At 42.5% G+C, this 72,089-nt stretch overlaps 2 protein-coding genes across 2 annotated transcripts; both read left to right on the forward strand.

Moving 5' to 3' along the window:
• The first annotated feature begins 7,623 nt into the window (after nucleotides 1-7,623).
• Nucleotides 7,624-8,016, forward strand: LOC105853576 (C-type natriuretic peptide-like). The gene has a single exon (XM_012724408.1). The coding sequence runs from the start codon at nucleotides 7,624-7,626 to the stop codon at nucleotides 8,014-8,016; it is 393 nt and encodes a 130-aa protein (XP_012579862.1).
• SPTSSA (serine palmitoyltransferase, small subunit A) lies at nucleotides 7,892-26,002 on the forward strand. The gene is made up of 2 exons (XM_004681949.2): nucleotides 7,892-8,153; nucleotides 24,856-26,002. The coding sequence occupies exons 1-2, from the start codon at nucleotides 8,051-8,053 to the stop codon at nucleotides 24,957-24,959; spliced, it is 207 nt and encodes a 68-aa protein (XP_004682006.1). The 5' UTR covers nucleotides 7,892-8,050; the 3' UTR covers nucleotides 24,960-26,002.
• Nucleotides 26,003-72,089: the final 46,087 nt, after the last annotated feature.

Consider the following 72,089-nt stretch of genomic DNA (forward strand, 5'->3'; position numbering starts at 1 on the left):
TCTTATGTTTTGAATGAGTGCCTCCAGGAATTTAAGTTGATTTAATTATGTCTAAATAGGACAGTCCAAAAACTGTTTGATATAATTTTTAGAGCCATATAAGGGGAGTTATTTTACTTTATCCAAAGTAAAAGATTATTTCTTGACTGTTTTGCATCAATGAATCAGCACAAATACATTCCTAAAATAGTCAAACTTGCATATGAATTTTAGACTATAATTGTCACTATTATAAAATTGATCACCTCTCAAAATGATAAGCTCATCTGAGGGGTCCAAAGATAGAAAGATAAAATGAGATATATATGCCATCCTGAGCTAAGGAATGGGATATTGACCTTAGGCATCAAAGAGGAGGAGGAAAATGCACTGGCTGATAAGAGCAGGTGTTTGCTAATGAGGTGGTTGGCCAGCCATACTGGTGGGTCATTTGTGTAAAGTTAATCTCTGGTAATCACTCTGATCCTGGGTAAAACCCCCAATTTAAATTCCTATAGGAGTTAAGGCAAAAGTTTATTGTCAGCACACAGGGTCTTGGTTTCTTTTAGCTCAAAATAATCTACATGCCAAAGTGAGTACAAGAATTTGCTAAGTACATGCGTGAATGAATGCAGTAGTTAAGTCAGCTTTTCTGTAGGTCATTTTTCTTGAAACAGATTATATGCCATATTTAGGGCCTCCCTAGTGGCACAAGAGGTTAAGTCTCAGCACTTTGAAGCTATCGGCAGCCACTAAAGCATTGGGTTGGATCCCTGGCTCTTTTTAAAGATATATTATTTATGCATACAAGAACTGGGTACAGGCCAGAGGTGCAAGGGATGAAAGGATTCATCAGAGACAGGATGGGGAACAGAACAGGCAGATCCGCTGAAATACACTGCTGAGGGGAAACAGCGGGCGAGACAGGAGCGGTTTGCCTCACCACATGAGCCACCTCGCCCCGCAGGGGATCAAACTTATGCTGCAGTGGCTGTGGATAGCTTCACAGTGCTGTGCTTCAACCCCTTTCATCACTACACAGACCCCACCCCAGCTCATGTATGTGTAAATAAGTGAATTGAATCTTAAAAAAAACCCAACAGGCCCTCCCTGGTGGCGCAGCGGGTTAAAGCACAGCACTAAGAAGCTAAAGCCACTTCCGCATGAGTTCGATTCCCGCCTGCCCTGGAGGTGACCACATGGCGTGGCAGACCTCTCCTGACTCACCCACTGCTCCCCTCAGCAGTACTTCATCCATCTGCCTGTTCTGCTCCCCGCTCTGTCTCTGGTGAAGCCTCTTACCGCCACTGAGCCTCTGGCCTGTACCCCAGTTCTATATGCACAAATAAATCTTTAAAAAAAAAAAACCAAACAATTATATGCCATTATTAGCTGTATTTAAAAAAAAAGATTTATTTATTAATGCATACAGAACATGTGGTATAAGCCAGAGATGCAGGGACTGTAAGAAGCTTCACCAGAGATAGAGTGGGGAGCAGAACAGGCAGATCAGCAAAGTACACTGCTGACTGCAAGCAGCGGTGGTGGGTCAGGAGAGGTCTGCTGGGCCATGTGGATCACCTCCCTGATGGAACTTGCACTGAAGTGGCAGCTGTTAGCTTGCAGTTTTGTGTCCTAACCTGTTGAGCTGCCAGGGAGGGCCTAGTTAGCTGTATTGTAATATACCTTTACCAGTCAGTAAAGGTATATTTTTCTTTATACATCACATTACTGTGGAAAATTACTAAGCCGATTCTTCTCCATTTGAAGCATGTGTATTTGCTGAATTCTATTATTCCACAACAACAGTATTTTTGAACAAATTATACATAGAAGAATGTTGATAGTTGTATTATGGTGCTTATCTTCTTTGTGCTTTTCTATATTTGCAAGATAAAATACGTACAAAAGCTTTATAAAGCAAATGTAAAGGGGAAAAAAGTAAAGAAACACCCTTAGATTTAACTGAATGGTGGTCGGCAGAGGGGAGGGAAGTAGAGGGGTAAGTGGTGGCAAATGGTGATAGACATTTGGTGGTGGGCATGCCGTGATATATATACAGTCGCAGAAGTGAGAAACTTATACACTTTAAACCAATACGGGATTGTAAACTGTCCCTCCAATGAAACATGTTTTCATAAGCATTTACTGTGTTTTGAGATACTGTACAATGTGTCTGGAGGGTTTTCCTTGGTTTATACTCAAATTGACTAGCCTTGATGCCTTTCTTCCTTTCACCAAGCTCCAGATCAGTGCTCTTCCCCCCCCCCCCCAAAACCAGCTCTCTCCTGGTGTCCCAGAGCATCTGCTTCTCACTGCTTCTTTTCTTTTTCCTTCCTTTGCAGTGATACCCTTATTGTTCCTGGAACAACTTAGCTACCAGAGGTCTGCCCAGTCCCTGCAGGAAGGGCTTGGACCTAGTACCAGGATGTTAATGTGACTATTGGTCCAGGAACATCAGGAAAAGCTAGTAGACAGACGAGTCTTATGTTTTGTTGCCCTTATGTGTGATCATTCTGTGTGGCTCCTTGCTGGGCTCCTTAAACTGCCGTTCTGGGTGACCCACCCTACCACTCCCACAGGCACTTGCTACAGTTTTAAACTTAATTATACCTTTCTTTTCATGGGACATATGGACATGTTTCCTATTAAAGTGTACATTCTGAGGGTAGAGGTTATGTCACACACAGAGGTTATGTCACATTGTACTCAGCACTGGCATGTTGTGGACACAACAGAGGGTAGTAAATGTAATAAACTGATGAACTGTTGGATCATGTTAACTGATGATGATTCGAGTGAAAACTTTTATGAGGCAAACAACATGGGATAGTTTGAAACCTGTTGTTTTCTCATAGGCTAAAGTATTTTTAGACGAGATTGGGCATGTTCAGGGTGGTATGGCGGTAGACTCTAAAAGTATTTTTAGAATGAAAGTTTTCTTGGAGCTCAAAGTGCTTGATTAATGAGCAGGAATAGTCAGTGGTAGTAGGTAAGGCAAATTTGTGTGACAATAGCCAGTTCATTATCTTGATTAGAGTGAAGCTGTATGTGTGTGGGCATGGCAGATCAGATCCTAACAAGGCAAAAGGAGATACTTTGAAGAATGACTTGCTATCACTAGGTACCAAATTAAGGAGGAGGGAGGTGGCAAAGGAATTAAAATTGGTATTGTCATTAACAGAGATGAGGCAAGCAGAAAGAAAAGTGGTTTTGTGGTACAAGATTAGTTTGGACTTGAATATGTCTCTGAACTTCAGTGTCCATAATTATTAAATAGGGGTGTACTTGTTTTTTTTTCTCTGAAGAAATGAGATAATGGTTATGAGAACCTTTTGAAAGGTGAGACAAGGGAAGGACTAGACAATTATGTTCATGATAACTTTTATTATTTTAATCATATTTAGATATATTCTTCCTACAGTAATAATAACGACCCAAAGTGACATCTGAATCCCAAAGGGAGGGATGAGACCACTGAGGATGTAGAGGGAGGTGGAGGTTAGCCAGTCTTTAGGGGATGGGGAAGAAATGGTTTATCAAAGGAACAGTGAGAATGCAGAGAAAAGGTTGGATGGAGCAGGGTAGGAGCTCTGTGGTAGAAACCAAGACAATCCATTTTCAGTTAGAAATGTTCAGCAGTATTGAATGACACAGGTTGAATAAGAGAAGGAATTAAATTCCAGTAAATCTGGTAATTTTGACTAAATAACTTTAGTCAAAGTTTAGTAAAGGCAGCACTAAGACTGTAATTGGAAGGAGTGGTTGAGACTAGGTGTTAAGGTACTAGAAAAGAGGGAACAGTGGCTGTGAGTATCATCACAACTGTAAGTGCTTTCGAGGATGTTAAGATAACTGATAATGTTTCATCTTCTTACTCTAAAAGAGATTTGAAGGGAAAAGTGGGATTAGTTGAAAATATTTGGAGGGTGCAGGGAAGTAAGGGGGAGAGGAAATTCTTCGGGAGTTATGACAAAGGGTGGTAAAGTCTAAAGGGAAGTTAACTCTTGAGTCTAAGAGTCAATACAAAAACTTCCTATATAAATGTTCATTTGTCACACTCCATTAAGAACTGTGAAATTTCATACAAATCTAAAAATATGTAGTAACTGGATCATTAATAAGTTCTGGTTGAGTTGTTATTTTTAGTATACTAAACCAGGCACTTATTTATGAATGCAGCTATGTGGTTGTACATGTATGTGTGCAACATCTTTTAAGGATGTTGCAGTGAACTTTTTTTTCTAATACCCAACTTAGACCTAAGTGTGCCATTAGCTTTTGCTCAGGACTCTTACTTTTTAGGGGTGTACTTGTTTTTTTTCCTCTAGTTGACTCTCATCCCCCACCCCTCCCAACATGGACCTCAGGTCAGGTAGTCTGCTTGGATGGCTGCTTCCAATACCTGTGTGCCCCAGGGCTGAGCTTTACTGAGGCACAAAATCAGTTCTTGTTAACATGTACTAGAAAGACAGTGTGAGAATGAACAAACATCCTGGCTTGCTGACTAGACTACAATCAGGGGTTGCCCCTTGGCCCTGATTCTGTGGGAGGTCTGTTGGTGACTATTCTGATGCTCCTGTAAGCCAGTCTGTTCCAAGCACTCCATCTTTAATATACTGTCGACCTCAAAAGGCAATCAACTAGCAAAGCCATCGATAGGATTTTATTTGAAAACAAAACTGCAGCAGAAATGGGCAGACAGGATGAATTATGGTAACAGTCTTGTGCACTTCTGGCTTCTCTCTTGGACCTCTCACCTGCGAGACAAGGGGCTATACAAACCTCGTACTTCTACGGAAAAAGTCAAAAGTGGGAAATACAGGGCTTACAGCTGTGTAGATTGCTGGCCCAGAAGTGCCCAGTATCCCTTGGCATCCCAACTTCATTTAAATATGGTCCTGAATATAACGTTGACAGTACCAATGTCTTACCTTCCCCTGTGCTCTGGTGTTTCTTCCAGATACAGATCAGCACTCAGCTCCCACCGTGAGCCTTATATTATGCCATCTTTCTCTTTATAGACAGAATCTCTCTATAGTCGGCTTCTTGAACATGACATCTTTTCTCCCTCTGTGCCTTCCCTGTCTCCTCTCACAATGGAACTGGTGGTGGGAGGCAGATGGGGTGGGTTGACCTTCTTGCTCCTCATTACAGTCTCAACCAAAAGCACTGTCCTTTCCACTTGTCTCCTGAGTTTTTCTCCATACTCACTGAAGAATTTAACATCTGGTCTGAAGACTTTTCCTTTCAACCCTTGGTTCTAACATCATCCTAAACATCAGCCCCACCATGGTTCATGCCATGGTCACAACCTGTGCCTGTCTAATTTCAAACTTCAGAAGCACAGACATAGTTGTCCTCTTCTAGGATAGAAACTCTCCACTCATCTACTCCAGTAGTCTCTTTTCTGCATTTACTTTTTTCTCTGATCCAATTTACATAGACATTCTTTCAGTTCTCTCTCTACCAACCTCTTGCTTCCTAGTTTCTCCCTGTACTCAGCCAGCAAGACTTCATGCTGGAGCAGCCTCACAGTTTATCATGATTCCTTGGACACTGCTGGTGAATCAGTTCTTTTACCTGACAATCCCTAAATAGTTTCAGGGAGCTTCTCCCATTGCCCCTCCCTTCTCTTTTCCATTTTCTACACCTGAACATCTTGCTCACTCTCAACAGATCATACTTTTTTCACCAAAAACAAGGTGGTAAAGTAGGGAGTTTCTTAACTTACTCATCTGTGTTTTTGTCCATTTGACTCCTATATTCCTATCCTCCCCTTCTTAGGAAAAGGTCTGCAGGCTGCTAGTTAGGCTTGGATCTGATGCTGCACATCTCATCTTCAGTCACATCTTTATGTTAAGCCTGTAAGCCTTCTCACATCTTCCCCATCTGAAAATCAAACCAAACAAATCCTTGCTGCCATCCTCTCTTTTAGACAGTCATCCTTTGAAGATAAGTCTGAATTGACTCTGCTCTTACTTCCTATTCCCTCTTGATTTTGGTTTCTGCCCTTGTCAACCCACAAATAAGTGGTGAGTCATCAGTTGAGCCCTGTGTAGACACAACAGATTGTCACTTGCCTTCCTCATCTTGCTTGGCCTTCCTGGGTCACATGAATTGCCTCTTCCCTTCCTCCCTTGCTTGAGATCTCCCGAAAGCCTTTCTTTGCTATTAAATTGTAATTGGCTCCTTCGGTGTGCCCTTTAGTGACAGCCTTTGAACTCTTCCTCCCTAAATACCAGAGTTCCTGGGTATATTCTGTTCTTCCCAGTGTGTGAGCTTTCCCTGGTGACATCATCCACAATTATGGCCTCAATTACCAGAAGCTTATTGAAAATTTAATGCCTCTAGCTCCTGCTTAGCCTTCTCTTCTGAGTTTAAGATCCATCTACTCAACTGCCCCTTAAATGCCACTCAGCTACTTCAGACTCAGCCTGTCCAAAGTGAATTTACATCTTTTCTTTTAAAGATTTATTTATTTATGCATAAAAGAGCTGGGGTATAGGCCAGAGGTGCTGGGACAGTGAGCAGATTCATGAGAGATAGAGAGGGGAGCAGACAGGCAGATTGATGAAGTACACTGCTGAGGGGAGCAGCGGGCAAGACAGGAGAGGTCTGCTGTGCTATGCGGGTCAGCTCCCTGGCCAGGGATAGAACTTGTGCTGCAGTGGCTGACAATAGCTTGATAGTATTGAAACTTAACCCCTTGTGCCACCAGGGAGGCCCCTAAAGCACAATTAGAAGTCTTCCATGATTTCCTATGGGCTATCATAAAACATATCATAATACCCCTTACCATATGGCAGTTGCCCCTCTTTCCTAGTAGGCTGGTACTTTATGAAGGTAGATCTCATTCTCTCTGGTTTTCTGTCCTCAATGGTTAGCTCAAGAACAGCACTTGGTATTTCTAAGTGGATAAAAAGTTATCAACCACGAAATTAAAGAAATGTAAGCAGTAGGCTATTTAACCTAGAAACTCTTAAAACATTAGAGCCACAGTCCATTTTATGGTATCATCTCATACACCATACATTGTATTCCCCCTTCAGGAATACAATGTCCCTTTCAGGAATACAAAGTTGCTGGCCCACTTGCTAGTGGGCCAATCTGGATACTTCGCCAGGGGTTATCATCAGCCTACAGGCCAATCTCAAGCAACTGGTATTCTGCAGAACCCACCAGGTCATCGTCCTTCTGCTAGCCTTGACCCACAGAGTACCTGGAGCTATTAAAAGACACAGGTCATAGGCAGATTTATGCTAATCTCTTTTGTCTTTTGATTACAGAGTGCATGGGGCATGTTGGTCTATGTGGGTGTATTTTGGTGTGTGTTTGTGGGTGGGAGAGAAAACGAGGCAACGTGAACGAATTTAAGAGACTTCTTCCTTTCCTGATCTTGACTAGCTGATGTTCATCTTCCTTCCTCCTAGCACTTATACCCCAGCTCTCTAATCCCCGCCCCCGTGGCAGTTTTTCTTGCGTTCTTGGGATTAATGCCTCTGCCAAGCTAGACAGTAAGGTGAACAAGTAAGGAACCTAATGCGTTCTTGGTCGCGCCTCGGTACTCCTGCTCAGTTGGATGCCCGAGGCATTACAGGAATTTCATAAATATTTCCTCGACAAGGGTTCCTGCGCCCGAAAATGGAAGGGGAGGGTCGACTGTCCGCAGGTGGCCTCCTCCTCCTCCTGCAATCCGCCCCCATCCGGCACCAGCGCCCCGCCCCCAACGGCCGGGTGGGGCCGGTCGGGGAGCGTCTGGCGCTCTCGCGGGTACCGTTCTTTGGTCAGCGTGGGCGCGGCTCGGCTCTGGGGGGGCCCGGGTCAGGGAAGGGCGCGACGCGAGGTGGCGTCCCGGCCAATGAGCGCCATCAGGGCGGGGCCCGCACTCGGCCGGCCAGGCGCGCGCGCTGGGTGCTGGGCGTGCCCACGGGTGACGCTCAGGGCCGGGCCGGCCAATGGGCGCGGGGTGGCGGGCGGGCGGGCCTCGAGGCCGGGGCTTTAGGAAGCGAACCCGAGGCCGACCGGACAGGCTGACGTTCGGCTGCTGCACGGGAGTCGCGTGGCGGGGATGGCGCTGGCGCGGGCCTGGAAGCAAATGTCCTGGTTCTACTACCAGTACCTGCTGGTCACGGCGCTCTACATGCTGGAGCCTTGGGAGAGGACTGTGTTCAGTATCCTGTCCAGGCCGCGAACGCGAGGGCTGGGGTGGGGGCGCTGGCCCCGAGGCCGCAGCTCTATGGGCCCAGCGCCGGGGAGTCGCGGGGAATGGAGAGGCGGCTTAGCTGGAGACCCGCGCGCGCGATTCGCCCCAGCTGGGCCGGAGTGCGGAGGGAGGTGCGCGTGGCAGAGGTCTCTGGGCCGCGGGCTGTGCTGCCAGGGGTAGGGGCGGGGGTGAGGGTGGGGGTGGGGAGAAACCTGAAGATTCGAGGTCGCTTTCCAGCAGGAGGAAATTCCCGAGGGCGATGTCTAACCTGGTGCGTCCTCGCTCGCGCTTCGGCTGCGCCTGTCTTTGCCAGGCTGAGATGGTGTAAGTGGAGCAAGTCGTTGCCGGCTTGGACGCCTTTGACCTTTAACTGTCTGTGATTTAGCTGACTTTGGTGCTAAAGACAGTGCTGTCCTGCTTACCAGCTTTTTAATCAGATTGTGTAATTGTGTTTCTGACACTCTTAATACAGCTTTAAAAAGCAATTGTAGCTTTTTGATGTTCAAGCCTGGCAGTTTAGTGTTTTATTCTTAAGCTTGCTGTTTGCACTGTCTGTAGAAGTCGAACCCAAAAAGAAATGTGTGATTGGTTGTATAGTGTTTGAAACAGTGTTTTCATAGATAGCTAATGAATACTTGTTATTGAGTAATTATCAGAAACCAGCTCTGTTAAGCATTTTCTTTGCGTAACATCCCCAGTCAGTAGCGCAGGGTTGTAGAGTTAGGCTTCCTGAAGTTTGTGATTTTTGTGTCCCCTCCAGTCTCTATTGGTAACACTTGAAAAATACGTCTTTTATAATGAGATGTAGCGTTAAAAATTAAGCTTCGGCGTCACTATGAAACATTTAGCGTAACATGCTTACTTCATACAGGATCTCTCCTTTTCAATGTGGTTTAGTTTGGAACAGCTTCAGAACAACTCTGCAAGTATGCTGTTGCCTTCTGGTGGAACAAATTAGGTAACATCACTCCCAGCTTTACCAAGTGTGTTCATTTGTACAGAGCTAGCATTACGATTATACTCAAAGCTGAGGTTTTTTTGTTTGATTCAATACCTGATAAGTTTTAGGCGCTTAAAAGGAAACTTATTTATTTTTTAGAATTGTTGACATTCTCACCAAAGTTGGCACTTAAGAACCAGAATATGTTCGTAAAGTACGGTCCGATCCTGTATTCGTACCTGCATTTAGTCTCCTTCTAAATTCTGTAGATTAAATCTCATGAGGTCATCCTTGTAAAATGTACACTAAAATATAGCAGCACATACTTGTTTACTCAGGTAAAATCATCTTAAAAGTGAATTTAAGGAGTGTTTCACCAGAAAGCTTTTATTAGTATGTGGATAAATGCTACTGCAGTGTTAATGGTCTTAAGGTTTTTCTCTACTATGCTGTAATAGTAATAGTGTGATTTTGGGAGGAGTGGTGATGGAAAAATAAATTAGGAAGTGAAATTTAGTGCTTCTAGATTTTGGCCTTTGAAATTTCTGACTTCTCATTGATTTATGTGACAGTGATTTAATTAAAAAAAAACAAAAACAAAAAACAACTTGTGAGAATTGCAACCAACCCGCTTCTGGTACTGTAGAATCCGAATCCTATGTATTTAAGCCTAAGATTTAAAAAAACAAAACAAAACAAAACAAAAAACCATTAGGATTCCTAATATAATCAATCACCTATAGTCCTTTTTTTTTTTTTTAAGATTTATTTATTTATTCATATAGAACTGGGGTACAGGCCAGACATGCGGAGGGGGAGAGGATTCACCAGAGACAGAACAGGGAGCAGAACAGGCAGATCTACGAAGTACACTGCTGAGGGGAGCAGCGGGCGGGTCAGGAGAGGTCTGCCACGCCATGTGGATCTCCTCCGCCATGTGGGATCTCTTCCGCCATGTGGATCTCCTCCGCCATGTGGATCTCCTCCGGGCAGGAGGGAATTGAACTCATGTAGAAGTGGCTTAAGCTTCTTAGTGCTGTGCTTTAACCGGCTGCACCACCAGGGAGAGCCCCACTTATAGTCCTTTACCAGAGTCCATTGTGCTTCCTTCATTCTCCCTACCCCTCCCCACCCCCTCTGCTTTTGGATGCTTCAGGTCTGTCGTCAGCTTTCAAGTGTTAGCTTTTAATTTTTTTTAAAAGATTGATTTATTTTTATATATTCAAGAGTGATGGTGTAGGCCAGAGCTGTTTGGGAGGGTGGTGGTGGTGAGTGGATTCACCAGAGACAGACAGGGGAGCATAGGAGGCGAGACAGGAGAGATCTGCGGGCCATGTGGGTCACCTCTCTGGCTGGGAATGAACTCTTGCTGCAGTGGCTGTTGAAAGCTTCATAGTGCAGAAGGCTTAACCCCCGTGCACCACCAGGGAGGCCCCTCAAGGGTTAGCTTTTCAGGTTGCCTTCCTGTGGTTCTGAGTTTGATTTCTCTATATTTCATGTATTAGTGACACCACCCAGTATTTATTTTCTCCTCTGACTTACTTCACAGAGCTGTGTTTCCCAACTCCATGTTGCTGCAAATGGCATGAGTTTATTTATTTTTTGATGCTGGGCAATACTCCATTGTGTATATGTACTGCATTACTTTTTTAAAAAGATTTATTCATTTATGCATACAAGAACTGGGGTGCAGGCCATAGGTGCATGGGTGGTGGTAAGAGGTTTCACCAGAGACAGAACAGGCAGATCTATGAAGTACACTGCTGAGGGGAGCAGCGGTAGAGACAGCAGAGGTCTGCTGTGCCAGGTGGATCACCTTGGGGGCCGAGAATTAAACTTGTACTACAGCCGCTGAAGCTAGCTTGCAGTGCTGCATCTTAACCTGCTCTACCACTAGGGAGGTCCCTCATATAAGCCATTCTTAAACTACCATCAGCTATTGTATTTATATTATTTCAAACCAACTTCTGGAGTTATTTAAAAGCCAGGCATGTAATTGCCCTGTAGTGTGGAACATCAATTTGAAAATTGAATTTTCATTCTAGCTATAAGGAAAAAACTAAAAGAAAAAGCTCGATCCCTTTCCTCTCCCACACACTCCCCTAATTATTGTGAAATAGTTTGAGCTTCATAAATCCATTAATAATTAGTAAGCTTCAGTCAGAACTATTATACAGGCAATTACCTGGTTTTAGAGAGACCATACTCTCTTTAAAATTATATTGTAAGCATCTGATAGAAAACCTAAAATTTAATCTGTTTTGCAAAACTTTCTGTGCTAGGCCCTGTATCCTAGTTTTTCTCTTATCTACCTTCTACCATATTTGAACATTTTCCATGTGCTGACATGACTTAATAGTTTATTAAAAAAAGGGACTTGACACCTGCATTAAGACAAAGGTAACAATAAAATGAGTCACCTACTCGCTAAGTAGGATTATAGAATGGATAGTATAGAAGGAGACCTGCAGGTGAGAACTGATTCTATTGGACAGGTGAAGTTTTAAACATGCTTCAGAATTTTCCTAATTGTAGCCACTGGGAAAAGAAAATGTCAGGTTTTGTAACCATGAGAGATTTTGTAGCCAGTGAGACCCTCCCTCTAGTGCTTCATAGAATAACAATGTAATGCTGTTGAGGGAGGTGGAAAATTAAAAATGATCTTGTTAAAATTGCTTGGAGCATAAGTAAAAGTTATATTAGCTTTGCTGTTTTCATTAAATGAAGTTTTACTCTGTACCAATGGATTATATTTGCTATCTCTCTGTGGTATCTTAAATTCCTATGGCACTTGTCCTGTTTTAAGCAGTGTGGGCAGTTTTGGTGGTTTCTGTTAGGAATTAGATTCTCCCTGAAAGATATAATACATGTTTCTTAAAGGGAAAAGTTTTTAAACCACAATGCTTGAGAAACATTTGTTTATATATTGATCTGTCATTTCAAAGCAATTGCAGAAGAACTGTGGATGATAAAAGGCTACTTTAAAACAACTTTTAGGCCCTCCCTTGTGGGGCAAAGAGTTAGGAAGCAGCACTGCAAGCTGGCCTCAGCCCCTTCAGTCTAAGTTTGATCCCTGTTCCCTGAGAGGACCACGTGGTACAGCAGACCTCTCCTGTCTCACCCTCCCGCTGCTCCCTTCTGCAGTGTACCTTGTCGATCTGCTTGTTCTGCTCCCTGCGCTGTCTCTGGTGAAACCTCTCACTGTCCTTGAAACTCTGGCTTGTACCCCAGTTCTGTATGCATAAATAAATAAATCTTAAAAAAAAAAAACTACTTTTAAAGTAACATTGGAATGTGGTTGTTGCTGATGAACAGAATTCAATTATTGGATACAATTCAAACTTAAGGGAGTAGGAAATAAGTAGATTGGAAGAGCTTCTCTGATATGTTTTGGAGAGCTTAACAAGATTTGCATTACTCTGTCAATTTGTAAAATAGGTACATTTGCTGAGATTCTCTATTCATAATTATCGTATACTTTCTAATTAGGTACTATTCTGGACACTGGAGCTATATTTGTTCTTATGCCACTGTACAAATAAGTTTTTAAAAAAATAGACTACTAGATTGTTGTTGAAGAGGAGAGAAAGTAAGGAAGTGCCTCAGCTTTACCTAATGTGATTGGAAAGATTAGCCAGGCAGAGAATTCCAAGGTGATAAGCAGTCCCAGCAGGAGGAACAGTCAGTATGAAACCCCAAAGCACCAGGTGTTTCAGGGATAGCAAGAAGGCCACAGTAAGCCTGCTGGGGGTTCTCAGAAAACCTTCAGGGGCATAGGATGGATTTCTCCTCCCTCAGATAGGAAGAAGTTATGGATGGTGCTTGACAGGTTTCTGGGGTAGCAAATACTCCAGTCTGACTGATGGGATTAAGGATTTTTTTTTTTTTAAGATTTATTTATTTATTCATACAGAACTGGGGTACAGGCCAGAAATGCTGAGGGTGAGAGGATTCACCAGAGACAGTGGGGAGCAGAACAGGCAGATCCACGAGGTACACTGCTGAGGGGAGAAGTGGGCGGGTCAGGAGAGGTCTGCCACACCATGTGGTCACCTCCGGGGCAGGCGGGAATGGAACTCATGCAGAAGTTGCTTTTAGCTTTTTAGTGCTGTGCTTTAACCCTCTGTGCCACCAGGGAGGGCCCGGATTAAGGGTTCTTAAGGCAAAATAGCGTAAGAAAGTTGAAAAAGTAGGTTGGGATCACTGTACATCAACAAATACCTGCTCTGAATGTATCACGTGCCAGGTGCTGGTCTATGCTTATACTGTATGGGTGAGCAATGAGACTGAGATGCTTTCGTAACAAGTGAGGTATATAGTGTGTTAGGTGGTAAGCATTATGGAAAACTGCAAAGTAGGTCAGGGTCAGAGTGATCCTAAATGTGCAGGTGTTTTTAAAGAGGATATTTGGACAATCTTCAATGTGAAGGCCATTGCTGCAGCACACATGCCAGGAAATGAGTATTAGGCAGTGAGGTCAGTTCAGGTCTTGTAAAGACTTTGGTGTTTATTCATGGTGGAAACTAGGTGCTCTTGGAAGTTTGTTTTTCTTTTAACAATTTATTTATTTATGCATACAGAACTGGGGTATAGGCCAGAGGTGCAGGGGCAGTGAGAGGAGTCACCAGAGACAGTGGGGAGCAGAACAGGCAGAATGATGAAGTTCACTGCTTGGGGGAGCACGGGCGAGACAGGAGAGGTCTGTGTGTCTTGTGGGTCACCTCCCTGGCCGGGGATCAAACTGTTGCTGAAATTGCTGCGGCTAGCTTCATAGTGCTGCACTTTAACCGTTTGAGCCACTAGGGAGGGCCCAGGATTTTTTGTTTTGTTTCATTTTTTAAAAAAGATTTGTTTATTTATGTACACAAGAACAGGGGTACAGGCCAGAGGTGGGGGGGAGTAAGAGGATTCACCAGAGACTCAGTAGAAAGCTACTCTATTCTACTCTAAGCCTTCTTTCAATACAGTAGATACACTGAAATACACTGCTGAGGGGAGCAGCAGATGGGCCAGGAGAGGTCTGCTGTGCCACACAGGTCAGCTCCCTGCAAAGGGATTGAACTCATGCTGGAATGGCTTTGGATAGCTTCATAGTGCTGCTCATTAACCCATTGTGCTACCAGTGAGGACCCTCTTGGAAGGTTTTAAGAGAGGGATAATCCTGTCTGATTTTTATTTAATTTGGAAAAGGTTTGCTCTGGTTGCAGGGTTTAGAATAGATTAAAGGTAGGAAAGGGTAGAAAAAGTGTTTGGATTGAGGTAGGCTTGTAAATATGATGAAAAAAAGCATTAAACCAAATTTTTTTAGAATAGATTTAGATTTTTATACTTGCCAGCATGTCAAGGAAAAGAACCTTATTGCTTTTATAATAGCTCCTAAGAGCATTACAGTTTTAAACAGTCAATTATTTTCATTAGCAACTATTTTATTTCCCTAGATTTTTGCTAACTCAGCTTAGAGTTTACAATTGAGATGGACTTCTCTTTGTATCTCAACATACTGGAATAATTAAAGTATTTGAGAGTTTAAATAAGACTTCTTAAATTAGAAATAACAAGTAGATTATACATTCCATGGCTCAAATCTCAAAAGGTACAAAAGGTATTATAGATGGCTCCCTGTCTCTTGTCTTTGGCAGAACTCCTCAAGCTACTGGAAATTATTGAAAAGCCGATTCACCAGTCTTCTGCTAAAAGTTTTTTCTTAATGAACTCCTTACTATAAGAACTCTGTATTTATATAAACTGTATGAGTCTTTGCATAGAATTTCAATAAATTAGCATAGGGTTAGGTAATAGGCAAAATTCTCGGTAACAGAGTAAGTTAGTTGTAGGAAAATATCCTTAGTAAGTAAACTAAATGTCTTTCACAGAAAGATTATCTAGTTACTTTCAATCAACATGTGATTCACCAGAGACAGAGTGGGGAGCAGAACAGGCAGATCAGCGAAGTACACTGCTGAGGGGAGCAGCGGGCGGGTCAGGAGAGGTCTGCCACGCCATGTGGTCTCCTCCGGGACCAGGCATCAAGCTCGCACTGAAGGGGCTGTGGCTCGCTTGCAGGGTTGCCTAGGCTGTTGCACCACCAGGGAGGACCAAAGACAGCTGTTTTAACCTGTTTTAAACTACTGTGGTTTTTGACTGAGTGAGAATGTTAACTATCCCTTGTTTGTCCTCTTGAGGTTATTATAGTTAATTATAACTTTTATAATTTTTTTTAACTTTTATAACTTTAATAGCTTTTGAAAATGGTGGAAGATGATGGGCAGAGAGAGTTGTGGAAGATTGATGTCAGTGGGGGCAGACCACAAAGAGATTCTACTGTTTTTCAGCATGTGATATACTTTTTTTTTTCAGTACAGGTGACTGTAGGTCCTGTCTCCACTGTTTCAGATTCTTATAGACTGACGTTTCCCACCCGGCAGGCTTTGAGTGTTGTAATATTTGTGGTGTTTAGGAAAAAGATAAGGGAAATTCTTTCTATTAAAAAAAAAACTTCCAAAGCTGAAGTTTAATAATTTAAAATTATATATTTCAGAAGACCTACTTAATAGCACATATATAGCTATAAGTTATAATGCTTAAAAATCATAGTTCTAGAATGACAGAAGGATGGTAGTTATTAATAATTTTGAAAGCAAAATCTTGGTTATTATATACTCAGCACATTCCTGAAAAATCCCCAAGTGATAAGACTTATGAAAAATAGCATTTGAAGCAGACCACTCAAAAATCCATGCAATTTCATAAGCAAGCAAACAAAAAAAGCATAGTGGGATCTTGGGCTGACTTGGATAGCTCAGGCTAGCTGAGTGGAGGCTGCCTCAAGAGCCATTACAACACACGCAAGGACAAAGTTGACAAGAAGTGCCAGTGGTAGGCGCGAGGTCTTGAAGGTGGTGTGGCTGCAGGGAGGAGGGGCAGGAGGCAGTGGACAGCCACCCCCAGAGAGCCTTGCTGGCCCCATGCGCCTCTCCAGAGAGGGAGTCCATGTGCAGATGCTAATTTTTAGTTTTCTTAAAATAGAACTAAAAGAGCTCCTGCCTTTTAGTTCTTAGTTAGAAATATCCCTGCAGCAGCTCAGCTGAGGGATGTTTCTTGCTGATGGTTGTAATTCTTTCCCCACTAGTCTGGCTCTTCTAATTTATGGAAAGTTCCATATGAAGCCAGATACTTCCCTATGCCACACTAGTCATCCTGTGGGCTAACTGGTGTTGCAGAAACAGAACAGAATAGATAACATAGCAGAGCAGACTGGACATTTTATTTTCCCTCTTAATCCTGGGACTTCATTTGTTCATAAAATTAGAATATGTGATTATCGTATACAGCTACCCATCACCTGTTGTCTTGGGGCTCAGAGCCATAAACCATTTCCAGGATTTCAGTTCAGAGTTCAAATGATCATAGCTGGTGTCAGCAGCATACTTTTTTGTTTGGGTTAGTTTTTTTAAAAGATTTATTTATTCATTCATGTAGAACTGGGGTACAGGCCAGAGATGCGGAGGGTGAGAGGATTCACCAGAGACAGTGGGGAGCAGAACAGGCAGATCGACGAAGTACACTGCTGAGGGGAGAAGTGGGCGGGTCAGGAGAGGTCTGCCATGCCATGTGGATCTCCTCCGGGCAGGCGGGGATCGAACTCATGTGGAAGTGGCTTAAGCTTCTTAGTGCTGTGCTTTAACCCACTGCGCCACCAGGGAGGGCCCTGTTTGGGTTGGTTTTAAGTTGTTATTTCTAAGCTCCATTTCCATACTTAGATATAAATCAACACACTGCAGAAAGTTCATCAAACAGGTTTTGCTTTACTAAACATTAACTTCTGAGGCTGATATAATATCTTTCACTATGATCCTAGAATATCATATTGACTAACGCATACAGGACTTTATTAGTATTGACATCTACTTTTTTTTTTTTTTTTTTTGAAATTTTTTTTTTAAAGATTTATTTATTTGTACATACAGAACTGGGGTACAGGCCAGAGGCTCAGGGGCGGTGAGAGGCTTCACCAGAGGCAGAGTGGGGAGCAGAACAGGCAGATCGACGAAGTACACTGCTGAGGGGAGCAGCGGGCGGGTCAGGAGAGGTCTGCCTCGCCATGTGGTCTCCTCCGGGGCAGGCGGGAATTGAACTCATGCGGAAGCAGCTTTAGATTCTCAGTGCAGTGCTTTAACCCGCTGCGCCACCAGGGAGGTCCCGACATCTACTTTTAATTAAATGTTAAGTCAACTAAAATGTATCAGGATATGGTTGACATATTTATTAAATGTAAACTTTTTTTTTTTTAATTTTTTTTTTTTTTTTTAAAGATTTTATTTTATTTGTGCATACAGAACTGGGATACAGGCCAGAGATGTGGAGGGTGAGAGAATTCACCAGAGACAGAGTGGAGTGCAGAACAGGCAGATCAACGAAATACACTGCTGAGGGGAGCAGCGGGCGGGTCAGGAGAGGTCTGCCGCGCCATGTGGTCACCTCCGGGGCAGGCGGGAATTGAACTCATGAGGAAGCGGCTTTAGATTCTCAGTGCTGTGCTTTAACCCGCTGCGCCACCAGGGAGGGCCTAAATGTAAACTTTCTTAAGATTTCTGTTGGGAATGATTTCCAATCTGGGGGTGTGGGGTGGGGTTAAGGGAAAGAAGCCACAGTAGCAAGGAAGGTTTCGTTTTTGGAGCTTCTTTTGATAGTCTGCACTGCTTTAAATTAAGGCTTTGATTGCTTTTCACCAAACAGCCTATGGAAATATTTTGTCAAATGCCTTATTTTCTTTATTTCATTAAACTACTTCCTTAAAATAAATTCGATTTATTAAAGCTTTTATCTAAAGATAAAAGTATCATTTTAGAATTAAGTTTATAAATGAATTTTGACTCATAGGAAAATGAATTATTTTTGATGAAATTATTTACTAAAGATTTATTTGTTTATGCATACAGAACAGGGGTACAGGTCAGAGGTGCAGGGGCGGTGAGAGGATTCACCAGAGACAGAGTGGGGAGCAGAACAGGCAGATTGATGAAGTACACTGCTGAGGGGAGCAGTGGGAGAGACAGGAGAGGTCTGCTTCACCTTGTGGGTCACCTCTGGAGCCAGGGATTGAACTAACACTGAAGTGGCTGCGGCCAGCTTGCTCTGCCATGTCCTACCCCGTTGTACCACCAGGGAGGACCTGTTTTTGGTGACCTTTTTGACTGTTTCTTTTTTTCTCTTTTCCCTCTTTCTCTCTCTCTCTCTCTCTCTTTTTGTGACTGTTTCTTAATGGGGTCAGCGCAGTTAGAGAGTTTTAAGCTTTAAAATTACCTATATAATGAAGCAGTAGAATACATATTCATTCGAACAAGTTTCTTGACCTTTTCTCAGTGTGAAACTACTATTGATTTCTCCAAAGTTTTGCTCAGATAGGTAGTGATAGTGTGGAATTACCGGTTTGGACGGGAAATGGTTGTTACTAAGGTTTTGCTTCTGATGTACTGCACTGATCCTTAAGGCATTTCCTGTCTTTGTTGGACTTTTTAAAAGTTCCTGGGAAAACGGGAGGGAAGAGCCCTTGTAGGAGCAGAAATTCTTTGTTTTTCTTACAGTCACTGGAAACTTAGCAGCTCATGGTGACTTGGGGTCGCTTCTTAAGAAACAGTAAACAACACTCAGATATGTAGCTTCAGTTTTAAATTGATTGAACCCATTGCAATGGGTATGTCCAGATTATAAATAACCTCTGACTATTCATTCAGTCCTTGCACATATCCTGGCACACTATCTGCTCAGTTCTTGAATATTTATGAAATGCCTGCTTTATCTAGCAATGCACTATAGCTGGAAGCAGAGGAGCAGCTGAGGTACACACTGCAAGTACTTAAAATTCAGTGATAGAGACAGTTATAAACACAGCACAAAAGCCTGACTTTCAGTTGTTGAGACATTAGTTTATTTTAGATTTTACTAACTATATTTCTTGAATCATGGCAGCGTCTCTAACATTTAGATGATTAATGTGTGTTTAGCTACTGGTATTTATATAAACAACAGTAACAGCTTGGTAAATAGATTATTCTATCATTTTTATGTATTGCCTCCAATGTATGTTATAGGATGATTCTTATGTGTTTGTGCGTGTGTACAAGCAATGGAAACTTACGTTAAGGAGGATTGAAGGGGTGTTACTTAACTGCTTTCTAAGGAAGTAGGGATCCTAAAATGTTAATGCTGGAAGTGATCTCATTTTGTGGAGAAGAAACGTTGGTCCAAACAGGTTGTGAAATGTTAAGATTTTGCTACAAATGAGTAACTCCTGAGTAGCCGACAGTCCCCAAAAGCAGCGTCAAGTCATGATGTTAAGTGCCCAAACTTGAAAGAAAGACATTTAGTAGAGATTTTTGTTGCAGAAATAGATTTGATTTCAAATTCTCACATCAAGCCTGAAAGGTGGGTGATACATGTCCCCATTCTACAGTGGAGAGACCAGAGGAGAACCTTTGCCGCAACCCGAGGTTGGCAGAGTCACCACCCAGACCGAGGCTCAGGCGCAGTGTGTTCCCTGTGTGTACTTCGTGGTCTGTCAGGGGCACTTGAACTTTGAGATGTATGTTAAAGTATGTGAGATACTGAGAAATCCCTCCAAGTAACAGAAGCAGATTTTAGTTAATCTTCTTTGCATGATAAGTGTTTATCTCTGTGAGAGCACTTCTGAGGGGTTGAAGGTCACAAATTGCTTAATCTTACACATACCACAGTGAAACCAGGGTCTGTGCAGCTGTGTCAAATTCGGTGCCTGCCCCACCCATGGCAGACATGGGCCCAAAAGGCTGCGACAGTGACACTGTGACTCATGGGCCCTGACACCCTCTCCTGGGCTTCAGGGATAAATTTGGTTACAGACACCAACATCAAGATAAGTAAGTAACGAAAGCAAAATTGTGAGGAAAAACCTACTGCCTAAAAGTGTCAATAAAGCGACCATTTTACGTGGTACAAACAGATTTCAAAATCATCCCGACGCAGAATATCAAAGCAATTTCAGCTACATAGCTTAAATTGGCTATGTAGGTTGCATTCGTAGGCAGTTATACAAGTGCCTATTTTGGCAAAGCCGTGGTACCGCTGGTAGGGCGTTCTCACGTCTTACTGTCAGCTTATGTGCTTAGTGCACAGTCCCTGCATTCTGGAGTCTGTTTTAAATATTCCTTAGAGTTGAGTGGCTACGAGCTTTAGGATGATTTTTGGCAATAATTTTGTTTAATTATCGTGATCTTGGAAATAGGAGAAGTGGGATCATGGAAACATTTATGGGTTGACACAAGATAAAAGTCAAGCAATGACAAAGTGACTAGGGTGTTGTTTTTCCTGAGCAGCTTATAAATTGGCATTTAGGCTCAGTGACTTGATAATTTTCTGTTTATCTTGGCTAGAACTCTTGAAAGTTGTTTATTCTGTTTCTGAGAGGTAAAACTTCCTGTTTATTTATTAGTAATTAGATCCCAAGATGCTCAACTCAGTCCTTCCTTTTTTTTTTTGAGGACTTATTTTTACATACAAGAACTGGGGTGTAGACCAGAGGTGCAGGGTGGTGAGAGAATTTACTAGAGACTGAGTGGGAAGCAGAACAAACAGATCGACTGAAATACACTGCTGAGGGGAACAGCGGGCAAGACAGAAGAGGTCTCCATTTGGGTCACCTCCCTGGCAGTGAATCAAACTCATGCTGCAGTGACTGGTAATAGCTTGATAGCACTGAGACTTTAACCCATGTGCCACCAGGGAGGCTCTTAAGCCCTTCCTTGTAAAGAAGAAAAATCCTTCAGTCAAAAAGAAATTTTAATACTAAATGTAGTTCTATTTTCCATTACAGTTCTTAGTTAATAAAAAAGTTATTGACTACTCAGGTTTACAAAAAAATCACTCCAGAACCATATAGAATAAAATAATGAATATGCATGCACTACCAAGTAGCTGAAGAAAAATTTTATTTGTGAAGCTACCTTTATGCTCCTTCTCACTTGCTTTTCCCCTCTTCCTCTCCTCATTTTAACTACAAAGGAACCACTATCCTTGAAATCTCTGCATGCTTAATACAGTGTCAGGCATCCGTACACTAGGCAGTCAGAAAACAAAAGCTGCTGCTACTACTATTGTGACTCATTAGTAAGCCACGGGCAAAAAGTAAAATACTATGAAAATATGAAAAAAGAACACTATTTTTGGAAATATGCAACATGGCTACAAGTAGGATGTGTTTTTGTTGTGGGGATGATTGAGGTGTTGCGAATACAGTGGACAGAATAGAATAGGGACTCTGGACCCCCAGCTGCTGTATGGATCTCCTAGCTGCTGTACATGTCCAAGTGTCGTCTGCTGACGCCTTCCAGCTGCCCCTTCTCCAGAGTCTTGTCTTTGGCCAAGATAGTTGTCTCCCTCAGGTGGTTTTTTTCCCTACCCTACTGATTGACAGAGAGATACGAGAGGCCAGACCCCTTGTCTCATAGCACCACTGACCATTATGTGGTACAACTGGCACTTCAGGGTACCCGTGGGAGCTGAGCCCCTGAATCTGCTTAGCTTCTTTTCCCTGCTGTACTCATTCCTCTTTTGATATAACTCCTTCAAAAATAGCTGGTGTAAGAAACCCTGTCTTAGTCTCTTAATGCCTGCCTACTTGTGTGGACTCCAGTCTAAAACTGCTTGATCTGGAGGAGCATGGATGCTGGCTTATCTAAGTGCTAAACCTGTAGGCACTCTAGTGAAGAGTAACATTAACAGGTGGCTAGAGGCCTAAAATGGGAATTTGTACCAATTAAGGAAGGAGTGATAAATACCTTAGTTATTTATCATTGACTAGGGTTAGAAAAACGAGATATTAATCCCTTATAGAGCTTGGGAAGGGGAGAACTGAGATAATTTGAATGTGGATAGAGGAATCAAAGATGTTCTACACTGGGTGACTAGGGAAACAGGTAATCTATAGTTGTGTCACCTACTGGGTACAGGCCAGTGGTGCAGAGGTGAGAGGATTCACCAGAGACAGAGTGGGGAGCAGAACAGACAGACTGAATGAAATACACTGCTGAGGGGAGCAGCAGGCTGGTGAGGAGAGGTCTGCTATGCCATGTGGGTCACCTCCCTGGCCAGGGGTCAAACTCATGCTGCAGTGGCTCGGACAGCTTCATAGTGCTGCCCTTTAACCTGTTGAGCCATTAGGGAGGGCATAGTACCAACTACTTTCAAATAGTTGAAAAAGTAAGGTTCGTGGGGGTAGTGTTGGGAAAAGTTGATTCAGCTTTGGTTCTATTGAATATAAAGTGCCTTTGTGAAGTCCTAAGTGGAAGTGTTCAATAATTTGTAGAAAACACTTGTCTGTAGTGTGGAAAGCAGTGCCAGATGAGCAAAATTTAAGGTGAATGTTTCTATAATGGGCGTTGGAGCCCAAGACAGAATATTTGCATGCCATTTTATTACTTAGAATGCGTTCAACTGCAAAGTAATGAAGAACATGAAACTCAGACTGGTTTAAGAATAAAGGGAGGGCCCTGGTGGCTCAACAGGTTAAAGCACTGCACTATGAAGCTCTCAGAAGCCACTGCATCATGAGTTCAATCCCCAGCCAGGGAGCTGACCCACATGGCATGGCAGACCTCTCCTAGCCTGCCAGCTGCTCCCGTCAGCAGTATATTTCAGTACATCTGCCTGTTCTGTTCCCCACTCTGTCTCTGGTGAAGCCTCTCACCCATCACACTTCTGGTCTGTACCCCAGTTCTGTAAGCATAAATAAATAAATCTTAAAAAAGGGAATAAAGGGAATTTATTATCTTATGTTTTGAAAGTCCATTGAAAAAGAGGGATTAAGGTGGTTTGGTCAAGGTTCTGCTTCCGTTTTTTTGCGTTGATTTTTCTTTCACCACCTTCATGTAGCACTTTATTCTGAGGCTTGTGATTCTAGTGGATGACTAGAGACTTATGATTCCAGCATTGCAGCAGTGAACTGCATATTCTAGAAAGAGAAAGAGAATATCTGTATTCCTGAATTCCTAGCCGAAGTAATAAACTTTGAACTGGTTGATCAGCTTTGAAGGGTGAGTGTTATAAAGAGAAGGGGCTTACTAATTGGTTAAGATCAGTTGGGGCTTATTCCTGTAGATTAGGCCTCTGAGAGCATGGAAAGAGTTGTGAAGAGGAAGGACTCATGGTGTCAACTTCTTAGGAGGTAATTGGTGACCTGAGAGTCCTGTCTGTGACCTGGAGAAGTAGGAGTCAGGTGGTTGTGTGGGCGGTCAGAATGAGAGCAGTGATACTCTAAAAAAATTACATAGTAGTTTAAGAAATAACTGGATTAAGGGAAGTTTATAAAGGGAATTAATAAATGATTATGGGAGACTTACCCCTGAGTTTATTAGGTGAGGAGAATGAGTTTAGGGTTTGAGTTAGATTGTTTCACCTGAACCCTGGCTCTGAAAACAGCATCTTGTATGGCCCCGGATAAGTCACTCAGGATTTTTTTTTTCATCCTCTGATAAGTAATGATCACAGTAAACATATTACAGGAAAGCTGTGTGGGTTAGGCAAGGTAATATATGAAAGAGTTGTGTTAATTAAACAAAGATATTAACTGGCAAGCATACACATTGTTTGTATAAGCCATATTTTATCGTAAAAGAATGTAAGGTGTTACAGCACTCCTAGTATGTACGTAGAGCTAAAGGTATGAAAGACAGGAGGGGGAGAGAGGAGAACATGAATGAAAGGGTGAATCAAACATGGTCCTGGTTCAGGAGCTGCTATTCCTCTTAGCATGTCGATGTGACTTAGCAAGATGAAAGCCTAGATTTCACATCATTTCTCTTAGTATGTTTTATGGCCTCTGAGAAGGGCCCCTTGTTGACACATGCATCACTTCCGTTCTTTTTTGGAATGAGAGGAAGGAACACTGTACAGAATGCTTATTGTTTAGGTTATCAAGATGACTTTATTTGAGGTTAGTGATGATGATGATAAGCATTTAGCAGTAGCAGGTGCTGTCAGTTTATGTGTAACTAGTGTATGACTGATTTCACTTTGTTGGTTCCAAAGTCAAATACTCTTAGCCACTTCCTAAATCTCAATAATTCTGAAATTCTTGGGTCATAATTCTTATACTTCTTTAGGTTGGTGTACCTTTAAATACAATTGTTTTTATTAAAAACTGGACCCTCCCTGGTGATGCAGTGGGTTAAAGTGAAGCACTGTGAAACTGTCTGCAGCTACTGCAGCATGATCCCCCACGAGGGAGGTGACATGCATGGCGTGGCAGACCTCTCCTGTCTTGTCCACTGATCCTCTCAGCAGTGTATTTCAGTTCAGTCTGCCTGTTGTGCTCCCTACTCTTTCCCTGGTGAATCTTCTCATCCCCTGCACCTCTGACCTGTACCCCAGTTCTTGTATGCGGAAATAAATCTTTTTTTTTTTTTGCAGAAATAAATATTTAAAAAAAATTGTATCCCTGTATATCCCCGTTTCTGAGATCGAATGGTGTCACTGCTTAATTTTAAACAGTCTGATGTTTTGGAGTATAATGGATTAACAGTGTCTACCTTGGTGCTAGGCGCAGTCAATGTTAATGACTCTAACTATGATCTGTACAAATACTTGATATGAGAAAGCATTAAGTGAATGGGTACTTCGACATAAGGCAATTGAAAAAAATTGGAATTTACGTTTTGAATGAGTTGAGAAAAAAGGTGCTTCCTTAACTATACCCCAGATTCCATGCTAGTTTCCATCGTGGGGATGGCTCTCTACACGGGCTATGTCTTCATGCCCCAGCACATTATGGCAATATTGCACTACTTTGAAATTGTACAGTGACCAAGATGCGACCCACATCCGGAGATTCTGCAGGAAAGAACCACCCTCTGAAGTTGAAATGAGACTTCATCAGCTGTCATAAGAAACTCTACTAGATGTCAACATAACCAACCTTATGAATATAGAGACTAAAATTCATGAGTAGAACAGGAAGATAATCCTGACTCATGCGTTGTGTTCTTTATTTTTAATTTTAAAAGAGGCTCTTGTATAGTAGTTTTTGTCTATTTTAACATTGTAGTCATTTGTACTTTGATAAGTATTTTCTTAATCTTTGTGACTGTTTCAATATTGCCCCTGTGAAAGCTTTTCTTATTGTAACTTTGAGTACATTTTAATTGCCTTCTATTTCTACAACCCAAAGTCATTGGTTGGGCTTTACTGTTCTTGCTATTGTATGGCATATACATCTGCCTGGATATATTTCTACTCGACCAAAGTTTTGTAAGAAACAATACAAGATTTGGGTCAGGGGTTTGGGGAGGGAGGATCTTTTATTGAGAATTATTTACAAAAGTCTTATCTGTAAGTTTGAACTCAGGAGTACAGTTCAGCTATTTAGACTCTAACAACTTTTGCTTTAAAACTATTAAAGTTTCTTACAATGAAAAAGAAAGATCTTGCTAAAGTTAAAATAAACATTTCATCTTTTAAATATTTAATTCTTATATAGGCTCATTCCAGAAAACTTTGGTGGTGATTCTTATGACAAAAGGTGGTTAAGCTGTATTGTTATGTGGTGTTTATATACTCTATAGAGTTTTTCAATAGAAAGTACATCAATTTCCTGTAAGGACCATTACTAACAATGTACTTCCTTAAATTGAGTTTCATGATTGTACTGGGTGCTGTAAATGCATTTGCACATTGCAATAAGATATGAAGAGATGAATTGTAGTTAAAAGTTCTAGCAAAAAGAAGTGTAAACTTGGTTAAAATCCTTTCACTCTTTGTATTTTTTTTAAAAAGATTTTTATTCTGTAAGTGTTAAATGACTACCTAGTATTTTGATTGTAAACTCATTAAATTCAAAGAGAAAAAAATCAGCTGGTATGTCAGTATGTTTTTTTCCTCAGTGGTTAAATATTAATCTGGTTTTTATATATCTTTACATAAATATTTCTAATTAGACCTATTTTAACATGCCTTCCAGAGTAAGTTTTGTTAATTTTAAAGATGTGGATGCTTTTGGCCCTAAATTTTATTTTATTTTCAAGATTTATTTATTTATGCATACAGAATTGGAATATAGGCTAGAGGTATGGGGCAGCGAGAAGATTCACCAGAGACAGAGTGGGGAGCAGACCAGGCAGATGTATTGAAATACACTGCTGAGGGGAGAAGTGGGGAGAGGGAGGAGAGGTCTGCTGTGCCATATGGGTCACAGCTTTATGGTGCTGTGCTTCAACCTGTTGTGCCACCAGGGAAGGCCTGGCCCTAAATTTTAAAGATTAGACCTTTGAAGTTTTTGTAGTCCACAGGTACTAAGTAATACATAAAAGTTTGGTATTTTTAAAGAATCAATGTATATCATTATTATTAGGGATGATGATATTATTATTAGGGATGTTGATGATAGTATGTAATTTAGTTTTGAAATAGTTAAAAATGGATGAATATGGTTAGGTCCGAACTGTATTTGTACTACCTCATCTCAAACAAAAGAATAATTATGTGGATTTAACTTTGGATTTGTTCAATTAATGTTCAAATTTGACTCCACTCCCCCACTCTCCCCACCACTCCTTGAGCCTTCCATAGAGAACCACCCACAAGTGGATGTCTAGCACTTGAAATTCCAGTGAGCAGAAGACAGGATATCCAGCTTACCATTCTAGAACTTTATTTCATTCTTGATATTCACTGAAATCTGCTATTTTGCTGGTGATTGTTCTGAAAACCCAGCCTGTGAGATACCTGGAAGATAAGTTTAGCTTTTCAGAGACTCTTGAGCAGAGTCAAAAAGAGGTGGGAGGCTCACCAGTGAATGGGTAATCGGGGAAATATTCTCATCAACTGATGCAATTGTCTGGCCTGTTTTTTTTTTTTTTGTAAATAATAAATGTGGAGATCATTCAACTTTATCCGCTTACAATTTATTGGACAATTCTCCATTATGATCTGTTACCCTTCTGTGTGATTTTGTTGCAGAGATAGTGACAGCCTTTATTCTGGAATATTTTTCGAGGATGCTTGTGTGATAGCAAAGAGATAGTGTCTCTCTGCTCAACTAAGGGCAGGTTTACGTAGTGCCTTAGAAGATGGTATCTCTCTGGAGCAAAGGACACGAGGAAAGGTTTGGTTTCCCTCTGCTCTGGATTCCTCTCCTGCAATATATCCCTCTGCACGTGTGTCACCTGACCTTCTGCATTGTCCTATTGAAACTGGGTTTTGGGAACTAGAATAAGAAAATGATACTTTGGCTATTGCAAAACTGTGTTTGTATTTGACCCTGGAATCTCATATCCAGTGCCAGCACTTGTAACATTGTGCCATACTGGCTAGTTAACTTGCAAGTAGGGTAGTGGCTCAGACCCTTCACTGTTCTTAAAGATTTTGGTTATGAGGATGGATGGGCTTCTGCATCTTCTGCAAGAGAAAGGATAATGATCTCAACATCCAGAGTTGAGACAACTACCCTTGTATCCCGTAATGAATGCTTTTTGCCCAAGAATTGGATGGTTTAGGTGAATAAGTCTTCCCCCCTGTTCTATTTGTTTGTTAATGCTAGAGACTTAGCAGTGAGAGGAAGGATTGAAAAAACAGCTGCCTTAAATGTTGGTCACACTGCTTTGAGGGGGTAAAGGAAGGCCTCCTGTGACAATGGACTTTTTTTTTTTAGGATTTATTTTCATTTGTTTATGCATATAAACAGAGGTACGGGCAGAGAGAGGACTTGCCAGAGACAGAGTGGGGAGCAGAACAGTTGGATCTACTCGGTACACTGCTGAGGGGAGCAGCAGGAGACAGGAGAGGTCCCTGACCAGGGATCAAACTCAACGCAGTGGCTGGCGATAGCTTGATAGACCAGAGATTTATACCCCTGCACCACCAGGGAAGCCCATAATGGGACAACTTTAAGATAATGTGGCTGTGACTGCTAAGCCCTGAATCCCCAAAATTGAAATCAGTGGTGTTAGTAATGAGAGACATGTTTTTCAATACAGACTTTTAGGTGGTCTGAAAACATTAGTTCATTTGGCTAAATCTTGATGGGGTGGGCACTTAAATGGAAAGCAAAACCTTTTTCTTGGTGTGGAGATGCTCTCTCCTGTGGTGTCTCCTCTCTCCTTTTCTCTCTTGACTTCAGTTTCATTAAAATGAGAGATGATTAAGGCCAGGACCTGAGTATGCTGGGAAACTCTGTAAATGGGAGAGATTCAAGCTTCCATGGCCTCGTTGGAGGCGGACACCCAAATCATCCTACAAAGTCCCATGGGGGGAGAAGGCACCAGAATTTAATTGATAGATTGGGGCAGTTTTTGCAGTGAAGAAGAAATCAATATCCCTCTCTGGGTCACTCAGGTAGATACTCATAAAAAAGACCAGTTTTCTGGCATCAAGCTGCTGTTCACATCACCATTGTATCCCCAGATTGCCACCACTGCTGCCTGGATCATCCCTGTATAGGGTAAGGCCACACATCTGTGCTCAGCTAGGTACAAAGTCAGGGAACCAGTCTGATGCAGGGTCTGCCCCCACAAGCCAGATTGAGACTTCTGATGCCTTTCAGGAAGGAGGTTGCTAAGATTGGACCATTACTCCACCTCCTTGCTCTTAGCAGATGGAATCCATCAGGGCTATCTGTGTTGCCTCACTGCCTTCACACTTTCTTAATTTACCATATTCTAGTCAAATTAACTGATTCCAGCCACACTGTCGTGGCCTTTGAAACTAATCCTTGTCACATCTTCAGCTTTCTGGACTATTTGCAGCCTGACAGTGGTGAGCTTTTTTTTTTTCTTCCCTTTTTTTAATCACGAAAGCGACTCAACAGCGTGCTGATAGTTGAAATTTCTGATGAACAATTTGTGTTCTCCCAGTCACAGGCCTCTGATACTATATGGAGTATTGGAAAGGCCAATCATAGAGATTTTTATCTCTAGCTCCTTCATCTCCTTCTGGCCCATACACCTCAATGAAGCAACTTGGTCACTGCATGTGACTATTCAGGAAGGGATGAGCTCTTAAGATACTTCTTGTATAACAATGAGAATAAGCTTGTATTATTTTAGAAATTGGAATTCCTCCTTGACCTTCCTGGGCACGATGCTTTTCTGTTCACTAATGCCAACTGTAGGCTGATAAGTTGGTGGCCTGCTCCAAAGGGAACTGAGGGCTTTTTAACTGACTCAGCCACCTGGATTCCCTTGTTGGGTTAGTATAACCCCTTATCATAAGGCTAATCACCACTTAGTTGAACATACCACCTTGTGAGTCACCCAAGTGTTCATGTAGGCCAAACTGGGTGATGAGGGGGAACAAAACACCACAACACTCCACACTACCATCAGTGTACCACTTTGGTATGTGAATTATTTTGAGCTGAAGGGATGTAGATTATTTTAAGCTGAAGGTAATTAAGACCCAGAAAACTCAGAGAAAGAGGCTTATCTTTCTCAGCTCCTAAAATAATTTAGACATGGGCCTATAATAGAAAGAGAGCTAATACCAAAGATAACTTTTTTCTAAAGGTTTATTTATTTATGCATACAAGAACTGGAGTCTAGGCCAGATTTTGTGGGGTAGAGGGGAGTGGTGGTGGTGAGAGGATTCACCAGAGACAGAGTGGGGAGCAGAACAGGCAGATTGACTGAAATACACTGCCGATGGAAGCAGCGGCAGGACAGGAGAGGTCTGCTATGCCATGTGGATCAGCTCCCTGGCTGGGGATCAAACTCCTGTTGCAGAGGCTGCAGATAACTTCATAGTGCTGAGACTTTAACTCCTCTGCCAGCAGGAAGGGCCCCAGAGGTAACTTTTTACATCTGAAAGACTTACCTTGACTTGGCATGACAAACATTTGTTTACTACACATTTGCTCATCTTCCTGTGAATTGCCTTACTTCCCTTGAGGCCCCAGGCCCCTATTCTCTCTCTTTAGCTCAGGATGATATGCAAGCCTCTAGCTGCCTGACAATTTTTGGGTCTGAAACTTGTTTTTGTGCTTAGGAAGAAGGGGAAAGGATCTCTCTCCATAGTGTGGCATAATGTGCTTCAGAAAATGTTGTTTTTGCACCTGGTTCTTCCTGATAAAAGGTTTGGATCTGAGTAGAGAGGTTGGAAAAGTGAAGTGATCACAACTAGAATGAGACAAACTGACTTTGTGGTGACGGAGAGAGTAATAATTCCAACACTTGAGGCAAACGTATCTTAGACTCTTGGGACAGAGTGGAAGGAGCCCTAAAGATAGTCTTTCAGAGCTACCTTGGATCCTTCCTCAGGAAGGCAAATGCCCTTGTGTGGCTTCACACACTCTTACAAGCATCTTAAAGGCAGCTGGCTGCTGAATCTGCTGTTCTCTGCCCCGAGAGAGCTCTGAGCAGACAATTGCATCAGTTGGTGAGAATATGCTTCCCTGATTAACCACTCTCTGGTAAGCCTCCCATTTCTTTCTTTGACTCTGCTCAAGAGTCTCTGAAAGGCTAAACTTATCTTCCAGGTATCTCACAGGCTGGGATTTCAGAACAATCACCAGCAAAATAACAGATTTCAGTGAATAGCAAGAATGAAATAAAGTTCTAGCGTGGTAAGCTGGATATCAGCTAATAGTGATTCTTAGCTTTTCCTGTCTTCTGCTCACTGGAGTTTCAAATACTAGACATCCCCTTGTGAGTGGTTCTCTATGGAAGGCTCAAGAGGGGAGGTGGGTAGTGGGATGAGGCATGGTAGTGAAGTCAAATTTGAACATTAAGTGAACAAATCCAAAGTTAAATTCACATATTCATTCTTTGCCATTTCCTTTGACCTTACCAAGAAATCTATCAAATGGAAGATACCCCTAGTTTCTGCATGTCTCTTGCAAAACACTGGTTAAAACTCTATTTTTACAGCCATCGCTCAGCCATCCCTGAGGGAGGGGAATGCCTACCACCTTTCTCATGGCATAGACAAATAAGACAGTTTGGATCTCAGCCCTTGAGCAATCCCTCCAAAATCAGGCACTAGATCCAATGATTCAAACTGAACTGGACGCCTACCCAAAGTTTACCAGTTTGTCAGGAGGCTCCACTGAGGAACTGTTAACCTGTGCCTGTGTGTCCCACTTGAAGGTCAACAATTACAATATAAACAACATTTTCTTCCCAGGGACATCTGCATGCTTTCAGGACCTTACTTCTTGGTGGAAGCCAAGAGTTAACTTGCCTCTCCTGAGATTCTCTTGGAGAAAATCATATGGTATTTTTGAGTGGTTAAGGAAGAACCACTGATGGATCATGTGGTCCTCAGATGACTGCAGAGATGGCTCCAAAATGAAGCTCTCCAGAAGGGTAAGTGATTCATTATTTATGCTCACTTACTGGCAGTTATCCTGAACACTGGAGTTATCCCAACAGAAAAGGCAGTAAAAACTTTGCCCTGGATTTTTAGCTGAAGTTATCAGTGACACCACGTGATCCTTGAAGGATTCTAGGCCAGCCTCAGCTGATTGGTCCATATTGTTATGGATGAGGGGATTGCCCTAGGCTTTTTCCAAATGGGCCAAGTGAAGAGTTTGCAATTTCTCCCTATCCTGTAGAGCTTGAATTAATACCCCAGGCCAAGTAGAAAGGTCCATACAGAAGCTTAAAGAGAAAGCTTCTAGGCTTTCTAAAGTAGACCCTCATGGTTTATGGAGTTTGTTAAGCTCTTTGAGTCTAGGATTCTGGAGGTCATGTTTGAGATCAATACAGGATCCTCCTGGAGTCCTACTGCTAGCTACCTTAGTTCAGTACTGTGTGAGACAGGTTGTTTTGGGCCTAGCCTCTCTGGGGCAGATTAGAGTGGCCGACCAAGCAGCATATTCAGCTGTGGAAACCAGTGTGGGCAGGGAGATAGTGCTGGAGATAGTTCTCTGTGGGTCTCCATAACTCTGTCTTGTCAGCAAGTGGCACTGGCTGTTTCATTTTAGACTTTTTCAAGGATATGTAAAGGGACCAGCTTTAGTAGATGTCTCCTTTCTGAGTAAAGGGTAAGTTTGCTTGGAAACTTGGAAAATGGTGTTTACTTTTTGAGAAAAGGGCAGATGTATTAACTCCCCAGTATAAAAAGATTTGGGTTCTTTAGGTTCAGGGGTTCTCATCTGTAATAAAAGCTATTGTGTACTTAGGCCTCACCTATGTTCTCCTTGTGTCCCTGTGGGAGTCAGAACTTGAGAAACCAGAATAAGGAAATGAAAATCCTCCAGTACTGCTGTGGGCAATAAAGACTTTTGACCCTGACCCAAGTCTCATGCCCTCTGTCAGCACCATGAAGCAGCTGATAGGCCGACTGGTTAGCGACCAGTTTGTCAAGTGGGATAAAACCTCAGCCCCTTCACACCCCTTTGCTGTATTTACCTTGAGTAATAAAACAGCACCATGGTTTTATTAAAGCATACCTCTTTAGTAACTTCTTGTTTTGTCAGCTTTCAGTGTTTTGAATATATGATACACAAAGACTTGATGGTATGTTTTATTTACTTTTTTAAAAATAATAAATCCAATTTTTTAAAAGATTTATTTGCTTATACATACAGAACTGGGGTGCAGGGGTGCTGAGAGGATTCACTAGAGTCGGAGTGGGGAGCAGAACAGGCAGGTCTACTGAAATACACTGCTGAAGGGAGCAGCGGGCCGGTCAGGAGAGGTCTGCTGCGCCCTATGGGTCACCTTTGGGGCGGGAATTCAACTTGTACTGAAGCAGCTTCAGCTGGCTTGCAGTGCTGTGCTTTAACCCTATTTTTACTTTTAAATAATAAAAAGATATAGTGCCTCCTTAGTGGCACAGGAGTTAAAGTTTTAGCACTATGAAGCTATCACCAGCCTCTGTGGTAGAGTTCGATCCTTGGTCAGGGAGCTGACCCACATGGCACAGATCCCTTCCGTCTTGCCCGCTGCTCCTCTCAGCAGTGTATTTCACCTGTTTTGCTCCCCACTTTGTTTCTGATGAGTCCTCTCACACCCTGCACCTCTAGTTCTCATATGCATAAATAAATAATAAATCTTTTAAAAAACAGTAAAAAGATAGTTTAAACTTCAGTTTTTGTGATTCTTAAAAATTAATAAAAGATTCTATGATATGTTCTCATACAAACATTTCTACGGTACATAGTTGAGCTGTATAGTACAAAAGTGAACTACTAAGGTTGGTTGGTGACTCTGTTATAAGCCACCCCCAAATCTTTTACAGGACAGAAAATCTGTTTCAGGACAGGGGGATAAGGGCATCCCCGAAGCCCCAAACCTGCCTGTTCTAAGTGGGGTCTGCCTTCCGCCACGTTAAGACAAAACATATAAAATTAAAACTTTAATGAAAAGGGACTTAAATACAGTGAATATACAATACAGAAGACAAAGAATATAACTTCTAAATCAAACACCTGAAGTGACCCATCCCCTCGTGGGCAAAAGTCAACCCAAAAGGGACTGGCCCAAAGCAAGGCCTGAAAGCCCGCCACAAGACTAAAGCACCTTCTGGCCAGGACCCATGGAAAAGGGTCAGAAATGGCCAGACAAGTCTGGGAGGAAAAGAGCAACATCAAAATCAATATAAACACTGCCGTAGTCACCTCCCTACAGGTCTCTCACCCACATCTGCCTTAACCAGTCCAGGGCCAAGAAACAAGCCCGGTTTCTTCATCACATGCTTGCTGCTCCATGTGGCTTCCTCAGGTCTCCGTCTGATTCTCTATCCTGCTTCCTTCTTTTCATCTCTCCTTTTTCTCTGCTTAGCTCCACCCTCCTGGGTGGGGCAGGGAACCTGGAACTTCCCCTTTTCCTAGGGACCACCCTGTTACAAAACTACTAAGGTTGGATGGAGACACTACTAAGGTTGGTTGGAGAAGCTACTAAGGTTGGTTGGAGAACCATCTGTTTTTTGTTCCCATTTAGTTTGGTAGTTCAGGGGAGATCAGGATGGTGGCATTGCGGGGAGAAACAGCTGGAGGTAATGGTGGTTCTTCGCGAGAGTAAGGAGGGTCCAGGTTTCTGTCTTGAGCAGCTTGGTAAGTGGTGACATTCACTATCCAGGGGCTAGGGAAAAGGCTCAGATGTAGGGGTGATCACACAGGAATTAAATGGATTGAGATAATTAAGGACTTTGTTAGGCTTGTTGAGGAGTATGGACTATATCTTGAGACCTGTGGGAATTCTTTGAATAATTAAGTAAGAGAGTACAAAGTGAAAATCTTTGCATTTCAGAAAGATCACTCTGGTTTCAATGGTGAACATGGATTAGAGGGGATAAAAACTCTAGTAGTAAAACTAATTAGGAGGTTGTTAGGATAACTCAGGTAATGTATGGTAGCCAAAGCTAAGTTAGCTGTAGTGGAGATGATAGGTGGATAAAATTGTAAATAATGAAGGATAGAGGAGAGCTGAAAGTCATAATTGCTGTCTGGGTTTTTGGCTGACTCAGTTGAGTGACTAATGGTTCCATTTACTAGGAATTAACGTACAGCAATGAATGGTTGTGGGATAGGGAAAATGAATTTAGTTTTTTTAGTCGAAGTTTGATGAAATACTTCAGTGGCAATGTTTAGAAGTCTGATGAAAATGGAGAGATGATATGGGCTGAATATATATATATATATACATATACATATATATAAAATAAGGTGTATATATATGATTAATAAACATAATCTAGGTATATATCATATATATATTTGGAAGTTATGGATAGATAATAAGTGAAGTCAAAGGAGTCAAAGGAAAAGATGACAAGGAAGAACAGAGAAAGTAAATGTTCTTTTTTTAAGATTTATTTTTATTTATTTATTCACACAAGAACTGGGGTACAGGCCAGAGATGTTGGGGTGGGGGTGAGAGGATTCACCAGAGACAGAGTGGGGAGCAGAACAGGTAGATCTACTGAAATACACTGCTGAGGAGAGCAGCGGGCAGGTCAGGAGAGGACTGCTGTGCCATGTGGATCAGCTCCCTGGCTGGGGATTGAACTCATGCTAAAGTGACTGCCTGTAGCTTCATAGTGCTGAGACTTAACCTCTTATCATTTTTCTTTTTTAAAGTGGTTTGAATAGCATAGAATACATTGTGTTTGGTTTTATTTTGCTTGGAACTCTTTGTATCTCTTGGATCAGGATATTTGATTCCTTTCCCAGATTAGGGAGATTATTAGCTATCATTTCTTTAAATGAACTTTCTGTGCTCGTTTTTCTTGTCTTCTTTCAGGACCCCCATGATGTGGATATTATTTCTCTTTAAATTGTCCTAAGGGGCCTCCCTGGTAGCACAAGGAATTCTTGCACAGTTTCATTCTTTTTTTTTCTTAGTTGTCCTATTTGTATATTTTCCACCACTTTGCATTCAAGATCACAGATTCTACCAGCTGTTTATTCGTGAATGCTATTAAGACCCTAATCATATTCTTTTAGTTTACCTATAGGATTCTCTAAGTCCATTATCTCTAAAGCATTATCACGTTTCCTCTCTTCTTTTGGTATTCCTGCTTTTGTTTGCCAGTTGTTCTTATTTCAATAAATATATTTATGACTGTCGCTTTAAACTTTACATCAGGCAAGTTATGTAATTCTGTCAGGCTCAGGTTTTTCTTGGGGTTTTTGTTCCATCATTTGTTGCATAGCCAGCTATTTCTTCATTTTTAGTTTTTATGGGCTGTAATTGTTTTTTTTCTTTGTCTTGCAGAATTCACTTTATATTGTGTTTTCAGGTCACAGGATATAATCTTGGGTTGATGACCTGGAAACAGACCTTGGGTGTCTGTTGCCTCATAGAACAATGCCTCTGTAGCTGTTTGGATGACCAGGGCTCTGCTTCTGGTAGTGTAACTGGGTGGTCCCTAGGAGAAGGGAAGTTCCAGATTCCCTGCCCCACCCAGAAGGAGGGTGGAGCTGGGCAGAGAAAAAGGAGAAAGGAGAAGAGAGGAGAAGAGAAAGAAGCCAGATGGAGAAAAACACGGAGACCTAGGGAAGCCACATGGAGCAGCAAGCATGTGAGGAAGAAACAGTGCTTGTTTCCTGACCCTGGACTGGTTAAGGCAGATGTGGGTGAGAGACCTGTAGGGAGGTGACTATGGCAGTGTTTATATTGATTTTGATGTTGCTCTTTTCCTCCCAGACTTGTCTGGCCATTTCTGACCCTTTTCCATGGGTCCCGGCCAGAAGGTGCTTTAGTCTAGTGGCAGGCTTTCAGGCCTTGCTTTGGGCCAATCCCTTTTGGGTTGACTTTTGTCCACGAGGGGATGGGTAACTTCAGGTGTTTGATTTAGAAGTTATATTCTTTGTCTTCTGTATTGTATATTCACTGTGTTAAAGTCCCTTTTCATTGAAGTTTTATATGTTTTGTCTTGTTGTGGCGGTTGACAGAACCCACTTAGAGCAGGCAGGTTTTGGGGCTTCAAGGGTGTCCCTCTCCCCCTGTCCTCTAACAGATTTGCTGCCCTATAACAGTAGGAGGTAGGGTTCTAAGAGGTTGCTACTAGAGTTTAATCTCCCTAAGGTGCTGTAGACAATGATTCCCTCCCCTAGGCCAGTTCCTCTAAGTGTCTGGAATCATCTCAGGCTAGCATCCATCTCTCAGCTGGGGTTCAGCTCCAATAATGCCTCCTCTTCCCTCTGAACATTTGCAGGCAGGAAACCAGTGACCTGAGAACTACTGATTAGTACTATGGGACCGCTGTTCTGCAAGTTCTGATTGCAAATGAACGAGGGGTATATGTTTCTTAAGATTTGTACATGTCTGCTCAAATGACTGCCTCCTGCAGATCTCTTTCTGTCCTTTCTCAATAGCTGTGGCATCAGCAGGGAGTTATGATTGGAGTAGAGTCTTGGCAGAGTTTAGTTGCCTTCACCTTTCAAATAGGGAGCCTTGCGGAAGTGCTTGCTCATGTTGCCAGGCCCTAGATACTTTAAACTCTTATTATTGGATGTAAGCCATTTAATTGTTATCTCAGCTTTGGCCTTGGGTGGGGGTGAGGCAGCTGTTTTGCATAATACAGCCACAAGCTATAGAGAAAAATGTCTTCTGTGCACAGGTTCCAGTGAGCCAATCTAGCCTTCCCCACTGGCTCAGGCCCCAGCTATTCATGTCTGAGAGCCATGAGCTAGCAATTACCGCAGTAGACAAACCCCACCCAGGCAGTCACCAAGACTGGCCTCTGTCCTGAGCTCCTGTGTTTACAGGGTCAGGGCCCCTGCCCATTCTCCATCTTCCGGCTCTGCTGGCCTGGTTGCTGTCTGCTGTATAGCATCTGCCTCGGCCATCCTGTCTCCTCTCTGGTGTTCTGTTGCAGCCAGCGCTCCCTCTCCTGGGTTGTTCTCACCTGGTAATGCACCAGACACAATTATATTTCAGTTTTCCCTCCCCTTTCTGGATGTTGTCCATCTTTATGACTACTGTGGTCATTGGTCTAGGGACCCCTGTCTTTATTTACATATAATTAGCTTGTAAATGTGTGAAGGAAGCTGACCTGCTGTCTTCATTTCCCCACTACCTTGCTGGACTCCCCTCATACTAGTTTATAAAAAAGTGGCTTTCCTGGGCCCTCCCTGGTGGTGCAACAAGTTAAAGCATAGCACCTGGAAGCTGGCTGCTGCCACTTCAGCATAAGTTCAATCCCCAGCAAGGGAGGTGATCCACATGGCACAGCATGCCTCTCCTGTCTCACCCACTACTCCCCTCAGTGGTGTACTTTGTCGATTTGTTCCCCATTCTGTCTCTAGTGAACCTTCTCACCTCCCTCCTACATCTGGCCTGTACCCAAGTTCTGTATATATGAATAAATAAACCTTTTTAAAAAAAGTGGCTTTCGGGCCCTCCTTGGTGACGCAATGGGTTAAAGCACAGCACTATGAAGCTAGATGCAATTACCTCACAAGTTTGATCCCCAGGCAGTGGGGTGTCTTTCATGGCTTGGCAGACCTCTCCTGACTCGCCCGCTGACCCGCTGCTCCCCTCAGCAGTGTACTTCGTTGATCTGCCTGTTCTGTGCCCCACTCTGTCTCTGGTGAATCCTCTCACTGCCCCTGAGCCTCTCTGACCTGCACCCCAGTTCTGTATGTATAAATAAAATAAATAAATAAATAAAAAAGTTGGCTTTCCTAAAACATCAATCTGACTGTTCTGCTCCCCACTCTGTCTCTGGTGAAACTCTTACTGCCCCCCCAACTTTCTCCCCCCACATCTGGCCTGTACCCCAGTTCTGTGTATATGAATAAGTAAATATATATTTTTTAAAGTGGCTTTCCTAAAACATTAGTCCTTTAGTTAGGAGCCAGGAAAGTAAAATTTGCTTCATTACTTACCATTGTTTCAATTAAGGAGGGCCTCCCTGGTGGTGTAGGCATTAAAGTCTTAGCTAGCAAGCTATCAACAGTCACTACGGCATAAGTTCCGTCCCTGGCCAGGGAGGTGACCCACATGGCACTGCAGACCATTCCTGACCCGCCTGCTGCTCCCCTCAGCAGTGTACTTCATCAGTCAGCCTGTTCTGCTCCCCACTCTGTCTCTGGTGAAGTCTCTCATCCCTGCACCTCTGGCCTATACCCTAGTTCTTCTATGCCTAAATAAAGAAATGTTTTTTAAAGAAGTTCAACTAGCATAGAAACTGAATTTCTGAAAGGATTATGTTTCCTTATAGATATTTAACATCTTTTCACAAAATCCTCAGCATAAATAAGGTAAAAATGTAATTAAATCTGGAAGTACTTATACCTTACCAAAATTTTCTAAAACTTATTACAATTATCAGTGCAACCAGATTATGTTTTATTTTTAATTTAACATAGTGGAGGATCACATTTTATTTATTTTAATTAAAAAATATTAATTTTATTTATTTATGCATACAAAAGTAGGGGAATAGTCCAGATTGGGGTGGTGGGGGGAGGCAGGGGCAGTGAGAGGATTAACCAGAGACAGGGTGGGGAGCAGAACAGGCAGATTGATGAAGTACACTGCTGAGGGGAGCAGCGGGTGGGACAGGAGAGGTCTGCTGTGCCATGGGGGTCACTTCCTTGACTGGGGATCAAGCTCATGCTGCAGTGGCTAAGTTCTGCTTCACAGTGCTGAGACTTAACCCCTTGTGCTACCAGGGAGGCTCTGGAAGATTACATTTTAAATATAAAATTCTAATGTAAATTTCACTTAAAACAGAAAGAACACTGAGCAGATATTAATTGCCATTGAGTAAGTAAAGTACATGTAAGTTTGAGTAATTAAAGTACATGTAAGTTAGTGAGAATTTGAGATGTAGTAACAGATGATAAATGTAGCATTTCCTATAGATTATTGTAGGAGATTATAGTGTCCAGCAGTAATGGGAGAATGCAGTGGGAGATTGTAAAGGAATACATTTTAGACCTTTGAAAGTTGTCAGGTCCATGTGTTTCTGAAGCTTCTTACTTTTGCCTCCATAGAAGTACATACATAGAAACAGAATTTGAATTAGTGTTAAGGTTTGTTAAACAGGTTAAGAATTCATAGATGGCCCTCCCTGGTGGCGCAGCGGGTTAAAGCACAGCACTGAGAAGCTAAAGCCACTTCTGCATGAGTTCGATTCCCGCCTGCCCCGGAGGAGACCACATGGCGTGGCAGACCTCTCCTGACCCGCCCGCTGCTCCCCTCAGCAGTGTACTTCATAGATCTGCCTGTTCTGCTTCCCACTCTGTGTCTGGTGAAGCCTCTCACCACCCCTGAGCCTCTGGCCTGTACCCCAGTTCTGTATGAACAAATAAATAAATCTTTAAAAAAAAAAATTAAAACAGACTAAAAAAAAAAAAAGAATTCATAGATAACTTTGGATTTAAATTTTCTGGGTCCCCTTTCTTTCCTGAAGGATTTATCACATCATTCTTACTGCCTTTTGCTTTATTTATTTGTTTTTTTTTAAATAAGATTTACTTATTCATGCATACAGACTGGGGTGCAGGCCAGAGGCACAGGGGCAGTGAGAGGCTTCACCAGAGACAGAGTGGGGCGCAGAACAGGCAGATCGACGAAGTACACTGCTGAGAGGAGCAGGTGGGCCATCCAGGAGAGGTCTGCCACGCCAGGTGGCTCATCTCCTGGGCTAGGGATTGAATTCACACTGAAGTGGCCCTTTGCTTTAAAAGAACCACCTTTAAGTTCTTAAAATTCTAAACAGGACTCATTTGAAACTAGCTATCATACTCCATCAACTTAATAAAACATGCTTTTTAAGCTATGTAAAGTTTGGAAAATTGATAACTTTTTTTCTTGCTGATTCAACTATGTTAAAGACAGTAGTCAGGGAGGACATTAAATTTTACAGTTGTTTTGAAATTACTAGACAGGGGCAGGTAGGTCCATTGATTGAATAATTATAGTGATCAGTGTGAAAATACTGATTTGAGATATTTCTATGTTGCTATAATATTAGGTCTAAAACTTCAGTATACATAAAAACAGAAGCCATTTATTAAGCCAGTAAAAGTCAAGTAACTGTTCTTTCTTTTTTTAAAAGATTTATTTTATTTATGCATACAAAAACTGGGGTGTAGGCCAGATATATGGGAGGGTAAGAGGATTCATTAAGACACAGTAGGGAGCAAAACAGGCAGATCCACTAAATACACTGCTGAGGGGAGCAGCACCATGTGGATTAGCGCCCTGACTGAGGATCTAATTCATGCTGTAGTGGCTGCAGTTAGCCTGACAGTGCTGAGACTTTAACTCCTGAACCACCAGGAAGGCCCTCAAGTAACTATTCTTTAAGAAAAATAAATACAAGGAACACACCAAATATTTTATGAACAAAACTACAACTTCTTTTAATTTAGTACTAACAAGATTTTTCTCCAGGATTTTAATTGGAATATTTCATTCAGAAAAGTTGAAAATATGGTACAAACAATACTATATTTTTACCTAGATTTACTAGCTGTTAATATTTTCTGATCCAGGGTATGTTAAAACCCTTGATTTTGGAAGTTGAGAATTACATTTTCTTTCTTTTTTTGTGTGTGTGTGTGGGGGGGAGGAGTTTGCTTCTTGGTGATTAGTTACAGAGACAGAAAGAGACTGTGACAGAATTGCCCCCTTGCTTCAGTCAGGTTGTTACCTTGTAGTTGGATCCCCATTCATTTAGGCCATGTGGGTTCTCTTGGCTCATAGAACAGAAGTGGGAATGAAAGAATATTTCCTCCAAAAAGTGTCTTTTTCCTAAAAAGATAAGAAAAGGGCCAGTAGGCAGATGAAAAAATGCTCACCATTACTTATCATCAGGGAAATGCAAAGCAAAAGCACAATGAATTACCACTAAAACACCTTAAAATGGTGCATATCAAAAAGACTAGAAGCAACAAGTGTTGGTAAGGGTGTGGAGAAAAAGGAACACTTACTCTGTCGGTGGGACTATAAACTGGCCCAGGCCCTATAGAGGACTATATGCAGATTTCTCAAAACATTTTAAAGAGGTCTGCATATGATCCAGCAATCCCTTGCCAAGTATCTACCTGAGGAATGCAAAATTACTAATTTGAACAGGTATTATGCATTCCTATGTTCATTACATCACTGTTTACAATAGCCAAGTTATAGAATTACTGGTGAGTGGATAAAGAAGATGTAGTATAGATAATATTACTGAGCTACAAAAAAGGATGAAACCTGGCCATTTTCAACAATAGGAATGGAACTGGAGGGGATTATGTTAAGTGAAATAAATGAGAAGGAAAAAGACAAATAATGGATGATTTCACTCATATGTACAATATATATAAAATAAAGCAGGGACCTCCTGCACAAGGGGGTTAAAGCAGCACTACGAAGCTGTCCATGGCCACTGCAGTGCAGGTTCAATGCCCAGCCAGGGAGGTGACCCACATGGCACAGCAGACCCACATGTCTAGCCTCTGCTCTCCTGAGCATTGTATTTTGCCATCTGTTCAGCTCCCCACTCTATCTGATGAATTCTGTCATCCTGCCCCCTGTGTGTCTGGTCTGTACCCCAGTTCTTCTATGCATAAATAAGTACATCTTTAAAAAAAAATAAAGCAAAGGAACAGACAAAAATAAGCCAAAGTAAACCTTTGAAACCTGACTGCAGACCTGAGGCTACCAGGAGGGGAGGGTGAGAGAGGTGAGAGCCAGGGAGAAGGTGGCGCCATGTCTGTGGTGGAAGATGACAGGAGCTTTGTGATTGCTGTGGTGGATAACATACATTTCTAGAGGTATATACATGTAAGCACATGTATCCATACACATGTACACATGCAGAAAACATACAATGTTATAAAACAATATTACTTTAATAAACACAATAATAAAAAAAAGTGTCTTCTGGGGCCTCCCTGGGGGCACAGGGGTGACAGTCTCAGTACTATCAAGCTATTGCCCACCACTGTGGCGTGAGTTTGATCCCCGGCCAGAGAGCCGACCCACATGGTGCAGCAGACCTCTTCTGTCTCACCCACTGCTCCCCTCAGCAGTGGATTTCAGTCAGTCTGCCTGTTTTCTGCTCCCTACTCTGTCTCTGATGATGCTCTCACCCACCCTACCTCTGGCCTACATCCCAATTCTTGTATGCCTAAATAAATAAAAATAAATCTTTAAAAATAGATCTTCTTGTTCTGAGGCGACTTGTATATCAAGTAGGGCAAATTCAGTTTTCTTTTTAAGCAAAAAAAATTCAGTCTTTCTAGGTGTTCTTGGAATACTGTATTATCCATCAGAAAGTTTTCTATGATTGTGGATTATGTTAAATTTCCCATAAATCTATCTTCAGGGCTAGTAGTTTATAACATTCTTGTTCAGGAAAGGAGGGTTGATGCCAGAGGATTTATGATACCTAACTTAATTTTCCATCACCATACTTTGACCTTGGCCTTATTAAAATATACCTCATACTAAGCAATCAACTGCTGCCTGATAGAAGCAAATGACCCTCTTTAACTCGAAGGCAGTAGCTAATAAGGTCTTGATAATTGTGACTTATCCTCTGTCAACTGTGATTGCGTGCGATTGCCTCTCTGAACCTGCCAGGAGTTGATGGGTGCAATTGGTGTGATGCAGGCGGGTTCCAGCCGGCTTTCTCTTTTTGTCCCTTGCCTCACTAGGACTCCTAGAATGGGACTGATGAAGTCGTTTTTATTTCATTGTTTCTTCTATAATGAAATACGGTAAAACTTCATCTTCCTCAAGCATGCCTCTTACTCCTTGTCAGATCTGCAATCTCCTTGACTGAACCAATTTATTATCTATAGAAGCTGTGGTCAAGGAGCTGATTCAAGGAACTCTGGATGGGCCAAGGGGGATTTTCTTCGATAAATTTAGAGGCGAGTCACCTCTTTGCTTAGTCAATATAGTTGGTTTCCCTTTTAAAGAATTTGAGAGAAAAGGAAATGCTTGCTATATGTGACCCTTTGGAAAACTTTCAATGTCTCATCCTTTGAGCATCGTTGAACAGGTCTCTTGGGAAGCTCTGTTAGGAGAAACCAAACCTCATCTATTTATATGTCCTGAAATTGAAGGATACCTTAATCATTAATAGAAATAAAGATGCAAAATTTGAGGAACCCTCAATCTTGCCCTTTGCACTTCTGTTATATCTGAAATGAAAATTCATTGTCATGTCCTTTAAAGTATTGTGTCATGGACAATACTGGATTTCACATTGACATGTGAAAGTGGTTAAGGTGAGAGAGGTATTATACCCTGATGTCCAATCTTGCCACAATGACATATTTTGATATATTTTCCCTACTGGCTTGTACTTGGTAGTACTTGATTTCAGTCGAATCTGAACTCTTATTTTTTTTATGTTTGTTGTCTACATAAAAGTATACTAAATATTTCTTGGGCACAAGAGAATTAAGACTTCTTACATGTAAATAAGTCAGTCATATTAAATATGGGGACTTATTATCAAAGATGAAGTTGATTACAACATGCTTATGCTTAGTTCTTAAGCAACATTTCACATGTGATCCAAGATACCTGCCTATTCGTACAAATAGAATAACATCAATCACAAGGACCTAAATGACACTGGCTCTTATGCCACCCATCCAGCAGGACTTCATGATATAAAATATTTTGGGAGTCTCTAGGAGGCTCCTCCCATGTGTGCCTAAATGAACTACTCTAGTCTGGTACTGCTGCTTTGTCAACTCTGCTGGGTATCCTTTGCGCCCTTCTGTTTACTGCTGGATTCCAGTGCCATGTCTGGATATTGAGTCCTGAATAGCCCAGGGTTTTGACAAAGGTGGAGTGATGTCGTATCTGTGAAGGGGGAAAGAGTGCCCTCTCACTTTTGAGCCCAGAGTTACTTTGCTGTAGTGGGGTGCCTGTCACTAATTTCCTATTGTACCACCAGTGCTTTTTCCTTTTTATGCCACCTGTATTTCATAGGACTCATCCATATCTGAAGTCCATTGGTCATGGGCTTGGGGAATGCTATTATTATGATAGCTAAAAATTATTGAGCATTTACTATGAGCTTGGCTGTGTGATCAACCCATTTAATAATTATTTCTTTTAAATGCATACAAGTAGATTCTATGATCATTTCCATTTTGTAGTGGAAGGAAACTGAGGTTTCAGAGGTTAAATAATTAGCCCAATGTTACCTACTCAATACTAGAAGTCTGACTTCAAGTCTATTTGTTGATCACCAAATACAGATGTCTGACATTATAGCTCTTCTCAACATCACCTCTAGCTTCTAATAACCAAAACCACTTTCTCACATTTGTTCACAGTGCCTGATTCTTCCTTTTAGGAAAAATTTTCTTGCAGAAGGATCCTCATCCTCCTACCAAGTAAATTCTAGTGAGGGTCTTCCTATGTCCAATTCAAATGATATATACAAATCTCTGCAAGGTTTAGCAAAAACAGTGTGATTTCTTTCCTCCAGAGGGTCTTTAATGCAAATTGACACCCTCATCTACAATTTTGCTAGTTCCCAACTTAGGTTCAAATTGGGTCACTGACAATTGTGGCTCTTATGCAGGGTGGTTTGTGATAAGCATTGTTATTTTCAGAGATAGGTACTATTTGTACCTCAATTACTAGTCTCAGGGTAAACTTGATTTTTCATCTATCTGTAGGACTGTTTTATTTAGTTCTCTCTCTTTAGCCTCATATCATATATATAAAATGGGAATCACCTCAATATCCTATTTTTGTGATAGAATTTTCATTCTCTTTTCCCAACAATGAACATTCGGACAGTTTATTGACTATCTTTACCTTTCTTAATCAGCCCTTCACACAATCTTTCTCTCCACCCTAATGAGTAGCATAACATTATTAGCATATTCTAATATGGTTCAAGACCCGTATAACAATTCTACCTTGAAAGTCTTTGACTATTCAGGTCTCAGGGGCTTTTATCTTTGCAACACTAGTCACTTTCCATGCTTTGACCAATGCTCATGGTGATCGGTGATTGTCACCAGACTCCTTTCTCTACTGTGGGTCTGGAGAAACCTTGTCTTAGAATCCTTTGCCCCGGGCAGAAGGGCAAGGATTTACAAGACAAGGCTACTCCTGGATAAAGCTCAGTTTGTCTTATCCTGCTAGTGGAGACCCTGCAGCTAAGAGTTCCCTAAGAAAACCAGCAGAAGGGTGTTCTGGTCAGAAGTAACGATGTCATTCCCTTCCACAAACTTTTCAGATGTTTCCATGGCTTACTGGAGCGCACCCAAGTTCCTTCATATATCATAGTGAGGTCACTGTATTAGGGTCCCTACCAAAATACTCTAGCTCCGCTGGCCACTGTCTCCTTGGCATGGGCTGGGGAAAACTCTGGTGAAGAAAAACAAGATTGGGGTTCACTTCCTCCATTCACTGACTAGCCTAGGGGGAGAAATCACAGCGATGCTGTTACAGGGCCTCAACCTTGAAGAGTGGGTCCTTTGCCCTCTAGGGAAAGAATTCACCAGACAGCGCTGTTTGTAGCTGAGCCAGGCAAAACTTTATTAGAGATACTCATGGCCAAGGGAGCCAATTTGGGAAAGGAGAATAGAGCCCAGCTCCCCAAAGGGAGTTAGAAGGAGATATTTATGGGTTAAGTACACCTGGCTGGGGCAGGAGAACAGTGACACAGCTTGTTCTGGGTTGAGCTACTGGGCATATGCGGAGAGTTACCTAGCCCTGTGCTTGTGGGTTCTGCTTTCTCCATCCCGGAGTGAGTCAGGACCAGCCTACCTTTTTTACCTACCACGGAACCTCATGGTCAGTGTGGTGGGCCCAACTCTTTGGACAGGACTAGCCAATCCATGATTGAGTCCAGCTGCTTATAAAGGACCTGGGGCAACTCAGCCTGCCTACTCCCCTTATCAACCCCCCCTTTTTTTTTTTTAACCCAGGCTGTAGGCTGTCCCCATGCCACATTGTTTCCTGTGTCTTCCCACAGATTCAGCCTGACGAATGGCCGTTCCCTTGTTGCTGCCCCCATGCAGCTTCTGCCGGCTGTGTTGCAATGGACGCTGAGGGTGCCTCTGGGTATTGCTTCTAGTTCTCATTTTTATTACATAATTCATTTTTATTTATTTTATTGTTTATTTTTATTTGTTTATGCATACAAGAGCTGGGGTTTAGGCCAGAGGTGCAGGGCGTGAGAGCATTCAGAGACAGTGGGGAGCAGAATAGGTGGATCCACTGGAATACACTGCTGAGGGGAGCAGCAGGGAGACAGGAGAGGTCTGCTATGCCCTGTGGGTCAACTCCCTGGCCAGGGATTGAACCTTTGCCACAGTGGCTGAGAACAGTTTGATAACGTTGAAATTTTAACTCTATGCCACCAGGGAGGTCCTCATAATTTATTTTTTTTTAAATGTATATTTATATTAGACAGGAATGTATACATGCAAAGGGCAGAAACAATCAAAGTAGCTTAAGCCTGGAAGGGAATTTGTTAACTTTAATGGATAAATTTAAGAGTGAAAATGGATCCAGGGATCTAAATGTTTTTATTTTTTCTCTTTCTCCTGGTGTTTTGCTGTTCTCTGTATTGACCACATTATAAGATGCGTTCCCGTTGTGCCAAGGTGAAGGGCCACATGGCTGCAGGTGGTGCAGAGCTTCTATTCCCATTCCAGCCACCAAACTAAGAGCTTCTTTCCCTCTCTATCTCTCTATATAAACCCTGAGGACAGCTTTGACTTGTTTTACTTTACTTGTTTGACCTTCCTGTGTACTTCCACCCCCCCCACCCTATCCCTGGGGCCGGGAGGGAGGGGAGCAGGAAGAGTTGATCAGAAGCTGACCTCTGTGGCCAAGGAGGTAGTGCACTGCAATTAGAATTTCCTTAAGCGCCACATAGAATTGGGGAGAGTCACCCAAAGAAAATGAGGGTGTTATTATTAGAATATGGAGTAAAGGGGTGTTGGGCAGCCCCAAAAAAGAGCCAAATTGAGACCTACTAACCAATGCAACTACCACTGTAACTGGGTGGCCCCTAGGAGAAGGGAAGTTCCAGGTTCCCTGCCCCACCCAGAAGGAGGGTGGAGCTGAGCAGAGAAAAAAGGAGAAAGGAGAAGAGAGAAGGAAGCCAGATGGAGAAAAAGACGGAGACCTCGGGAAGCCACATGGAGCAGCAAGCATGTGATGAAGAAACGGGGCTTGTTTCCTGACCCTGGACTGGTTAAGGCAGATGTGGGTGAGATACCTGTAGGGAGGTGACTTGGCAGTGTTTATATTGATTTTGATTTTGCTCTTTTCCTCCCAGACTTGTCTGGCCATTTCTGCCCCTTTTCCATGGGTCCCGGCCAGAAGGTGCTTTATTTAGTCTTGTGGCGGGCTTTCAGGCCTTGCTTTGGGCCAATCCCTTTTGGGTTGACTTTTGCCCACGAGGGGATGGGTAACTTCAGGTGTTTGATTTAGAAGTTATATTCTTTGTGTTCCATATTGTATGTTCACTGTATTAAAGTCACTTTTCATTAAAGCTTTATATGTTTTGTCTTGTAGCGGCGGATGGCAGAACCCACTTAGAGCAGGCAGGTTTTCGGGCTTCAGGGGTGTCCCTCTCCCCCTGTCCTCTAACAGAATTGAGGTGCTCTATAATACCACCATCACTGCTGTTTCCCACAGCAACTACTGTGTTCTAGGCAAAGGAAAGAGTCTTTGTATTTTGTTTCTGAAAATACATATGTTAATAACTTTTATAGATGAGGAAATTGAGCCCTATAAAATTAAAGTCACTTGCTTGAAATCATAGAACTAGTCTGTCTGTTTGTCAGTCCATGTGCAATATAGTATACCAAACTCCTGACTGGGTTGTCCCATGTTTTGCCATTTCTTATTAGTTATAGCTTACAGAAGGCCCTATGAAGAAGTGACTGGATGATGAATGATTTTTTTAAAGTTGACCTTGAGTTACATTGGCTGATTTATAATTTTATAATGTTGATGGTACAGTTTTATAATCCAATCCAGTGGGGCTGGATGTGATTGCTGAGGTAGAGATGTGGAGGGCTGAGCTATTTGATAGGAAGAGGGTTGCACCAGCACATGCAGGAAGACCAGAACCCACCTGTCGGCATTTTTAATTCAGTGTTGCAAATAAGCATTAAAAAAAAAATATCCAGAAGCTTATAAAACATTTTTGCACTTTTACTTTGGACTGTTTAAGTTAAATAATCATTTATTACTGGTTTGCCACTAGCTGTTAAAAACTTTAAGCTTTACAGTGAATAGCAATCAAAAACACAGAAATACAATTGAACCTTGACTTATGAGCTAACTGATGGGCTAAGGGAAGAAGTCAATATTATTAAATACATATACAGTATATTCTTAAAACATATATCCTATAGGAGACTTAAAAATACACTATATATCTACTTAAAGTACTATATATCTAAAATGTGGCCAGGGCCTCCCTGTGGCACAGGAATTAAAGTATCAGTACTACCAAGCTATTCACAGCCGCTGCAGCATAAGTTCGATCTCCGGCCAGGGAGCTGACCCACATGGTGCAGCAGGCCTCTCCGGTCTTACCCACTGCTCCCCTCAGCAGTATATTTCAGTACATCTGCCTGTCCTGCTTTCCACTCTGTCTTTAGTAAATTCTCTCACTTCCCCACTCCTCTGGGAATGGGGAATAATATGTATATGTATATGTATAAATTAAAAAAAAATGTGTCTCTCCAAGAGAACATAGAGATGTGTTTCCCAAATACACTCACCCAGGAAACTCCATTTAAGGAATTCAGGCTGTGTAGCTGAGGATTACACATGCCCTTCCTCTCTCTCCTGATTTTGGCTTATCTGATTTTGAGGCCTATGGTATCTGCACCTGCAGAATGTCCTTCGGTATCTTTAGCTCCTACTCCCACAACCAATGACTCTGTCAGGCTTGATTCTCTTAAAGACAAAGAAATTACTTATTCCAGTGTGGTGACCTTCAGAACATTTGGGCAGTGCTTAGTATGGCTTACAGGCCATTGGTCAGACTTGGCCTGTTCATCTTGGCCTGTCCAGGAGGGCGGAATGAAATATGATCTCCCACTCACAGAATGATGGGAGGGAACAACAACATGATATCCCATCCTGTAGACACTGCCATCACTCTAACCCCTTCATGACAGACAGTCACTAGTTGAAGGAATATGAGCATTTTATTTTAAAGATTTATTTATTTATACATACAGAACGGGGGTATAGGCCAGATGTGTGTAAGGGGTGAGATGTTTCACCAGAGACAGAGTTGGGAGCAGAACAGGCAGATGGACTGAAATAAACTGTTGGGGGGAGTAGCGGATAGGTCAGGAGAGGTCTGCCACAGCATGTTGGTCACCCCTCTGGCTGGGGATCGAACTCGTGCTGCAGTGGCTGCTGTGGTAGCTTCATGGTGCTGTGCTCTAATCCATTGCATCACCAGGGAGGGCCCAATATAAGCATTTGTAAAAGGAGATATAAGTTACATCAATGTTTTTGAAATGAAATGTTTTTGAAGTTGGAGTTTCCCCAACTTAGCAAATAGACTGTGACTGAAATGAGGCCAGATCTATATTAACATTTTAGGTTTTTTTCAATGAATAAGTGACCCCCCCATTTTATTATTATTGTTTAAAGCTTTATTTGTTTAGGCATACAAGAACTGGGATGTAGGCCAGAGGTATAGGGGTTGGGGTATACGTGAGAGGATTCACCAGAGATACAGCAGGGAGCAGAACAGGCAGACTGACTGAACAGGCCAAACTGCTGAAGGGAGCAGTGGGTAAGGCAGGTGGTTTGCTGTGCCATGTGGGTTAGTACCCTGGCTGGGGATTGAACTCATGCCAGTGACTGGCTATAGCTTGAGACTTAATTTAATGCCTGTGCCACCAAGGAGGCTCAGAGAGTCACATCTTAATATTTGAAAGATACCAAGAATGCTGCAGGAAGAAGCTTGTCAAATGTTAACTCAGTATTTCTCAGACTTATTTAACAACAGATCTCTAGCCTAGTAACATTTTACTTGCTAATTGTGTCCTATGGAATGGAAGTTAGAGTAGGAGCTGGCATGTGTGTGGGAGCAGAAGGAGGGGGTGGCATAGAAATAAAGAAGCATCTCTGTCCCCATATCAGGGGAGCCTGGGAAGTCCCTTGCTAAGTGGGTGATGAGAATTCTTGGTCATTGGATTTGTTTCACATTCTGAACTACTTTCTAGTCATTTTGAGGTCTGGGTACAACTACCCTCAACCCACAGCAATGTTCATTGTTGCTTCTGAAAGTGAGAATTCTTATCTCAAATCTCCACTAATGAAGATGAACAGCATGAGTCCTTTTTCTTGTAACTGAGTAATGTAACAGATGTTAGGTGTGACTTTTTGGTTGTCTCTCCAGGTACAATGACAGGTGACAAATGTCCCTATTTCGTCATCTGTTTTAGGCTGAGACTATGGAGCTGGTTGCTGGCATTTACCCTCACAGATCCCAGTGAAAGTAGAGCATCATAATGGTGTGGGCAGTGGGAATCCTTTGGAGAGGGAGCTGTCAATGTGCCTACCTGGGGCAGGCAGAGAGAGCTCCCCCTGGATCATAAGACAAATCAGGGGATGATGGAGTTTTGAAGGAAGAGGCTGGCATCAGTTTCTTTCTGACTATAACTGGCAGAGTGAGGGGGAAAGGTGATGATAGGATTTTTTCTCCCACTGGTGGAGGAGTTGAGGTGTGAACAGCTGAGGCCCATGAAGAGGAAGTTGGACTTGGAGGGACAAGGTAAAGCCAGAATTAGAGGCTGGGCATGGATGTAGAGCTGAGGAGATGGCATTGATAGCCAGTGGAGGAGATGTCACTTATATGGGTGATTCCATTAGGGTGCTGGGTAGGGAGGAGGATCCATGGGAGAGAGAAGAGCCGGTGCATCTGCTGTACTGAGGCTCACTCTCAGATCACAACACAGCCAACCTAGAAAGATGTGGGTATCGCTATTACTTCCCAGCCAAGCAGAAGAAAAGGAGTGGACTCAGCGGGTGTCCCAGCGGAGGTAGGTTCCAGATCTGGGGGACTAGAGAGGTTTTAATTGAGTGAGAATTTGAAGGTTACTGTTTGACAGGATTAGATTTCTTTTTTTGTCTATGAGCGACCAAAGAACTTTGTTTTCTGGGCATCCGAAGAATCTCCAAGCTTTGGGCTGGGAGGGCTAAGGCCTGCCCAGTGGGTTTTGCAGAGGTAGACATGCCTTTGGCTTATTCAGTTCCACACTTCACATGCTGGGACGAGGACAAAGCTAACCATCAGTTTAAAGGACTTACTTTGCTTCCTGGCTAAACATGCTTGAACTACTTCGAACTGGAAGATAGAGGACACTTAAGTGTCCTCTCAGAATATGCTTTCAATGACAACTGAGTCCTGTGCATTCAGTGACTGAACATTAAGCATCTCAATCAGTTGTTGGGCCTTGAGGATCTTGAGGGTGAGCAAGAATAGGTTCTTTTCCTCAGGAACAGGTAGTGCAGTCTAGTTTGAGAAATCCCATTCAGTCTTTTTTTTTTAAACTCAACCCCAGGGCTTCAAAGCACTGAGGGTTGTTTTTTAAAGATTTATTTTATTTGTGCATACAGAACTGGGATATCTGCCAGAGGCTCAGAGGCTCAGGGGCAGCGAGAGGCTTCATCAAGGACAGAGTGGGCAGCAGAGCAGGCAGATCAGCAAAGTACACTGCTGAGGGGAGCAGCGGGTGGGTCAGGAGAGGTCTGCCACGCCATGTGGATCTCCTCTGGGGCGGGCGGAATTGAACTCATGCGGAAGTGGCGTAAGCTTCTTAGTGCTGTGCTTTAACCCACCGCCCCACCAGGGAGGGCCTCCAGTCCTTTTTTTAAAATGTATGTTGCTTCAGAATCACTGGAGTGTTGGTTTAAATTATTGCCTGGGCCTCCTTGGTGACTCAAGGGGTTAAGTCTCAGAACTATCAAGCCATTGTGACATGAGTTCGATCCCCAGCCAGGAGCTGACACACATGGTACAGCAGACCTCTCCTGTCTCACCCACTGCTTCTTTAGATCTGCCTGGTCTGCTCCCCACTATATCTCTGCAGAATCCTCTCATCCCCTACATCTTAGTTCTTGTATGCAAAAATAAATAAAAATAAATCTTAAAAAAAAATGTATTGTCACTTCTAAGCCTGAGTTGGTAGGTTTGGGCTGGAGCCTAGTAATATGCATTTTGACAGGTACATTATTATACAGGTGAAAAATGATAATCTGTAGTACTTCATCAGCACCACACAGCAAAGCAGCTTTTGCTGATCAGGTCATGCATTATTTTTTTTTTTTAAAGATTTATCTACTTATGCATACAAACTAGGGGATAGGCCAGAGGTGTAGTGGCAGTGAGAGGATTCACCAGAGACAGAGTAGGGAGCAGAACAGGCAAATCAGTGAAGTACACTGCTGAGGGGAGCAGCAGATGTGTCAGGAGAGGTCTGCCGCGCCATGAGTGTCATCCATCCCCCTATCAGGGAATTGAACTTGTGCTTAAGCAGCTTTAGCTTTGTAGTGCTGTGCTTTAACCAGTTGCACCACCAGGGAGGGCTCTGCATTTTTTTTTTAAAGACTTAATTATTTATGCATTTATTTACCATGTGGGTCACCTCCTTGACTGGATCAAACTCAATGCTATGGTGGCTTGGGATAACTTGATAGTGCTAAGGGTTTAACCCCTGTGCTGCTGGGAATAGGAGGCCTGCGGGGGGACGGGGTTGGGAGTATATAAGTTAAAAGAAAGAGGAAAGAGGCAGCATTCTCCAGAGGTGAGTAAGGCGCTGTCTGGATGGCTGCCTCCCCAGCCAGGCTTATGGTAGAAGAAGCAAAAGTTTATTGATTTAATGATGGTAAGTGATTCATGTGAGCTTCCAAGGAAATGCCAGAGAGTTGATAACAGAATTTCCATAAAAACATACACAGGTGGGCCCTCCCTGGTGGTACAATTTTGGTTAAAGAGCAGCACTGTGAAGCTAGCTGCAGCCATCTCAGTGCCACTTTGGTTCCCAGCCAGGGAGGTGACCCACATGGCACAGCAGACCTCTCCTGTCTTGCCCACTGCTCCCCTCAGCAGTGCATTTCAGTCTATTGCCTGTTCTGTCCCCGCTCTGTCTCTGGTGAATCCTCTCACCTCCCACCTCTGGCCCATGCCCCAGTCCTGGTATGCATAGGTAGATATGTCTTTAAAAAGCAAGCAAACAAACAAAAGCTATGCATGGTATGTATAACGGACTATGCATGTGAACATGCTTCTACTTCCCATTTTGTTATCTGTCATAGAAATTTCAATAACGATCTTCCTTTTCTGTTTAATTAGGACAGTGCTGACTTTATGCCATAAGATTGCTGGAAGGAATAATGAATAAGACCCTATGATGGCACTTGGAATTTTATAAAAGTGAGTTTTCTGGTTTTACGGTGAATTTTGTTTGTGAATTAAAAAGGCAAAATAAATAAGATAAATTTTGGGGTTTGCTTTCTTCGACACTTATTTATAATGTATTCTTTTGTTTATTGTTTCAGTGACTCAGTTTACAAGTGTGCATGGTTTTAAGATCACACATGATTAACATTAAAATAAAATCTAATGTGGCAATTAGAAAACAGGGTAGGCCTACTTTAGAAAGCTGAGTGGATTTGTGGAGCTCAAGCAAGTGTGGAAAGTATACTAGCAACTCACCGTGGACTTAGAAAGCACAGGGGCTGCTACTCTTTTGGTTATTAATTTGCTGAGGGGTCTTGAGCTGAGAACATACATGAAAATTTATGATATTTGACATGTATATTAAAATTGAGGTACTATATTTTCACACCCAAGTTGTTGTGCAATATGAAAGTCTTAAATATTTAACATAATGCTATGTCATGTTATTACGTGTGTGGCATTATCTTTAATAGGAACTGATTAATGAGGGTGATCTAAAGCAAAGGTGAACATTAGCTGTGCAGAGCTGATGTTCCGATAGCCACCTGAAAGTCATTTTTCTCTGAGTCTTGTTCCTTAAGGATTACAGAAATGTCAGTGGTTTTTGCAGTTTCATTTCAAGAAGCATTTATGCCTGATCCCCAGAGAATTCTTCCCTAACAGACTACAATTAAATTTTAGAATTAATGGTGACATTTTATATCTGAATTACTGCCTTCATGGTTCAGATAGTTATTCTGTTACCTATGTGCTAGAGACTTTCAAATTTCTTACATCATTCCTAACTAATCTCTCACCTCCTTTGCTTGCCCAGTTCCTTGTGCCTTACAACTGAACACAGGAGGCTGAATTTCTAATTTTCCCCTTAAAGTCTTCTTCTTAAAAAAGATTTATTTTACTTCTTTATACATACAAGAGCTGGGGTGTAGCCCAGAGGTGTGTGGGGGTTGGGGGATGTAGGATGGGGGTGAGAGGATTCATCAGAGACTGAATTGGGAGAAGGACAGAGAAACCCACTGCTGAGGAAGCAGCAGGGAGACAGCAGAGGTCTGCTGCGCCATGCGGGTCAGCTCCCTGGCCCGCGATCAGTCTCTTGCTGCAGTGGCTTGCGGACAGTTTCATAGTGCTTAAAGACTTAATCTTTGCACCACCCTGGAGGCCCTGAAGTCTCCTGTTTCTTAATAGCATTTTTACGGTAATTCATTTAGAATAGTTTTTCAACAAACCCTGCTCAAACATCATCTTTGACTATCCATTTCTTTAGCATTTTGGCTCTGAATAGCTGCTGTGCACTGGACCATGCAGGCATTCACATCTTTCCTCATCTCTGTGTCTTTACTTTATCCCTCAAAGCTAATTCTCTGTCTTTCTCCCCTCACACTCACACACAGTAAATATAAAATAGACTATATACTCACACATATGTATCAGTTAACAGATCTTTTATACCTATTTGTCATATACTTTAATTTTGAGCAGGTTTAGATTCACAGCAAAGTTGAACTCTACAAAGAGTCCCCATACACTCCTCCTCCCGCCCCCTGCATGCACAGTCTCCTCCATTGTCTACACCCCGACTAGAGTAGTGCATTTCTTATAATTGACCATAGTGCATACCTTACATTAGGACTCACTCTTGGTTTTGTCTAAAGCACTGGCTTTCCATCATGTGTAGTGACATGTACCCACCATTACTGGATCATAAGTCTTCTCACTGGCCTAAAAGTCCTCTGTGTTTCACCTATGCCTCTCTCTCTAACCCCTGGCAATTGCTCATCTTTTCACTGTCTCGGTAGTTTGTCTTTGCAGAACGTCATATGACTGGAATATGTAGTATGCAGCCTTATTGGCTAAGCTTTATAACTTAGTAATATGTACTCCATGTCTTTTCATAACTTGATAGCCCACTTCCTTTTAGGGCTGAATAATATTGCATATGCCACAGTTTATCCATTCATCTACTAAAGGGCATTTGGTTATTTTGGTGATTATGAATAAAGTTGCTATAAATATTTGGTGTGGGTTTTCCAGTGCCACTGGATAATTACCAGTGAGCACTGTTGCTGGATCCTGTGATAAAAGTATGTTTAGTTTTGCAAGAAGCAGCCGGACAGTTTTCCAACAGCCATGCATGAGAACTCCTGTTCCACATCCTCACCAGCATGTGGTGTGTGGAGTCTGGATTCTTGCCATCCTAATAGATGAGTAGTGCTATCTCATTGTTACTTTGGTTTGCAATTCTCTAATGACATATAATGTAGAGTACCTTTTCAGATGCTTGTCATTTGTATATCTCTTTTAATGACGTGTCTATTGAAGTCTGTCCCATTTTTAAATTGGTTGTTTATTTTCTTATTGTTGACTCCTTAGAATTCTTTGTATATTTTAAATAGCAATCCCTTATCAGATGTGTCGTCTGCAAATATTTTCTTCCAGCCTGTGGTTTATCTTCTTTCTCATGACTCCATACTTTGTAAAGTCAATTAGCCAGGTCCCCTCTGTTGTATGAGTCTCTCTGTTCTCCATGCTTTCTTTCCCCATTTGATTTCACAGTGTCCTTGGGTTTCACCTCTATGCCAATTCCTTCTTTAGAGGGCGCTAAGGGGGTCCTCTTTAGGAACATTTTCCTGATAATGGGAAGCAGAATTCTGGGAAAGGAAACCTTGAGCAAGACGCTGCACATCTGGCAGTCTGGTTTTCTTGCTCACTCAGTCCCTGAGGGCTCCTGTCCTCCACCTTCTATGAGTCACAGGCCTGAGAAGCCATGAGAAGTGTTCACTAGAAAAACACCCCTGATTTGCCAGCCAAGTGAAGGTACCAAGAATGAGAGGAGAGCATTCTTCCAGTTAGCAGATAGGGGGTTTCTTCAGTAATTTCTTAATACCCTGGGGAATGAAGCCCCCAGCGTCTCTCTCTTTCTCTCTCTCTCAGTGCAGGCTCTTCCTTTGAGTTCTCAGTGTTGGCCACAGGGGTCTTGTACAGCTGCCAAGAAGTCATGGTGGACCCACCCAGGTCACTGGAGAAAGCTGTTAATCATGCTCTAAGAGGGTTTTGCTGCAGTGATGTCAGGATACCAAGGAAATGAGTTTTAGGATATGGGAAGGAGCACTGTGAGATGCAGCATATCCCATGAGAGACATGCGTGCGAAAGAGTATCCCCTGGGCTTAGCATTTGGGCGTTCAATGGCTCCTTTATTAGGGTTTGTTTTAGTAGAATGAGGGCAGTGGATTGTCAAGGGAAAAGAGTGTTGGGTACCCAGAGTGTGTTCTAAAAGCTTGCTTTGAAAGGTGGGTGCTCATAGCAGCTAAGGTCTAAGGTGAAAGAGTTGCTAAAGCAGGGTTTCATGATCTCTGGGCTTCTACCAACCCCTGAGAAGTGGCATGCAAAACCTACCTGCTTCCCAAAGAGATATGTCAGCCACAAATATTAGGAACCACTGTGCTAAACAAAATGTGGCAATGGAAAGGAGGCGAAGAAAAGATAGGAGAGATGAGAGATAACTGGACGATGAAGGTCTGGGGAAGGATGCAGAAGTCAAGGAAGGCGTAGACTGGCTCTTGTAGTGAAGAGGATAGTTGGTATTTTTTCTGGAGGTGAAATCCAGAGCAGATGCAGACACCATTGTGGGCAGGGTGGCAGGGAACTGGGAGATTCATTTCTCACAGGATCCATTGTTCTCTTTTGCTCTAGGTCCTTGGCCTGGTGTCAGGATAAAAGAGATCTTTCTATGGATAGCTGGCCAAGAAACAGTCTTAATCTGTTCTCTTTTTTAAGTTTGCTGTTGAGTTTTCTGCCTCCAGCAACTGGCCCTGACCACTGTTCCCTTGCATTAGTGCCGACATGCCTGGTGAGTTAGACTCTGGGCTGAGTTGAAGCTGCCCCCTGCCCTGCCTCTACCCATCTGCAGTCAGATGGGTACTCCTTGTAGGGGAAATCACCAGGTATGAACCATTCATTGTACCTTCTCCCCTCCCTAAAAGTAAGCTGCGTTCAGGCTTCCACCTCCCCTTGGGGCTTCTTGTGTTAGAGTCTCTTGGGGAAGTCACTAGGCACTATTCCAGGGTGTAGGTGCTTATGTAGGTGGGTATTAATAGGAGTTAATTATTTTATACTGAAAGACCTTTGTTTCTTAAATGATGTTGAGCCAGAAAGCAGGTTGGGGGGGCCTGTGGGCCAGGGACTTAGGATCTGGATGAAATCTGAATTTCTCTTCTCACAGGATAATTTCAGCTCTGATTGTTCTGATTTTATCATCTGCAAAAGCAAATAAACTTTCATTTAGGCTAATGGGGACTATGGCTCTGATATTTTGAGAGGTAGCTTGAGAACAAGCTGTAGAATGTATTGTAAAGGGAGAGCTGGGAATCCTACCAGCCACTCCTGTGATTTGAATGTTGTCCAAGCTGCAATTGTGGAAGAACCGGTTTCTGAATGAAAAGCTTACTGACTTTAGAAAATCTTACTCAGGGACAATACTCATATGCTAGAGAAAATGTATTGATTTTTGATCTGAGCATATTTTTAATATAAGGGCATATATATTTTCCTGCTTTTGATTTTCATAGGTAACTTTCCTATGCTACTGAAATTCTCTCTTAAAGAACAATAATAAATCTGTGATCATTAAGTTTGGGACTTGGCTGCAGTTTCTCTCTTTTTAATACTGCATTCAATTTATTCTTTTTTTTATATTTTTAACTTAAAAATGGTGGTAAAAATACATAATAAAAGCTTACCATTTAAATCACTTTGAAGCATACATTTTTTGGCACTAAGTATATTCATGTTGCTGTGCAGCCATCACCACTGTCTCTGAAATTAGTATGTTTTCTCTGGAAATGAAAATAAGTGATCTGCTTGTTGGTGTCAGTGGCTCCTCCTGTTAGGAATGTGAAATAAAATGTCAGATTGAATCACTCCCACGCTGGGGGAGCCCCTTATTTCTGGGGAGTGCTTCTGAAGTGAAATGAAATACCTTTCCAGGTATGAAGACAAGAGGCCCCATTCAAACTGACCTTGTCAGGGTCCACAGTAGTTTAGGGTTCCCATTAGAGCTCAGTTGAAGGTCCCTACAATTTTATTTGATGACAAGTTTTTTTTTTTTTTTTTTTTTTTTTAGTGGACATAGGGAACAGTTTTTGGTTTGAGACATAGTGGTGGCAGTATCATGTCTCAAGTGCCACGCAGGAGCAGCAGGAGAGAGAGGAAGGCAGCTGTGTGTGATGACACAGCTACCCTGGCCTGTCACTTGGAGGAAAGAGAGCTCCTGGTGGAAGCTGTTTGACACCCTGTTGGAAACTTTCCTTTCTTCCCATGCAATCTGAGAAACACTTAGCTGGGAATGGCATGGTTAGAAGTTTAGAAAGTTTGAGCATTAGATTTCTGGTGGTCTTCATCTTTTGCTTATGATTCTGTCTTTTTCTGAGATCATATAAAAAAAAAAAGATCATCTCCACAATGATTTCCTCAACACATGTCCTTTAAAGAATTGCTTGTTTGAAGGTAACTTCATCCATACTCACCCTGTTTTATCAGAGTGTATTGAAAACAAGTGTTAAAATAAAAATATGGAATGCCTCAAGGATTTGTATGTCATCCTTGCTCTAGGGCCATGCTAATTAATCTCTGTATTTTTCCAATTTTAGTATATGTGCTGTTGAAGCCAGCATTAAAACCTTACAACTTACAATCAGTATTATACTCAAGGCCAGCAGAACAAAGACAGGACACAGTTGTTCTCCTGACTAGATACAGTGTTTTCTTTGGAGGACTGTGAGGACAGAAGTTTACCCTTTGTGGGGCCATGCAGGGTTAAAGTCTCAGCACTATCAAGCTATCTGCAGCCACTGCAGCATGAGCTCAATCCCTGCCCCAGAGGTGACCCACTTGGCACACCTTGTCTCTTGTCTCACCTGCTGCTCCCCTCAGCTGTATATTTCAGTCAATCAGCCTGTTCTGCTCCCCATGCCATCTTTGGTGAATCCTCTCACATACCACCCCACCTTCCACGCAGGCCTATACCCCAGCTCTTACATGCATAAGTAAATAAATCTTAAAAAGAAAAAAAGTTTACCCTTTGTGGAGAAGAGTTTTTATGGTGATGCCCAATGTCTCTGCCAGGGAAGGAAATGGGTGTCTTCATTCCATTAAGGAGTCGTCTACAAATGCGTTCAGGGTCACTGGTCTAAACAACTTGGACTTGACCAAACACGCCACCACCCTGTTATTGAGGGATGCCTTCAAGTGCCAGGACACTTCCTGGGGTACCTCTCTCCTTAGGTAGTCATTCATGCTTCCCTGAGATCATGCTGGGTGTGGGCACTAATTCCTCCCATTTTAATCTCCCTTCTGGCCAGTGGGTGGTGGGATGGAGAATATGACCTTCTTGTTTATCATCTATTGATATGTTGATTTACAAGAAACATAATTTGGGGTGATTTCAGTGAAGGAAAATTTAGAGAGCAAGCAAGAGAATCAGTCTGTGGGTTGATTGGCATGTCTGTCAGTCCGGGCATCTGTCTGTCTCTCCTTTCCTCCCGCTCTTGGCTGTTGTTCTCTTAGTCTTTTTCTGTCTTGTTTCTCTGAGCACATGCTCAGCTCCAATTGTGTGCCAAGTGCTATGCTGGATTCTGAGAGCAGAGACGATTAATTATAGAAACAATAGCAACTGACATTGTTAGCATGTAGCAGACTTGGTGTTAAGAGGTTTATATAGATGATTACATTTAATCCTCACAATAGCTCTATGTAATAGTTACAACATTACCCATTTCTCAGACAAGGGAACTGAGGTTCAGAGAGATTTATTACTTGCCCTAGGTTATACCACTTCTGATGATTAGGCCTGTTTGACTCATTCTTTACTATTGTTCTTCTGTGTCCTTTAGTGGCAAACTGAATTCTTGGGGACTTCATGTTTCCTCTAGAGGAATGTTTTTATGATATTGAACTTAATTGATTCTAGGTTATTTTCTGTCCCAGGTGTTGAGTTTTCAACTCTGAAGTTTGCAGCTCTGAAGTTTGAGAGAGGGAACTGAGGGAAGGAGATATGAGAGAGGAGAGAGATGCAATCTGACAGCCCTATCCACTAACCATTAAATTTTCTTTTTGTAGGATTAGTCTAGTAAATGTTTTCTTATGTACATCTTATGAATTTACTTAATCTATGAGCTAATGGGTGGTGGTGTGTCTAGAAGATTAGGAAGAATTTGGCAACTCTGAAGTATAGAGAAATCTAAAGAAAGGTTTTTTTTCTCCATTTCTAACAATTGCAAGGCAATAGAAACATCTCTTAAATATTTGGTGGAAGTGATTAAGCATAGACTTTGGAGTTGGGTTGATTAAATTCATATCCCAGATCCTCCACTTCCTACATGTATGATTTTGGGTAAATTGCTGAATTTTTCTGACTTTCAGTTTTCTGATCTATAAAATGAATAGGGTCTCTCTTTTATGAAGTTCTATTAGTTTGTAAAGTGCCAGAAGTATCTGACAAATTATTTTAGTCTATGAATGACATTGGTGAAGTTAACTCAATTTGTCACACTCAATAGACTCATATACTTCTATTACCCAGGGCCTGTATCGTCCTACTTTTAGGAGTTGGACCGAGAGTAAGGAGCTCTCTCAGCCCCAGCCATGTGGTGGCCTGGAATCTCCTGCACCATGCCTGCTATCTGCTTCTCAAGTAGCCACGACCCTGTCTCTCGTCATTTCTGAGCCTGGAAAATCCCTGCTTAGGATTCTACTATAGGACATACTCCGTCCTTAAGTTCCTGCAAAGTATGTTTGGGTATTAAATGAAAAGAAAGAAAAGAACAGGTTAAAAAAAAAAGGACAGAAAATGTGAAAAATGATGTAAAAATAAACTTTTTAATTAAAAAAAAAAAGGACAGAAAATGGGCAAATCACATAAATAAAATTTGCCATTGTAAAAGTCAACCATCTGGTCCCATCTTGCTCAGCTCTTTCTAAGCCAGGTGCTGTTCTAGAAACACAGGGGACCATCACATGTTGGCACATTTGCTGATGTGGGTCTCTCTGCCCAGAACAGCATTCCTTTCATTTCCCCAATATTTACGTCTGTTAAAAAGCCAAGATACCTGACAATCCTTGGTGGTGCAAGGGGTTGAAGATATCCACAGCCACTGCAGGAAGCATTTGATTTCCAATCAGGAAGGTGACCCACATGGTGGGCAGCAGACCTCACCTGTCCTGCCCGCTGTACCCCTCAGCAGAATATTTCAGTCAATTGGCCTGTTCTGTTCCCCACTCTGTCTCTGGTGAATCTTCTGGCCCTCCCACCCCTGCACCTCTGGTCTGTACCCCATTCTTGTATGCATAAATAAATAAATCTTTTTGTAAAAAAAGCCAAGAAACCACTTTAAATCAGTTTTCCTAACATCCACAGACAGTGAATACTTCCCTTTCTGTAGAGCCATTCCACACTGGAAACCCACCTCTTGTGATGATATGGATAGTTATTAGAGGCATGTGTCTAGGTGCCCCAGAGATTGTCTTTTTTTTGGCAAACTGGCCATATCTTTGCTTGTATTCTTATTAGGTAGGCAGGGAGCCCCAGAGATTCTGGGGGAAAAACTCGGAGTCATATGCTATTTGTCAAAAATTCAAAACTTTCTTTCCTTTTCAGAGAGCCTGACCAGCTTGGTCTAAGTATTTTGATGCTAAAGTAAAGGATCAAATATCATGTAAGCTGATGTTATATTTTATATATGGCTTAATTACATTCTGAGTATATTTTCAGATTCGCTGCTTTGAAGTACCTTTGGCAGAGACAAGAGGAAATCCATTTCTCAAGCCCAAGGAAGTCAGGAAAAGTTGTGATTGGATACTGCCATTGTCAATCATCTTGGATATGATGGGAAGTGATTTCCTAAAGAAAGAAATGCTTTCTAGGTAGTGTTCACCATGCTTGACTGTGGACAGGTCTTCTTGCGCTCGCCCTTCCTAACCTGGGGGATATTGATTGTCCATTAGGATTTTTAAAATGTTGACTACCCAAGGAGAAAAAGATTGTGTTAAAAGTTTGATAAACTAATGCAACTAATATCTAATATTTTTTTTCTAGTGCAGTGTTATCCTTCTTTTTAAAAAAGATTTTATTTATTTTTGCATAGAAGAACTAGAGTTTAGGCCAGAAGTGCAAAGTATGAGAAGATTCACCAGACACAGAGTTGGAGCAGGGCAGGTGGATTTACTGAAATACTCTGTTAAGGGGAGCAGCGGGCAAGACGGCAGCAGTCTGCTGTGCCATGTGGGTCAGCTGTTTGGCTGGGGATTAAACTCAGGCGTTGGTGGTGCTAGTGCTGAAACTTAACCCTGAGGCCGTCAGGGAGGCCCCTCTACTCATTTCTTAATACTGAGTAGATAAAAGCCTTTGTATAAGGTTCTATTTCAGAACCTCTTGCAGCTTAATTGTTAAGAGACTGATTAGGGCATCGCTGGTGGCCTAGGGGTAAGTCTCAGTGCTATCACCTCTATGACCTGAGTTCACCTCTATGACTTGAGTTCAGTCTCTGGCCGGGGAGCTGACCCACATGGCACAGCAGTCCTCTCCTGTCTCTCCTGCTGCTCCCCTCAGCAGTGTATTTCAGTTAATCCACCTGCTGTGATCCCACTCTGTGTCTGGTGAATTCTTTCAACCCTCCCTAACTCTGGGGCCTATGGGAGAAGGATAACTGCCATGATATTTGGATAAAACTGTCCCTGAAATGCCAAAATGTTCATTATTTTGATAGCAGAGGATCATGGCAACCATGTAGGCCAAAGAACTAGTTTTGCATGGCCTGAAGTTGAACTTCAAATGCCACCATTTCATCACACCATGACTTTGACTTCATGTACCTGAATCACAGGCTGATTCAGATCCTGGGCAGGAATTTAAATTCCTGAATTGACTGTAAACTTTGGGCACGTGATAATCATAAGGTCCTACTTATCTCGCCTTGACTAAATCAGTCCAAGAACTTGGGGCTCTGATGCAGGTGTAAGAGTTGCACAGATTTGTATGCTGTCCCCATTCCCATGACCAATTGAGAAAACATTATGAAACCCTTCTGTCTCTGGTCATTGACTCCATTTTGGGGCTGACATCAGTTGAGAATGAGCTCTCACCTCCTTATTTTAAACTCAGTTTTTAATCTTAACTTGGCTGCAGTCCAGTGAACTCCCATATGCCTTCATCTACAGTGCTTCTGTGTTTTGCAGGGGGAGGAGTGAGTTCGACTTCCTGGGAGTTTCAGCTGTGTTCACTGAGAGTTGCGGGTAGCCCTGGGTTTTTGGAGAAGCTGGGGTGAAACCCAGTCAACTTGTTCTGGGCAGTGGCTCATTGAGTTGATGTTCAGACCTGTCATTAACCCTCCACCGTAAGCTGTCTTTTGAGGTTAAATGTGCCGTAGGGCTGGGTGACTTGGCTTAGTCAAAGAGTGATGAAGACTTAGCTTCTGAATTCACACCTTCCCCTTGCCAGCTTCCTTGCGCCATACTTAAGCACAGGCCTCCTGCTGCAGGACTAGATGGAGTCTGGTTATTTCGGAAGTCCTGAAAGTCCGGTTTCTGTGGAGTAAGGCAGGAGTTGGAGAAGAGGCTAACGCTAAGTTCCAGGAAGCTTAAGTGTCTGATGTTCCAGGGCAACCCTGTAAGAAATGGGTTGCCTGACTGTGGGTCCTCACTTGTGCACTTAAAGTGATGTATAATAATATTCAATGGTAGGCACACCCACAGAAGAGGTTAATAAAGGGATTATCTACAAAAGTAGGGGAAACGAGGAAATGAATATTTCAGAGAGAATGAGAGGGTGATAAATCAGTAATGCATCATGCCAATTCCACCTGCTGGAATCCCAACAGCACCCTGAGAGCTGGGGAAAGCCAAAAGCCGAGAGGAGGAGGAGGAGAAGTCCTGCCAAAGCTTGCAATAAAGACATGCAACAGTGAATACAGATAAAAATTAGCTTCCTGAACAAAAATAAAAGACATAGTTTGTGTTTTGGTGAACAAGAAATCACACTGGTCGGGGAATGGATCTTCATCTGGCTGAGGATGTTTAGGGCCCAGGTGGAAATCCAGGTCTTTTTGGTTAATCAAAGAAAGAGGAATTGTAAAATGAGGGAGAGGCTGTTTTTTTCAAGTATATGGAGAACACTCCTTTTACATAAAAGGGATCATTGATCCAAAAAGGGTTGGAAACAAAATAGGATTAAGAAATGTTACAGCTTTGGAGTCCTTCCTCCACTCCAATGGACAATGTATTAAATATATCAAGATTTCTGAGAAGCCTGTTAGCAAGAAAACCTGCTTAGCCCAACATTTCTCAAACTCATGTAAAGAAGAGTTCTTTTTCAGGTATTCGTGATCCAGTGAGCCAAGGTTGAGAAATACAGCTTTAATTGTTGGGTGTGGTGTGAGGCTTATTGTGTAAGGTTGAGTTCTAAGTAGGTTTTCCTGGAAAATTCCCAAGAGATAAGTAATATAGGTAGATATTAGGTAGATATTATATAGCCTTGTGAGTAGGGTTTTTTTTTTATCCTTATTTAATATTTTTCTCATTTCCTATTTTTTTTCTTATAAACTATTTCAAACATACAGGAAGGCTGAAAGATTTGCACAGTGAATTGCCCCACATGTCCTTTACCTTGATTCAACACTTGCTTATTCTTCATCTTATTGTATTTCTTTATATGTAGCTCTACCCTTTATTCCTGAGTGAAGTTGGCACAATTCTTCTGAATACTCTGCAGCCATCAGAATACAGATATTTGCCTATAGAACTACAACACTATCATCTCTACTAAGAAAAATTAATCATCTAAAATCAACTTAATATTTAAATTTCCTCAATCATCTTCCAAAATATCCTTTTAACTGTATTTTAACAAAAGGAATACACATGGCATCTTTTGTTGGAGACTAGCTCCAACTTTTGAGGTGTCTGGAGGCAGCACAGGCAGGACCCTAAGATGGGAAGGCATCGGCGAGCAGACATTCCAAAAGGGGAGACAGTGTGAGGAAGACATGGGATCAGGATAGGGTGCAAGTCTTCCTGCTATCCCTTCAGCAGGTCTTTATTTATACTGTGTAGCAAGTAGTTAATTGTAATAATGCATAGGGTAAGTTAATGAGATATCTCCATAAAACATTCCCAAGGACAAGGGGAAAAAGCATTCTTCTCTAACAATTTATGGTATAATAGATTATACGTTTTGTGATAGTTATCATGTATACAGCTGTCTAGTTATCACTCAAAGGAAGAGGGGTCTGGGAAAGGGTGAGCTTGTTAGCAAAAGGTTGTTAGGGGTCTTGGGGTAGTAATAAATTGTGTTAGCAGTGTTATCAATGATTGTCTAAAGAAAAGCTGGTGGCTAATTTAAGGTGAAGGAATGGAGGAAGTAACGCAGGCCTGAGCAAAACTAGACTAGCCCAGGCAAGCACCCACCCCCTGGAATGCAGGATAGGTTGAAGAGGGACAATGTACATTTAAAATTGATTGGATAATGGGAATGGTGTGGCCCAGGCTGATTGGATCTGAGGCACCAGGAAATGAGACATCTATTCCTGGAAACCTGTCATTGAGTGATGGAACTGTGACCCAGGCTGTGATGTCTGTTAATTCTTGAATCCATTTGCTAAGTTGAATCTGCGCGGGCTCTGACGTATGTAACAGCCAACAAGGCCAATATATTCCCTGACTTTTCTTTGGTTGGGGTCTTGCCTGAATCCGGCGTGTCTGGCAGGGAATGGTTTGACCCTGGCTAGCCAGCCCAATAAACTCTACTTTGCGAATTGCATTCTTGCGTGAAGCTTTGTCTTTTGCTGTAATTGAGTTCTCGGACCCTAACAAAGGCTAGCAGAGAGTAGTTAGTGCTTGTTTTAAAAAGGAGTAAATTAAGAGAAAGTTGTACAGTTGTATACCAAACAACACCTGTGTAGTCAACGTTAAAATTTGTCCATTATGCCCTGGGAGTCTTATCTGAGGTTTGCTTTTTTATTTAAAGAAACCAAGGAAGCTTCCCAGGAGTTTTTATGTCCTGGGGTTTTATTTCTCCTGAGGCTTGCCTTTTGTCTCAGGAGACAGAGGAATTTCTCCTGGGGCAGCTTGCCTGAACCAGGCAGCCACCTGTGTGGCTAAGACAATCCAGTTATAAACTGAATGTTGCTCAGAATATTTTGATATTATGTTTATACAAAAAAGGGAGGTCATAACATAAGTTAGCAGTGGACAGTCTGATTTTTCAGAACTTATCCCGATCCACTCGGAATCTGTCAGACGATGGACGTTGCATAGCTTGTGTCAATCTTTTTTTTTTTTTTTTACTTATTTTAATTTAGAGTAAATCCTCTGCTCCCTCCTCTCTATTTACTTTTTGAAGAATTCAGTTTGTCAACTGTGAAAAAAACACCAGGAAATGGGCCATCCCACTATGATGTATTCAGCAGCCACTGCAGCACAAGTTCAATCCCCGGCCAGGGAGCTGACCCACACGGTGCCCCAGACTGCTCCTGTCTCCCGCTGCTCCCCTCGGCAGTGTACTTCAGTCAATTTGCCTGTTCTGCTCTCCACTATCTCTGGTGAATCCTCTCACCTCCTGCACCTCTGGCCTGCACCCCAATTCTGTATGTATAAATAAATAAATCTTTTAAAAAAAGAAAAACTGGGCCCTCCCTGGTGGTGCAACGGGTTGAAGCATAGCACTGCAGGCTAGCTGTGGCCGCTTCAGTACGAATTTGATCCCTGGCCAGGGAGCTGACCCACATGGCGCTGCAGACCTCTCCTGACTCGCCCACTGCTCCACTCAGCAGTGTACTTCGTCAGTCAGCCTATTCTGCTCTCCACTCTGTCTGGTGAATCCTCTTACCATCCCTGCACTTCTGACCTGTACCCCAGTTCTGTATGCATAAATAAATAAATCTTAAAAAAAAAAAAAAAAGAAACACACCAGGAAGCTAAAATAATAGTATTTACTTGCTGGAGGAGGATGGTGTATCAGGGTATCTTAATAAGGTTAAAACCTAAGCGCTTACCTTTTGATCAGCAGAAAGGCTTGGGAGGCTGAATTAGACAAACTAAGATTGGCTATAAAGGGTATTGATAAAGTTGCTATGGGAACCAGGCCGGAAGCCGGATCACTTTAATTCTGAATAGGGAAGCAGGGCCAGGACACATTTTGTGTCCAAGGTCAATACTCAAGGCCAGGCATTCTAGCACAGTTGGCCCAAACCGACACCCCAGGCATGAAAAGCCTGTGAGAACATGTTATAAAAGGAAGCCCCATTCCTCTTCCCACACAGACTTCTTTTGTCTTGCCCACTGCTTCTCTTAGTGGCAGATTTCAATAAATCCCTTTCTGTTATCTATGCTGTCTCTGGAGTATTTTTTCCCTCCTACTTCTCTGGCCTACACCCCACTTCCTTCCCTCTGTGTGAGTGAGTGAGTGAGTGAGTGTGTGTGTGTGTGTGTGTGTGTGTGTGTGTGTGTGTGTGTGTGTGTGAGACTTGCTTTGCAAATCAGGGAACACAAAATCAAGGTATCAGCCCAAAATGTGCTATGCTTGTTTTTTATTTTTAAAGAGATATTTCAAAGAAAAAATGGGGGTTGAGGTGGGGGGAGGAAGAACAGAATTGCAGGAACTAGGATTGGCTATAGATTATGATCCCTACAGTTCATTGACTTAGCCAAAACGACCTTGGGAACGATCTTTGTGCCGTTCAGTTTCTGCCGCTCAGCATGTGTTTTCCACAGGTAGCAAGACGGGCTGTTAGTCAATAGACGAGCCAGTTCAGTCCACCTGGAGCACCTCTTTTCATTTGGCCTTAAATCAGTCTTCCTCAGGTTAGATGTGTCTGTGTCCTCCTGGTGTGCACATGCCCCTGGGCCTGGGGTGGGGCATTCTCAACCCTGTCCACAGGGCACAGCCATCTGTCCTAATTAATGGGCTTAGCAAGGCAGGCACAGGCATTGGGTATCCTCACAGTAGGGTAAGTCAACCTTTAAGTCTGGAGCACCAAAGCTTGAGGTCGACCTTAAAAAATTTGAACCAGACTCACTGGAACTGCTACCCAGGTGCTCATAATTTCAAAAATCTCCAGGTGGTTCTAATTTGCAGTCAGCTTATGCTGCTCCGCCCCCTCCCCGGCTGGCCCTGTAGACCTTACCAAGTGGGAGTAAACTTGGGCACCCGTTTCTGTTCAGAAAACCTGGATTGTACATTGGAGTTACTTGGGACATTTTAAAAATACTGACACTTTGGTCACACCCCAGAGATTCTGATACAGATCTTTGTCGGGCAGTTTTTAGTCCAGGCTGTGGGAGCGTGACCTCCTGGGCCGTCCAGAAGACACAGTTGGTTAAATTTGCTTCCTATCAGGAGTTTTGCACGTCACATTGTTTCATTGTTTGTGATGTTAAATGCAGCCACTGGACTAAGGCGTTGTCCTCCGGCTTCTCCCCCAGGATGGTACGTGTGCCCCCTCATTCAGGTAAGTGATCCCCAGAAGGACAGTTGAGCACTTTTGCGTACCCTGTTTTGAGGAGTTTCTATTAAGACTTTAGCTTTCACTGGTGATATCGCAATCGATTGTTATATTGGGGGTTATAAAATAGTGGTCTTCAAATTGTGTCATTTCTTTTAAAGAGATATTTCAAAGAACAGATGGGGTAGGGGGAATAACAGAATTGTAGGAACTAGGATTTGTTGTAGATTATAACATTTATCAGTGACTTTTTTTGTAAAGAAGAGCTTTCCTGTTGATCTTCCCCTCATTCCCTAGACTCATGTATTTTCACTTAAAAATCAGTTACAGTTATTGCCCTTTTTGAGGGTCAGATTGTACTAAACTTCGTTGGTGAGAGCCCCTTTAAGTTGGCTTTGCTTTAAAAGTCAAAAATTCTGATTGAATTTTGTAGTCCCAAGTTTTCACAGAGCAAACTGTCAGCTACCAGATCAAGGAACAGGCCGGAGCCAGTAGCCTAGAAGCCCTGTCTTGTCCTCTCCTCCCCACTCTGAAAGAGAAGTCACCAGTCTCACTTCTGAACTTGTTGACCACATTGCCTGTTTGAGAGCTTTGTGTGAGGGGGCCACATGGCAGAAACCCTGTGTTTCCTTCTCTGCTTCTCACCAAGGCTGTGAGCTCATCTACGAAGGATGGAGATATCGGGATATCGGTCTTTCAGTCTTTGTTTTTTTGTTTTTTTTTTATTTTAAAGATTATTTATTTATGCATAAAAGAACTGGGGTACAGGCCAGAGGTACAGGGGTGAGGAGGGTGAGGGATTCACCAAAGACAGAGAGGGGAGAAGAGTAGATGGAATGACTGAAATACACCCTAAGGGGAGCAGTGCGGTGGGACAGTAGAGGTCTGCTGTGCCACGTGGGTCACCTCTCTGGTCAGGGATCAAATTCATGCTGCAGTGACTGTGGACAGCTCCATACTGCTGTGCTTTAAAGCCACCAGGGAGGGCCCAGTCTTTGTTTTTCTTCATGCCTGACAGTTGCTGTTAAGGAGCTCACACTGCTCCTCCCCTCTCTGTTCAATTCCTTTTCTGAGGAAACTGTAGGGTTTCTCTGGGGCTGGGGGTGCCCACTTTTCTCTCTTTTTGAACTTTGGTCACACCCATACTTCTCATGTTCCTCAGTGGTTGCTAATACTTCTGTCTCTGGTAGTAGGCCAAGCTCTGACTGAGAAACACAAGACCTTTTGTGCTTGAGTACTTCCCAGCCCTGCCAGGTGGAGTGATGCCCTGGCCAGATGACATCATCGAGAGATGGCCCAGCATGAGTGGCCAATTGTTCAGGGGGTCAGCTTGGAGCAGGACAGAGGATCAAGCAACCTGGGAGGTCAAATGCAAGGCCAAAATGCTCATGAGCCATTTCAATTCCATGAAACCGTCCCTCCTTCCTCAAGTCAACATAGATAAGAGCTGCAGGAAAGAGATGATGAGTCTGAGGAATTGAAACAATTTTGTTTTAGTTTCATGACTGACTCCTTACCTGAACCCAACCTTCCTTTTGCTTTTTAAAGATTTGTTTGTTTATGCATACAAGAACTGGGGTATAGGGCAAAGATGTGGGGGTGAGAGGATTCACTAGAGACGGAGTAGGGAACAAAATAGGCAGACTGATAAAAATATACAGCTGAAGGGAGCAGCAGGCAAGACAGGAGAGGGCTGCTGCACCATGTGGGTCAGCTCCCTGCCTGGGGATTGAACTTGTGCTGCAGTGGCTGCGGATAGCTTCACAGTGCTGTGCTTAACCTTTGTGCCATCAGGGAGGCCCCCACCATTCTTTTCTTCTTTTTCTTCATCACCCACTACATGGCAAATTTATTGAGGGAAAGAGATGCCTGCATAGACACAGGCAGGCAGTCTTAACTGACAAGGATTGCCTGTTCTTTTCTACTGTAGAATTATTTTCTCTATCCTCTTTTCACCTCTGTCACTAGCAGTTTCCTTTTCTCATTTGTTCTCCTTTTTATCTTTTCTCTACAAAAGTTGAGGTCATTACATTCAGTCTTAAAGGACCCGATAATAAGATTTAACCAGCCTGTTCCTTTTGGGTCAGGTTTGTTACTTTCTATCTAGTCTATCATTGAGATAGAGTTGGGTGAATCTGGAGGGAAGGTTAATGAATATGTTTGTTAGACCAATGTTTTTCAACCATTTTATCTAGTGTTTGTGACACCTTTGCTGTAGTTCACATAAAGCTCAGTCTGTGCATTTAGAACCCAGTTAAGAACTGTGGCTTTTTACATATTTAAAAACTAAGGTGTAGGCCCTCCCTGGTGGCGCAGCGGGTTAAAGCGCAGCACTAAGAATCGCAAGCCACTTCTGCATGAGTTCGATCCCTGCCTGCCCCGGAGGTGACCACATGGCGTGGCAGACCTCTCCTGACCCGCCCGCTGCTCCCCTCAGCAGTGTACTTCGTTGATCTGCCTGTTCTGCCCCCCACTCTGTCTCTGGTGAATCCTCTCACTGCCCCTGCAATCCTGGCCTGTACCCCAGTTCTGTATGAATAAAAACAAACAAACAAACAAACAAACAAAAAACCAAACCAACCAACCAAACAAACAAAAACTAAGGTGTAGGGCCTCCCTGGT

The sequence above is a fragment of the Condylura cristata genome, unplaced genomic scaffold (genome assembly GCF_000260355.1).
Source record: "Condylura cristata isolate star-nosed mole 26May11 unplaced genomic scaffold, ConCri1.0 scaffold00013, whole genome shotgun sequence".
Taxonomy (NCBI): Eukaryota; Metazoa; Chordata; class Mammalia; order Eulipotyphla; family Talpidae; genus Condylura; species Condylura cristata.

Bases quoted from the DNA above. Each gene is read 5' to 3' on its own strand.
- LOC105853576 (XM_012724408.1), top strand. From the start codon at position 7,624: ATGGAAGGGGAGGGTCGACTGTCCGCAGGTGGCCTCCTCCTCCTCCTG.
- SPTSSA (XM_004681949.2), top strand. From the start codon at position 8,051: ATGGCGCTGGCGCGGGCCTGGAAGCAAATGTCCTGGTTCTACTACCAG. The intron at 8,154-24,855 runs GTATCCTGTCCA...ACTATACCCCAG, and splicing joins TTGGGAGAGGACTGTGTTCA to ATTCCATGCTAGTTTCCATC.